At 38.4% G+C, this 71,056-nt stretch overlaps 9 protein-coding genes across 9 annotated transcripts; 1 reads left to right on the top strand and 8 right to left on the bottom strand.

Annotated features, from left to right (window-relative positions):
* Positions 1-26,457: 26,457 nt before the first annotated feature.
* Positions 26,458-26,880, bottom strand: LOC129760145 (protein no-on-transient A-like). The gene has a single exon (XM_055757733.1). The coding sequence runs from the start codon at positions 26,716-26,718 to the stop codon at positions 26,458-26,460; it is 261 nt and encodes an 86-aa protein (XP_055613708.1). The 5' UTR covers positions 26,719-26,880.
* Positions 26,879-28,747, bottom strand: LOC129760144 (fragile X messenger ribonucleoprotein 1 homolog). The gene has a single exon (XM_055757731.1). It carries the CDS (start codon positions 28,709-28,711, stop codon positions 26,879-26,881), a length of 1,833 nt encoding a protein of 610 aa, XP_055613706.1. The 5' UTR covers positions 28,712-28,747.
* Positions 28,748-31,221: 2,474 nt separating this feature from the next.
* On the bottom strand, positions 31,222-32,647 carry LOC129760149 (uncharacterized). Its single transcript, XM_055757737.1, has 2 exons — positions 31,838-32,647; positions 31,222-31,784 (listed from the first exon to the last, which is right to left on the bottom strand). Exon 1 carries the CDS (start codon positions 32,632-32,634, stop codon positions 31,900-31,902), a length of 735 nt encoding a protein of 244 aa, XP_055613712.1. The 5' UTR covers positions 32,635-32,647; the 3' UTR covers positions 31,222-31,784; positions 31,838-31,899.
* LOC129760148 (uncharacterized) lies at positions 32,648-35,475 on the bottom strand. The gene is made up of 2 exons (XM_055757736.1): positions 32,833-35,475; positions 32,648-32,779 (listed from the first exon to the last, which is right to left on the bottom strand). The coding sequence occupies exons 1-2, from the start codon at positions 35,473-35,475 to the stop codon at positions 32,648-32,650; spliced, it is 2,775 nt and encodes a 924-aa protein (XP_055613711.1).
* A 5,951-nt stretch (positions 35,476-41,426) lies between these two features.
* Positions 41,427-42,329, bottom strand: LOC129760143 (protein no-on-transient A-like). The gene has a single exon (XM_055757730.1). It carries the CDS (start codon positions 42,301-42,303, stop codon positions 42,043-42,045), a length of 261 nt encoding a protein of 86 aa, XP_055613705.1. The 5' UTR covers positions 42,304-42,329; the 3' UTR covers positions 41,427-42,042.
* Positions 42,330-43,004: 675 nt separating this feature from the next.
* Positions 43,005-45,027, bottom strand: LOC129760142 (fragile X messenger ribonucleoprotein 1 homolog). Its single transcript, XM_055757729.1, has one exon. The coding sequence runs from the start codon at positions 44,989-44,991 to the stop codon at positions 43,117-43,119; it is 1,875 nt and encodes a 624-aa protein (XP_055613704.1). The 5' UTR covers positions 44,992-45,027; the 3' UTR covers positions 43,005-43,116.
* Positions 45,028-47,501: 2,474 nt separating this feature from the next.
* On the bottom strand, positions 47,502-48,927 carry LOC129760150 (uncharacterized). Its single transcript, XM_055757738.1, has 2 exons — positions 48,118-48,927; positions 47,502-48,064 (listed from the first exon to the last, which is right to left on the bottom strand). Exon 1 carries the CDS (start codon positions 48,912-48,914, stop codon positions 48,180-48,182), a length of 735 nt encoding a protein of 244 aa, XP_055613713.1. The 5' UTR covers positions 48,915-48,927; the 3' UTR covers positions 47,502-48,064; positions 48,118-48,179.
* LOC129760147 (uncharacterized) lies at positions 48,928-51,755 on the bottom strand. The gene is made up of 2 exons (XM_055757735.1): positions 49,113-51,755; positions 48,928-49,059 (listed from the first exon to the last, which is right to left on the bottom strand). Exons 1-2 carry the CDS (start codon positions 51,753-51,755, stop codon positions 48,928-48,930), a joined length of 2,775 nt encoding a protein of 924 aa, XP_055613710.1.
* Positions 51,756-68,420: 16,665 nt separating this feature from the next.
* On the top strand, positions 68,421-70,018 carry LOC129760146 (matrix metalloproteinase-2-like). Its single transcript, XM_055757734.1, has 3 exons — positions 68,421-68,624; positions 68,686-69,559; positions 69,624-70,018. The coding sequence occupies exons 1-3, from the start codon at positions 68,421-68,423 to the stop codon at positions 70,016-70,018; spliced, it is 1,473 nt and encodes a 490-aa protein (XP_055613709.1).
* The last annotated feature ends 1,038 nt before the right edge of the window (positions 70,019-71,056 follow it).

The raw sequence follows: 71,056 nt of genomic DNA, 5'->3' as shown, positions 1-71,056 counted from the left end.
TTCGACATTATGTATCCCCACACGAAAGAATCCAGTGGATTCAGATCCGAAGACGACGGAGGCCATTCATTCTTCTAAATGAAATCGGTCAAATTTTCCTCACATCACACCTGTGGTATGGGATGGGGCGCCATCTTGCTGGAAGCAGTAGTAATCCTCTTCAAACAATAGTTCAGCTTGAGGCAGAACATTTTTCTTCAAAACCGTGTCCAGGTAGTACGCTGCGTTGATTTTGACCCCTTTATCAATAAAAATCAGGGGCAGTTTACCTCTCTTGCAAATGGCTCCGTAAACCATCACTGACGTCTTATTTTAGAACCGGGAAACGTTCAGCTTGTCCGCAGGAGCTTGCTGGAGGCTCACACTCCAAACTCGATCATTTTGGCGATTGGTTGTTTGCTCCAAAACGAATAGCTTCTCGTCCGAAAAATAATCTCGTCATCTGCACGCCAACCGAGCCACTCCCGCGACCGTTGGTACCACTTGTCCTTTGTAGCTTTGGTAACCCCATGAACCACCTGTTTTTATACGGTGTAAGTTTTAAATGCTTGCGCAGAAGCAGGCGAATTGATTCTCGGTTCGTTTTAAGGTTCCTGGCCAGCTTCCGTGCATATTGGGCGGGATTCCATCGAATCCGGTCTCGTATAATCTTTTTCAGCCTTGGAGTTCTCACAGACCTTGGTCGTCCAGATCGTGCCTTGTCCTCGGTGCCTCCGGTCTTTAGGTAACGATTTATGGTCCGCTACACGAATTTCCGGTTGATTACGAGCGGTTTTAGATGTTTGAATATGTGTCCGGGTTTGAACCCTCTCACATACTCAACGATAACAGCTGCTCTTAACTCTGCCATAGCTCACAACTCGATGTAAACAAACTGCACAAAAACGAAACTCTGCCACTTTGGGCAGCAAAGTTAGCCCTTTCATTTGACTATAGATGGCACCACAGAGATGCAACGTGTAGGCTACAGGCGACCCCAAAAAAGTGTGACCGGACTTTTTTGTCACCCTGTAGGTGCTATACCCTGCGTTTTTAGACTAAATTCTGCTTTAACTTTGAAAATGAAGAGAACAATTCAGCCAATCTTAAATTTCATTGTTCACATTTTTCTTTCTTTTTTTTTAATCTTATACTATTTTTATTGAGGCAATTCACTTTATAAAAGTATTATTGTGCCGAGGGTCTGGTTTTGACTTAGAATTAAGGGGGGGTTGGAAGGGGTTTTTGGATGTGGAGGAAGGGATTGGGGAAGGAGAACAATTTATTTCACTGGTCGATTTCCGAGCCTCGGAATTGATAAGTGTAATGTTTGTACGTTGAGGGTCACCTTCAGCCTCGTCACCTGAGGCGATGGGCGAAGCTTGAGGGGTGAATCTTTTGCGGGGCGGCGAAACGGTCAAGTGTACTGTTGCTGGAGCTGGAGTGTTGCGTTCTGTCGAGTGATGAAGTCTTTTTTGGGGTTGTTGTTGCTGTTGGTCCTTCTGTTGTGTCGGTTCGGTCGGTGCGGTGATTTTTTTTGGCTGCTGTTTTTTCTTCTGCTGGTTGAAGGTATCGTTATGATATTTGACTACTTCGGCGTAGCTGGTAGTATTCGGTGTTTGGATTAATCTGCGAGCGGCGTCCAGTGTGATGTTCTGCTCGGTTTTTATTTTCAGCACGGCAGTTTCATAAGCGTACACAGGGCAGTTCCTATCAAGCGGAGAGTGGTTTGATTTGCAGTTTGCACAAAACTTCGATTTAGCAGTGCAAGCTTCGCTGCTGTGGATGCCAGAGCAAACTATACACGCTTTTTCTGACACACATTTGTTTTTCGGGTGTCCATATTGCAAACAATTTCTGCAGATGAGTGGTTGTGGATAATACAGTCTTGTCCTTAAACGAATAAATCCGAAATTTATAAATTCCGGTACAACAGTCGAATTTATAGTCAAAACTAGTGTCGGTGTTTCTACTAGTCCAGCCGCTGTTTTCTTCATAATTCGTCTCACAGCTATAATCTTTTGCGACGATAGCTCTTTTAGAAGATTTTCTTCGGACATGCCTTCTACCTCGTTGCATCTCACTACAAACTTTCGACTGTTTAACTCTGGATGGTGGCCCATTTCGATCGGCGTGCCATCGAGAAGTGTAGCAAGGGTAAATATTTTTCGGGCTTGTTCTTTACTCCGGATCTTTAACACGTACCAACTCTTGCTTTTCACATAGTACCCACTTTCTATTTTTCCCGCGTGCTCTTCTATCGATCTTCCAATGACGAACGGATTTTTCGGTAGTTCGAAACCTTTTTTCGCTTTTAGAAACATGTAGTACAATCTACCATGCACTCCTTGCGGATCCATCCATTCCGGAATGGTCCTATCCGGATGATCTCCTGGGGAAGGACTCATCCCGCTGACAACTCACTTGTTAAAGTTTCTTTCATTGAAAAGGAACAATAGCCTTTCACTTGTGGTGCACGAGCGCGTTTTAGTACGTCCGACTCCACTGAAGGCTGAGGACAAACTCCACATTTTTCTTATAACATAAAATTTTCAAAGGCATCCTTGTTCTAGGTACATAAACGCTGTGCAAAAACAATCGATTTTTGTTCTAAGTGCCCTGTCTGTTAGGCTGTGATTCTTCCTATACGTATTTAAGAAATAACGTTGTTTCATGCTTGATATATTTGCTTCAGAATAAGGGCTTATTGAAGTAAAAGGAATTCTAAAATAGTTTTCGGCGGTTAATCGATAAATGTTCTTTGATTTTATGTTCATAAGAGTCGAGATTTTGTATACTCTCAAATGTTTTTTTTTCCTTTTTTGTCAGGGATTTTAAACGATACGGTAACGATAACGAAACGATTAAGGGATAACGTGCATCAATATCGAAGTTCAATGATCTACAATTCAATAGAAAGTACACTCAGAAAAATACTATTATATATACCATAAGATTCTCTTATGAAGTGGCGCCATAAGAAAAATCTATGAAATTCATAAGATTGTCTTATGAAGCGAATGAATTCTTCAGATGAACACCTGCTTCAATGAGAGGTTGTTGCTTTTCATAAGAGGGTCTTATGGAAACAGAAAATTTTAAGTTTGATGAAAAAATATTAAAATAATTGATGTTGAAAACGTTCAGTTTATTTTCTGTGTAATTTGTTATTTGTTTACAATTACATCATGATCACCATAATCAGCACATCACGGCACGGTTCCAACAGTCATTCTGCCGCACCCGGTCCATTGAACTTATCCTTTTCGCCGGTCAACATGCTGAAAAGTAAACATAAAAATATGGGTTTACGTTAACAAATAATTGGAACGTTCACATAAAATAAACTTACCATGTAGAATAACAAAATCACTTTCAACTTTGAGAAAAACTAATGGCTTCTCAACTGGTTAGTGCTTGGTACGACGACGAGGCTGATGGAATGAATGTGTTCATTATTTTTCACAATGCTGCTGCTTCTATTTTTCATAAGAACTTCGTATGAATATTGAAAGAATTTCATAAGACTCTTATGAAATATTAGTTTGGACACAAAAAAGCGGTTCATAAGATGAATCTTATGAAATTTATAATAAGATTTCCTCTGAGTGTACGTGTATCAAGATCCAGGAAGTAATCTGAAAATCGCTTTCTGAGTTTGGAGGAATATTTTTTATTAGGTTATGTCGTGAGACAGAACACCAAATAAATAAAAATATGAAATCTGAGTGTGATAAGATGTCTTACAATTGAATCCTTGATGTATAAGAAAAAAAAAGTTTATTTGCAATCTGCCAAAAACAAATTTAACCTTGAAAAAGAAGCACTCTTGTTTTGTTCTTGTTTCATTTCAAATATCTCAGCTTTCATCCAAACGCTGAAACTAATTTGCTGGATGAAATATTATTTAAATTTTCCTAATTTTTTTTAATTTATCGTTTTTATGTGAGATATTGACCCAGGAAAAGTTTTTAAACTTATCTGCGAAAATTTTTTATGATCAATCAAAGATATTTCGACCGCATTCTTGAGAGTCCATGCTCAACTTTTACTTTTGTTCTAATAATAAAGTTGGTGCGTCGGCACGACACAGCCACTTGTTTAGTGTAAGCTTACCAAATTGCTCGGCTTCTTCCGTGTCTTGCCTAGAAATTTTCCAAGCAACCAAAAGTCTCATATCTACTTAAACTCGTGCCTCCAAAGTTCGAATTTCGCTGAACAAAGGTTCCAAAGGGAATTGGTACCGAATTTTCTCGAATGTGAGCATGAAAGTTACAAAAGGTTCCTCGAATAGCCTTCTATGGACTTGAAGTTCCAAGAAGTTCCTCAAATAGCCTTTTTTTTGACATGTCAATTGCACTTACACAGCATAAAAGTTACAAATTAGACCTCAAATAGCCTTCTGTGAACTTCAAGTTCCAAGAAGTTCCTCAGATAGCCTTTTTTATGACATGTCAAGCGCATCATTCAGAATAAAAGTTACAAATTGGTTTTCAAATAGCCTTCTATGGACTCGAAGTTCTAAAAAGTTCCTCAAAGAGCCTTTTTTGAGACATGTCCGCCATTTCATAAATATGAAATGTGAACGAACATCACAAAAGGGCATATAATAAATAAAACATTTTCGGAGCTTGGAAATTGTTGAAATGTATAATTTATATTGAAACTTCAACTCAGAACAACTAAAAGCTATCTCACAAATGACTGTTTTTGAAAAGAGTAAATATTTTGACTATATAAAATTTCGTCAAACTGTATTTACTTACCACGAATTTATTACACATTGAAAGTCAGTTGAAGCAATTCATTAATTATATATCAAGATAAACTCAAGAATTTGTATAATTTTAAACTAATTTCATTTTTTTAAACCGAAATTATTTTAACGGATGATTGATTTATACGCCGTTTCGTAATGTTTCTTAGTAATAATCAATGTGCGTCTTTGCTGCTGGCCGCTGGCTGTCTTTGCGGGTATTCTAGGAAGCTTATAACCACTTCGAATTTTAGCTGCCGGCAAGGCAACATCTAGGCGTGGCATCGTGGCAGCGTGTTTGGTTATCATCTCGGAGGATCGGATTCAAATCGAGTACCAGGACTAATTTTTTCCATTAGTTTGTTTGATTGCTGGAGTAAGCGAATCAGATAATTGTGTGGCAGAATTGGCGTGCGTGCTGGCATGTATCGAACAAAGTTTAAAAAAAAAGCAAGTTCGTCGCCACGGCATCCATATTCGGGTGACGGGTGTATTCCTTGGGAGGCCCCGTCACATCAAAAAGCGTGTGACGCTCTCCTACTTGAGTTTACCGCTCAGCTTCGCCACACGTTTCAAATATGGGAGTTCTCCCTCTTTGTTTTTTCTCTCTGAAAATTTCTTTGGGCCCGGCTAGTAAAACTACCAAAATGAGCGTGACGACGAACGTGTTAAGTAAGATCAATTGAGGGAGGTGATGGGAGGAATAAAGATGGATGCCGAGAAACCGGCAGCACCACATGGGCTAGTTGGTGGTGACCGAAGTAAGAGAGAAGAGGAGAATTATTTTTCTTATTTTCGCTGATTAAAAGTTTACTTGTGGGCTGAATAGAAGGCCGTTCAAATCTGTAATGGAACTTCAAAGTTTCAATAAGAACTTAAAATTTGGGCTGAATAAAAGGAATTTCAGCACATTGATTATGCTGATTAAGCTATGTTCGACCTTTTTAAAGAGACTTTTGGTTGCTTGGGTTGATACCAATATTAATTTGGGAAAGATTTCAGATTATGCCCAGATTAAGTCACTTTAAAATCAACGAAAATCTCAGATTGCTGTTATAATTTTTGTTTTTTTGCGAAAAATTCTTGAGCATTGAACAATTTTACGAAATTTAAGTTGAAATATGCCCGGTTTTACCAGGTTTTAAATTAAATAGCCCGGTTTGCCACGAATTTTTGGCAACCCTTGTTTAGTGTATGTTCCTTAATGCAAAAACTACAATCTTGAAGCGTGTCGTTTGAGTGCCTCATAGGAAAATATTCATGAGGTATCCAATCACTTTTCATATCAATTGTTTAAGTTGAAAAAACTATATTATAGGTTAATACAACAGCAAAGAAAATTATATAATCATTGCTCACAAAAGTTTCATTTTTACCCGAAAATTCTAATTTTAACCCAATTGAGGTAATTTTCCCCGGTTCCCCGACCGCTGATCTATAAAGTATAGTTTTCAAAAAGTCGTTATATTTATAAACTTTTAGAATGGAGAGGCATCAAGAACTACGAGCCTAGAATAATCAAAACATTTCTTCTTCAGTTTTTTTTTATTATTTTTGCAGGTTGCCAAGACAATTGGAATTATCAGGGTATTTGAATGATGTCAAATGTTATGTTAGTAATCAAAATTTTACACATAAAGTTTCAAGAGAAAAAGTTGAGACAGAAGGTCGTTCAAAGGCGTTGGAACGGGGGACCGAAACCCTAAAACAGAAAAAAAAAGAGACCTTAAACCTTGATACTGATCAGAAACAAGTGCCCAATCGACAGAAAAATAGCGTTGATTACCGTATTAAGTCAGACCTTGAGATGGAATGCAATAAACAAAAAAACGAAATCACGTGTTTCGTTTATGTTTCTATATTTTTGTGTAAAGGGGAGATGTGTAGCGAACTTTTGAAAATGCCAATGATCATCGGTAGCCATAGCTCTTTCGACTATCGATCAGACTTTGCAGAGCTTATCCTATCTCTCTCGCTCTCTTGCTTTCTGCTTTACTATGCCGGCTCAGGAGAGACAGCTCAGTTCACTAAGGAACATCAGTGAGACCAGTCGTGTGTCTTCTGTCCAGCCGTCGTGTGATAAGCCAATTTCATACTAGATATTTTCAATAACAGCTACTCAATTTTTTCAGGTTTATGCTCAATTAATAGGTATGAGGGAATGAAGACATCTGTTCTGGTCCAAGCGAATCAGGAAGACAATCTTCCCAAAATTTGATACCTAATCAGTATAAAAAAAATTTATATTTGAGAATAAAGATTTGACTATTTACAATGTTTTGACTAAATAATTGAACACAAACTACTTTATTGCAATGCATTTTTTTCGTTGGAATTATAAAGAACTTCACATAATAAGTTCAATTAGAATTAGTATTAAATAAAGGTAATTATGAAATACCGATAAAACTAGCTCTTGTGTATAACAAAACTAAATCAACTTGCAACTTTCAATAAAAATTTATTTGTCTATTGCTCATTATAAAAGTCCAAGCCGATTTATAAAAGAACAATCCGATTATTTGCACTAACTGTTAAGATAAGTTTGTAAAAAGTTAAAACCAGACAGATATTCATTTATCGTGTGTTGACAAGTCGGAATATGCGTAGCATAACTGGATTTTTTTTATTTTGAAGAAAAAGAAATGTGAAACAGACGACGAAAATGTCACTCGAACGAGCTTATCATCATGTCGGCTTAGCCATAGATCAAGAAGTAGAAATAAAATGAATTAGACATTCCGAACAGGTAGCTCAAAGTTGCAGCCAGTTCTTTATGCATACCGAACTGATATGTGGGGTACAATGAACTCCAAACGGTTTCTAGAGTGAGATTGTTCCTTTTTTTCCAAAACGATTGAAATTGAGGTTCGATACACATGTTGAGACTCAGCTTAGAATGCATGTGTGTCATATACTCTTTCCAAAAATTCAATGTGTTTGTTCTTTGATAAAGCCTACAAAATCAATCATGAAGATAAGGATAGATGTGAGGTATGTTGTTCCGATCTAGTAAACTGAATTTTAATTAAATAGGATTATTTGTATTTAAAGAATCTAGATGAGCTTATCATTTTCCCGAAATTTCAAGTCATGGTATATATGTAAGTCCCTTGAAAAAACACTATTCTTATTCTAAGGATTTTTAACTCATGGATTCGTTATCACGTGGCTGCTACACACTTCAACTAACATAACAAATGAAATTCGTAACCGAATCCCCAAAACACTCGGGAACGACATGCTTCGAATTCCACCGCTAATTATCCGATGGAAACATCCTCTTTAATGGTGTCATTGTAACATCGACTATCATTGTTGTTTCATTGCCCTGTCAGCATTCGGAACAGTCGAGAGAACAACAACATCGAGGGTGGAAGAGATATCAACATCGACAACGACAACAACACAGGGCTACACATAACACTAAACGGCTTTCGGCAATCAAATGACGACACGCTCCGGATCAATATCCTAGCTAGCAAATGGCAATGGGAATGCCGTGGTTGTTGCTACCATTATTCTAGGGCAGGATGATTTCGATTGAAACCGTAACCTACGTATTTTGTTCGCTTTTGTCCGATGTAGGTATCCAATGTCAAAGCTTTTGCTCCGCTTCGAGAAGACGACGTGGTCAATGGTGATTCAATACAACCGAAAAATTCTTCGAAAAAAATAACACTGCCAAAACAAGTATTGCGATGCAGTGACACCCCCAGATAGAGACAGAGAGCAGATCCTTTAATATTAAATTTGAATCCACTTGGATTACAGTCGTATTTTACCGGGCGATAAAATTGACCTTTGTTCTAAGTTGCTCAGAGTCTAAGAAACTTCTCCGGGTGCAATATTGCAATTGATTGCATTGGCATTTTTCTCAAATTGAAATGAGAGACCGTTATTTTCAATGGAATTCTGATGGAACATGGATATTTGAGTTTGAAGGAACATAACCACTAGCTTAAACAATCAGTTCTATTTAGTACTCTACTAGCTGACCTGGTGTGCTTTTCCAAAAATGAAATTTTTGGAAATTATTTGAATTTAGACATCATTTTTCATCAAATTTCAGCATAATTCAAAAGCAACAGCTTTAAAATGAGAACTGCATCTCGAGTTTCGAATTGCGCTACAAAAATTATTTAATCTAATTTTCTGAAACTTGATCTCTAAATAAGTTTGCCAAGATCTGGAATGTTTCGTCTATTTTTTTAATAATGCTTTTATTATTATTTAACTTTTTCAGTTTTAAGTAGCCAATGTCCTTTGTTTTTTTCATGGATTACATTAATGTTTAGTCTTTGTATTATAAGCTTTATTTATTTTTTGTTTGTTTAGATTATAGTTGTTTTAACATCTTTATGTCTTTCGCGACTTATATCAACGATGCAGTTGGCGGACAGTCATCGAAAAACTTTTCCGATACAACAGTGACCGATGTTTACTCTTGGGCTCGAACTCACGGACATTGGCTCAGGAAGCAACTGACTTGTTGAATTGTGATTGTATTGTGATGTTGTGTATATTTTGTGTGCACAATTAAAGTTTATTTTTTATGTGTAAAACTTGTGATTCGTCAAGCAATAAGTGCTCTTCACAGTGATCAAGTGCTGTGCCACCTGATTTCATCGGATGACATCAATTAATCACCGTGAAGAACCAGGCAAAGGGATCAAAATTTGCCTATTGTGGACTGCTTTGGATAGACCATTTTTTACCGTCGCTAAGTATCTTTATGTTATTGTCTTTTGTGTGCGTCTGTAAACGATCATATCTGATCGCTGTCAAAGTGTGTAAGCGAGCGGCCAGGCCGTCTCGATTGGTATGCAAGAGATTGTATGCGTGGGGATGGATGAATGCGCGAGAGTGAGTTCCGCGTTGTGTTCTCAGTGCTGTGGGAGAATAACATCGACGGATGAACAAGTTCTCTGTTTTGGTAATTGTAAGAAAGCGTTTCACATCAGCTGCTTATCGCACGCTGTGGGTCAAAACTATGATTTGATACGAAAAATAAAAAATTTTGTTTTTGTGTGTGATGAATGTTTGGACAATTCTAAGGTGGACTGTGATATTAATAATTTGGTTGGTATGATAAATCATATTAATGATAAAATCGATAATATGAATAAGCAAATGATAGTTTCTTCAGATTTGAAAAAACAGATTCAGACAGATTACCAATCGTGCAGCGTTTGAAAGCGGTCGCATTTCTCCCGTCTTGTCAATAGTTCGTCGCGCAGTTTTTGTTGATGCGAAGTATCAATCGAAATGTTTCATTTAAAGTGTTGTTTAATTAAGGGATTGGTGATTATTTTCGTTTTTATCAATGAGTGAAGTGCATGAAATGGGGAAAAAAGTTAAATCGTTTGAAAGAAATGTGAAAGAAAAGTGAAGGGAAAGATGGCGACCAAAATCTCATTTTCCAGCCGGGCAATTAATGAGTCCGGGCGGAACGGGATTAGTTTCCATGGAATGGATGCAAAATTTGGGATCAGAAATTGGTGTGGGCGTTGAATGTTCCTCAAATTATCTGCTGGTTGAATATGAAAGGTTTTCAAGTGCGAGAAAAGTGTTTTAATCGAAAACCGAGAGGCGAAAAAGATGGAAGCCTAAAAATTGTGTTTGACTCTGTTTCCCATTCCGAGTCGCACCTAGGTCGGTTTGCACCATTGGCACGCACACATCCGTGTAGTGCTGTCTTCATTGATACTGATACCATTAACTCAGAGTGGGGGAGAGCGTAATGAATGGTGCCTGATAGAAAGGGAAATTGGTGGGAACAGGTGAGAGTGGTGAGATTTTGGTGTATATGGAAACACGAGGCACGGTTTCATGTTGGTTGCTAATGATGGAGATGGATCCTGATGAAATCGGCGTGGACGGATTTTCAGCTAAGTGATTTGTTACTTTTATCAGTTTGCTATGTCTATCTATTTCGTTTCGTTCTCTAAAATTTTTATTCTGACTGTAAGAGTCTAGCTTGTGGTTGTGCCTTGTTCAGATACATTGAAGTCCCAGTGTACCAGAGTGGGATGCATCATTTTTGTGGGTTTTTTTCTACTGTGGCAGCAATGCTGTTCAGCGCTTTGAGATTGGAAAAAATCATACGGTTCGCGCTCCTTCCTGACACTTTTGTCCTAACATAGTGATCTTTTCACAGATGGTTTTTCGGCTAGAGATTATCCTGTGCGCGGGTAAATAATGAATGAGACAAGAGAAAGCTAAATACTTTAATTGTTTTATTTTGTGTGCTGCAGGTCTCAAAGTGGTCTATCAACCAGCTGATAGAATGGAGATGTGTTTTGAATGTTTGAATGTTTATCTTGTTTGTCATGAATGTTGCGAATGCTGGTTGCAGTTACCACTGTTTCGTTTCTAATGGGACGAAAAAAAAGTGCTGTCATTTGTGTGCGTGTTATAAAATATTTATATTAAATTCACAGGAGGAGAGTCACATCCACGGTGGCAGTGAGAATTTGTTTTTAATGAGATAACGAATACCATTAAAGAGATCGTTTAATTCTGTGAACGTGTACTGTACACAGGAAAAAAATATTGTTTTAAACGTACTCTCTGAATTCATAAGACAACCATGATTAAAATATCTTACTTGTAGAATAGGCATCTAAAAACTCACGTACAATTATTTTTAAATAATGATTGGTTATAACAGTTGCAACGTGATAAAAAGGGTTAATCTAATATGATTTAAGATTTCAGTATTTTTATTTTACTGATTTAATCAAATTTTGTTGACATTTGTTTTTACCAGATCAATATTGATATTATTTTCCAGGACACTGCACGTAGTAATTTCATCAACTAGTCATAAATACTCAATAAATTTGGTAAAGGTGTTAAGCATGTTATATGCTTATCTTGATGAACAAAAATATCCAATAAAAGAGGCGTGGAATTTTCTAATACTTATATCTTGTTCCATTAGAAAAGAAGACATATGATATTGTACTGTGAAGTTATTCTTGTTCACCTATGAAATATAACATCAATGATACTGGAAGAAAGAGAGGTACACAGAAATAGCATTGTAGTTACAAAATTGAAAAAATAAAGTTCCTAAAACACTTTACTCAACAACTGCTTAAATTGCATCAAGATAGACATATAACAAAACCCTTATGCTTGTTTATTACATTTGCTCATAAACTTTTATTTTTCAGATCCGTATCCATTTTTAATTTTTATTATTAACATAAAAAATAAATAACTTTCTTTAGATATCTTTTTTTTTATTATTATTTAAATTATTTTTCTAGAGAGCGACAAAGTATACATTTTTTTTTGCGATTCAGCTATCAATCACAAACAATAATATATGAATCGATTGTATATATTTCGCTTTTGCATTTTTTTTTAACAATTGTTCTAATGTTGTTACTTTACTTACAGATATTTTTTTAACTGATTTCTATTTTTTCTTCTGATTCTATAAATTATCTTCATTGCAGCAGAGTGTTAATCATATTTTTTTTTATCATTACGAAGATTTTTTTAGTAACTATATCAGGTATAACTGTAAATTATTTTATTTCATCCTTTTTTCAATAACATCGACCTGACCTATACAACAAACGCATCTCCTGTTATTTGATAATATCCAGACTTTATGGCTTCTTTGTCATGGTTTTAAATTTAACCTTTATTTTAATTTTAGGTTGTGTATCAATAAAATCAATCAATGACGGAGACGATTCAAAACCCATTTTATTATATTGCATAGATATTATCATGATTAATCTTCGCTTTCAGCTATCATAAATATCAAACATAATTTGCGAATTATACCCGGAATCACAACTGCGAGTTACAATTTTTTATGTCTTGAATGGTATATTTTGAATAATTTTAAAAATTGTTGGATCAAATATAAAATTAAAAATTATCTTATGAATATCTAATTTATCTTTATTATTCAATACATTTCACAAAACAACATTACTTCTTCATTACGATACTAGCTGACCCAGTAAATAATTCTTCAAGAAATGTCTTTGCATGCTCAAAAATAGAATTAAATAAATAGAATATTTTTTACAGGCTATCTAGTGACATAGGCGATCTATGGAATAATTTATCTATATGGTGCCTTAACTATATTGATTATGTATTCTCATTATTTCAGTATTCATTGTTATAATCATTTTGTATCCTTGTTATTAATTTTATTTGGTCATATTATTTTTTTTTATTGTTTATCAATTTTACCATACATACATACATACAATTTACAATCTTAACACAAATATTTGCGGATTTCATAATTAACCCTTCATTTTTTAAGGTTCAGTTTCCAGAAGATATTCAGGAAAACGTTATGTGTTGGAAAAAGAAGAATTTAATTTAAAAAAAAACATACATTATTTGTCTGCATCTGGTAATGATCAAAAATTCAAATACTCCATCGAAATTATTTTCTTATTCATTAAAGTTGTCCAAAGCGTAGGTAGCTTTATATAGTGTAGATTAAAAGTTCTATTAAAGTTTCTTTAAATGGATTATAACTTTTCTCTTTCTAAAATTATTCGATCTCAGAAAAAAATATCAGTATTCATGGATTTAACCATATGAAACTCTCATCCAATTTTTATGTTTTCAGATAACGTTTTCATTTTTTTCAGATTAACTAGTTTGAAACACATTGTGATAGAACGGATAACTCGAAAGCCAACAACGTATTATACAACATATTTTTAGCCGTATTTTATTATTTTTCTTTTTATATATTCATATTTATATTTTGTCGGAATTCGATCAGACCGAAATGAACGTCATCAGCATTTTTATTTTTAATTTTTTTTTGTGCTAATATTTCCATATAAAGACAAAATTTTTGATGTTTATCAATCAGAATCGATAGTTCTTAATCCATGAAATTTATTGTCATCAATAGTATTCTGCTTTTCGATCTACAATATGAATGACAATACATTAAGTTTCAATTGTTCGGTCTGGTCGAAGCCCGGCTATTTACATTGTATGACTTTCTTTTATATTGTACTAAATCATATATTTTTAACACAACGTTATTCACAAATGTAATACTATACATATGCTATAACATCATATTTAGATTATATTTTATTATATTATTTATTATATATTTATTATTTTTATTATATATTTATTGAATTTTTTAATATCTAGGGTAGGGGCATCTGGGTATCCTCGTTTTACAAAAAGAGCGGGTTACCGTGTATGCTAGTACCGCATTGAATACTAGACGTTCCTCAATTTATGTCAAGGGAATTTGGCATGGTTGAGAAAAAGAAAGTATTTGATTACTATTTGTAAAATAAGGACACACTCTTTTTTCGGAAGCCTTGGCGGCGGGATTATAGTTTGCATGCTATCTTGGTTAGTCAACAACATGGTTATAGCTTCTCGAGACTTTTCCCCTTTTAACCCTGGATACCGTAAGTGCCTCTGCTTACGATTCCATTCCCTTACAAGTCTCATTGAGTGGTTATGACTGTGTTGCGTGGTAGCTAAGATGGACGTGTGGGTTATTTTTTTTGCCACAACCGCGGCGCTGCCGTAAACCCAAGGTGGATTCAATACATACATACATACATACATACATTTGAAAAAACAGATTCAGAATATTGTGCGTGATGAAATGAAACCATTTTCTGGATCAGCTTCTAATGATAAAGGTGAAGTTGCCAGGTATGCCTTACGTTCGAATTCCAAAAAAAGAAAATTAAGTGATAACGAAAAAACGCCAACATTAACTTACGCTAGAGTAGTTAAAACGACACAAACACCAGTAGTGTCAAATGTTTTAAGTAAACAAGTGGCATATGATAAAAATTCGACCAAACGAGATATCGTTGCTAAAAATGACAAAATACAAAATGCTTCATTAGCTAAATTAGAGGAAACAGTTCGTTTGAAACCAATTAAAGAACAGAGTATGGATGTAACGCGTAAAGATCTGAAATCTTCGTTAGATCCGGTTTCTTTGGGAGTAACCTCAGTTCGTTACATTGAATCAACAGCGGAAGTGTTGGTGAGATGTGCTTCAAAGGAAAAGGCACAGAATTTCATGACACACGCTTTGAAAGTTTTGGGAAAGAGATATTCTATAGAAATAAAACAACCAGCAAAACCTAAGATTAAAGTAGTGGGATTTGCAGAAGAAGATAAATTTGATGATGGAAAGTTTGTAGAATTATTTAAAAAACAGAACAGCTTAAATGACTCTGTAATAAAGGTGGTTCATATTGAAAAAAATAAGAAATGGAAGCATAATCCGATGATTGCTACTGTGGAAGTTGATTCGGAAACTTTTAGTGCTTTGATAAATCGCGGTAAAGTAAATATTGGCTGGGAACGTTGCAAAATTTTTGAAGATATTAATGTTTTGCGTTGTTATAAGTGTTGGAATTATGGTCATAAAGCTGAATTTTGCAAAGAGTCAACTCGTTGTGCTAAGTGCGGCGAAGGTCACGATACAAAAGAATGCAGTGCACAATTTGAAAAGTGTATAAATTGTATTAATTTTAATAGCACAGTGAAGCTAGATTTGCAGAAGCAAGTTGATATTTGCCACCCTGCATGGAGTTATGAGTGTGAAATATATAAAAGAAAAGCCTCTAAGGCCAAAATGTTCATCGATTACGGTAAATAGCAATCAAAATCAGATATTTTATATTTAAATGTTTGCGGCTTGTTAAGTAGCTTCGAGGAAATTTGCGTAGTGGCTCAAGAATTAAAGCCTAAAATTTTAGTGCTAGTTGAAACCCACTTAACGGAGGATTTGAATTCTAATACTTTGGACATAATTGGTTACCGTCAAACGGGGCATCATGCAACAGCGGGGTTGGATGCAACATTTAGATAACACCACACTGATTCAATTTTTAATTTAATGTAATGAGATAAAGATATCTTTTAATGATTACAACATGATGATGACATAATTTTTAGCATCCTGAGATAGTTTTTTAAAGTTTTTGATTTTTATATAAAATTTAAAAAATCAAACAATAAATGTACAATTTTTAACATTTTTCGATGCCGTAAAAAACTATACCCAGTATGAAGGATTGGCTTGATAATATCACCTACAAACTTTATACTGGTTTCCTCATCCTATACCAACACTATTGATGTAAAAATAGTTTTCGAAAAATCACTCAATTTTTTGAAATAAATATTTTTATAATTCAGTTACCAGTGTGGGGTAAAATGCAACAAAATGCAAATCAAAGAAACACCTTGTAAATCTCATATCCAAATGCTGGAATATGATTGTTTCGCATCACGCGTTTGTCAACACTGAAATATCTTTCATCCAAACATTTTTTTAATGATTTCGGCTTTTTCAATTTTTAGTACTATTGTTTTACCCCTAAATGTATGCAGCACCCTAATTTTCAGAAAAAATGTGAAAATAAGTTTTCACAAAACAAAAAATCACTGCAAATGGTGTTTTCATGCGTAATGATCTTGAATTCATCGAAAGTTTATCAAAAACTATACATTTTCATACGTTTTCATAAGATTTCTTATCAAACACATAGTTTGTTGCAAGTTACCCCATTTGCTGAGGAGGATGAAAATCGAATGTTTTTAGAAAATTAAAAATGACTGAAGAAACCAATAATTTTTCTGACTACGCCAATTTGATGTCCCGTCAACCTTGAAACTTTTAATGCATAAAAGGTATGACTAACTGTGAACATAAAGTTTTTAGAAGCCAATGAAATTGAAAATTGTTGCATGTTGCCCCAGTTGACGGTACACCATGATTCACTGCTTTTCGCATTCAAGACATACTGGAGGAGTATCAATGTACGTACGAAAGATGTTTAAAATCGACATTTTATTAAATGCAGGTGTTGAAATGAACTGGATTCTGGCAGTCAAACTCAATGATGGAAAAAGGCAAATCGTTGTTGGAGGAATTTATCATTCTCCGAGTGCAAGCGATGCTCGGTTTTTAGATATTCTGGAAAATAGTTGGCTGAGTCAAACTGTTGTAGACGAAATTGATAACATCTTCTGTGGTGATTACAACATTAATTTCAACAATGAAGCAGAGTGTAGGGATCTGAAACGTGTCATGGAGGCATATGGTTTTCGACAAATTGTTATGGAAGACACTCGAATCACTGTATCCAGCAGTTCTAGGATAGATTTGGTGTTCACAAATGTGGAGAGAGCCGAGGCGAAGATCGTTCCTGATTTTCGGGTGTCAGATCATGAGACTATAAATATTGAAGTTGGATTTGGTACTAATGATGGTCTACCTAAGATCCATCAGATTGTGAATGATTGGAGTCAGTATAACAACATTGTATTTCGACAGCTTCTTGAGGCAGGTTTGCCAACATTGGAATGCGCTGACTTTGATGAGTTGGTAAGACGTATCGATGTTTTATTGAAAGATAGTGTTAATGCACTTGTTCGTAAAAAAATGGTACTCAATGGTACTGAACGTGGTACTAAATGGTACTCCAGAAGCCTAATTGAAATCAAAAGACGTAGAGACAAACTTTACAAACAATTTTTAAGATCAAAATGTTCAAGGAGTTGGCAAAATTACAAAGTTGTGAGAAACGAATATTCGCGAAAATTAAAAGAAGCTAAAAACCAATCTATCCAAGATGAGTTGGAGAGAAACAAATCTAATGGGAAACAATTGTGGAAAACAATAAAAAGGTTGATGAAGTCAAATAGTACCAAGACAGATTCAGTCACATTCAACGGAGTTGAAGTCAAAGACGAAAAAGAAATAGCAGAGAAGTTCAATGACTTCTTTATTGATAGCGTCATGGAAATTCATAACAGCATCCCGGTAAGCTCTAATGGCTACGTGGATCAGAGTATGTACAATAGTGGAGAATTTCACACATTCGAGACAATAAGTAGTCAAGATTTTGACGAAATAGTAAACGATATGAAACCCACAGCTGGTATCGAAAATGTCTCCTTAAAAATTTTTAAGGATTCGTTGCTGGTATTAGCCAACCCGTTGAGAAATGTTATAAACACGAGTCTGCAGTTAGGAATAATACCTAAAACGTGGAAGTGTTCTACTGTAGTTCCCATTGAAAAACAGAAAAATGCACAAGAGGCGACGTTATATCGTCCTATAAACATGTTGGAAATTCAAGAAAAGGTGCTAGAATTAGCAGTAAAACAGCAATTCTTACGCTTTATTGAGGGTGGAGACATATTGATTGCTGAACAGTCTGGATTCAGGAAGCAGCATTCAACTGAATCTGCAGTTAACTTGATACTTCGAAATTGGAAGATTAATATTGAAAACGGAAACTACATAGTGGCTGTGTTTCTAGACTTCAAGAGAGCATTCGAAACTATTGATCGGTTACTACTGTTAGAAGTGTTGGTAAAAATTGGCATCAATGGTACGGTTCTGAGCTGGTTCAAAGATTATTTGGAGAATAGAATGCAACGAACAAAATATGGTTCATCTTACTCGCGATACAGAGAAAATAACCTAGGAGTTCCCCAAGGAAGTGTGTTGGGTCCCTTGTTATTTATATTGTACATCAATGACATGAAAATATGCTTAAATCACGGCCGTCTCAAGCTATTTGCAGATGATTCCGTCTCCTATTGGAGTGGAAATGACCTAGAACTCGTTGTACAAGAAGCAAATGCTGATTTGAAAAATATTGCAGATTTTTAGAAACACAGAAAATTATGTCTAAATCTTGATAAAACCAACTGGATGATTATTGGAAATCGCAAAATAGGAGTAAGCCCTAAATTATTAATCGATGGTTGTGTGATCGAAAGGGTTCGTCAAGTCAAATACCTAGGAGTACAAGTCGATGAAAAATTGAATTTTATAGCTCACATAGACTACACAATCAAAAAGATTGCAGTGAAATATGGTGTACTTTGTAGAGTAAGTAGATATATGACTTTCTGGTCGAAAATAATCTATGTTAAATCTGTTATCATGCCACACTTCGACTATTGCGCTACAATTTTACTACATGCATCTGATACACAAACAAAGCGCCTACAAAGAATTCAAAATAAGATCATGCGAGTAGTGATACGATGTAATCGATACACACCAAGTACATTGATGCTCGACATACTTCAATGGTTGTCAGTGAAACAGAGAATTGCGTATAACAGCTTGATTTGTATATATAAAATGAAGAACGGAATGTTACCGGCTTACTTAATGGACGGTCTGCAGTACGGCAACGATGTACATACCTACAATACGAGAAGAGCCCATGATTTCAGATTACCGAATACGAGAAAGGAAATGACAAAACGATCAGTTTTCTACAACGGTCTAAAAATGTTTAACAGCCTGCCGCAAAATATCAAAGACAGTTCAAACATAAACATTTTCAAGAAACTGGCAATACAACACGTTAAACAGACAATTTGAAATAATGACTAATCCTAAAAAGGATCATATTCTTGTGATGAAGATCTGGCGAAATACCAGATATAAATTTGTACGGTGATGGACATACGCGGGAGTTAGACAAACAAGTCGTACAGAATTAGATAAAATAATGCAAACAAAATTATCCATAGGATAAACTGTCCCTCCCACTTCTAAAGAAGCGTATGGGGTGGAGGAAGGACCCAATTGGGCCTGTGGGACCATCACAAAAAAAAAAAAAAAAAAAAAAAAAAAAAAAAAAAAAAAAAAAAAAAAAAAAAAAAAAAAAAAAAACTTGCCAACTGAGCTACATCACAAGCGCTATCAGCTTTATTGATTCTGTAATTATGCCAAAATGTATTTTTTACTGTTATGGATTCTTCACCCATTATCCATTTAAATGCTGAAAGGATTCACGAACTACTATTGATACATTATTATATTTAAATAACGTCACATGTCGCTCCGTTTGTTTGACATGTTTTCAAGATTGAAAGAAGGGTCTCAAATTACAACCTCTCTTACGTAGATCTCGATTTATGCCAACAAAATTGTAAGGAAGGAGATAGGGATCCCATTTTTTTGACAATCAAAAATCTTCTCATATCAAATTATGATCCATTGGTTGATAATTGTTTATGCAATACAACAAAATTTATATGGAAACCTTTTTGTCCTTCTCCCTCTCCACACTGCAAGGCAGAAGGGTCTGTAACATTTATAAAAACATATCTCGTACACAAATACCTTCCTATGTCAAATTTGATTCTATTTGCCTAATCACTTCTATAGTTAAACCAACAAAATGGTATTGGGGGCCACTCCTCCATTTACCTACTTATCATGTAATATTTGGTTCCATTTGTTAGATAAAATCTGGGTTTATGCAAAACAATTGTATGGGACCTTCCCTCTACCCTAAATTTATATCCAATTAAAGGAGAAAGAAGTCTCAAATCAGCATATAACAATTTCTCGTATAAAAAAGACTTCCCATGCCAAATTTTGTTCCATTTGCTCGATTAGTTCTTGAGCTATGCGAAAAATTGTAAAACAGCCCCTTCTCCTCCCTTATCTCTCTTTCTTTACTATCATCCCACTGGAAGAAGCGGTAGTAACAAATATTCTTAGAAACATCCTCCGTACTCAAATATCCTCCCATTCCAACTTTGGTTCCATAGGCTGGTAAGTTCTCGAGTAATGTAAAAAAATGTATGGGAGCACCCTGTATGGAGCAGCTTGAAGTTTCCCCACTGGAAGAACAGAGAGTTTTAAAATATCATAGAAAACATCATAGCAACATGTTTCATATTCCTCTACCTTCCCATGTCAAATTTGATGCCATTTCTTTCATTAGTTTTCCAGTTATGCTAAAAATGGTTACCGAGCCTCCTCTCCCTTTCTGTCTATCCACTGGAAGAAGAAAGGTGTACCAAATATTCATAGAAACATTTATCGTACCCAAATACCCTCCCAAGCCATATTTGGTCCCATTTGATCGAATAGTTCGCAAGTTATGCAATAAAAATGGCCTCCTCTCTTTCCTTCCTATTTCCCTACTGGAAGAAGGGATGGGTCTGAAATAATCATAGAAACATTTCTCGTATTCCACACGCTAACATGACAAATTTGGTTCTATTAGCTTGATAAGTCTCCTCCCCCCTTGCTTTCTCCTCACTAGAAGGAGAGAGAGATACCAAATATTTATAGAAACATTAGCAGATCCCTTACGATCTTCGTTTCGCTTTAAATCATTAAAACGTCAAGATGAGTTCAAAATATTGAATCCGATACATTTGTTTGACAATATTAGGAAAAACATTCAAGAGTGTTTAAAATCGCCACTTTTTCTTGTCCTTCAACTTGAAATTGCGGTTGCAAAATCACGACATTATGACAAAAACATGTACTATTTGTTTAAATGCACGACTCCTTCGCTTGACCTTCACACTTAAATTGGATACCAAGTATCAATTGACTGCCTCCTATGAAATCGTTGCACAAGATACTGAACTTTTAATGTAGACGACCTCTTTTACCATCCCATGGCCCGAAGTTCGATAATTGAAAACAATTTTACGTCCCTCAAAACTCCCTTGAGCGATATTTTCTATTCAAATCATCTGTATGATAACGTCAGTAAGATAAAAACAGTAAACAGTTAATATAGATGACCCCTTGAGCGGACCCGTAAAAAATGATTTTTAAGGAAAAATAAAAAAAAAACATGAAATGAAAGGTTAATTACCTTTACTGTTTAACTTCCATGTGCCAATTTTCATTACAATCCTATGCACAATCAAGACAATATCGTAAAAACAGTGAACAGATAATATGGACGATCCTTTTTGGCGACCCCTGATTTAAAATTTTAACCCTAAAAGTTATAGAGCGTCCTTCAAAACTCCTATGAAGAAATTTTCATCTCAATCCAATATAGAATAACTTCAGTATCGCAAAAACATTAAAAGGTTGATATGAACGACCCCTGGTCCTTAATTTGAAACCTGGAATTGGTTGCTCGTCCCTCAAAACACTTATGTGCTAGTTTTCATCACAATCCGACGTAAATTTTCAAATCCAACGTATAATAACGCCAATATCGCAAGAACATTGAACAGTTGATATGGACGACCCCTTTGGCTGACTCCTGTTTCTAACTGTGATGCCTAGAATCGATTGCTCGTCGTTCAAAACACTCATGTGCAAATTTTCATCACAATCCGATGCATAATAACGCCAAAATCGTTTAAACAATATTTGTCATGTATAGAAAACCCCCTTCAAAAGGGTCATCCGAAAATCAAAAAAACATTTTACATCATTCCTGGTCCTAATGAGCATCCATGCTAAATTTCAGCTCTCTAACTCTTAAGACGGTTGAGTCTATAGAGGACAAACAAACAAACAAACAGAAATTGCTTTCTATATGTATATACATTGGGTCTGTTGGTGTTTTTACCACTTAGTGACTACAACGCAGGAAGGCATCAGAATCTAAAAACTATTCTATTCTGCAAACTTCCCAGTAGTTCAATATCAACAGCTTCCAGTAAGTTTTTCTGAGCTTCTTCCTTTAACCGATGTATCTTTAAGTGGTAAAAAGTTTGGATCTTTAATACTAGAGCTACCGTACTAGTCAAAATGAGTGGATTGACTTTTTGAATGTTGGGTATCTTGTGTACTACATACATACTACATTAGAACAAAGTCTCTAAACATACGAAATTTAAGGAATTTCTGTGTTTTTTTTAAAATAATTATTACTTTAAAAAAACAAAACATTATGTTCAATGAACAATTTGAACGTGAGGGAGAAATGGGGGCAATTGCCCCGGGCCTCCTGACTCAAAGGGGACCCCGAGGAGAAAAATAAAAGTTTTGCTCCAAACAGTTATCAAAACTAGCAAAATTTATGAAATCCTAAACTATATCTATGTATATTATATCTTAAAATATAAATTAACTCAGGACTTGTAACTTAGCATATATAAAACACATTTTATTAAAAAAAATCTCCACGGCTCGATGGTATAACGTAGATTTTCATTAAAAAATCCTCAGGTGCCTCCATAAGTTGCTAAAGAAACATACACAATTTTTCATAAGTTCTGAAATATTAAGTGGGGAAACATTATACATTGGGGATAACAAAAGTAAGTTTGCTAGAATTTCTCCAGCACGTGGCCCGGATACGGATCGAATCGGATTTTACTATTTAAAAACCTGGCAAAATCCATGCTATTGATTTCAAAATTGTCAACTGAAAATCCGGGAATTACTTAACACAACTCAAGAAAAGTTTTTTTTTTTCATCTAAACTCATCAAAAGATTTTAAATCGTTATTTATTTTCCAAAAAACCCTTCATGAATATTTTTTCTAACACTTGTTCAAAAACATTGCGTTGTGTTCAAAAAAATATAAAAACAAAATTTAACAACACATTTTTTTTTGTTTGATTTGGCAAATAAAGTGAACAAATCTGGGAAAAATCCGAGCTTTATTGACTGAAATTCGGGCTCCCGGGACGGATCGAGCTTTCCCAAATTTTGTATAAAAGCTATTTTCGAGAAAACGTGCTTTAAAAATTTTTATTTTCACGTTTACCATTTTTAATTTTTCAGAAAGTTGTATCTTTCGTTCGATCGGGAAAGTATGGTGGAAAAATTTTATAAATCTAAAAATTTCGCCAAATAAAGTTTGAAATAAGAAAAATCGTTATGTACTTTAAACTCAAAATTGACCATTTTTGCCATTTTACCCCTTTGCTAAAGCAAACGGTAAAATGGTAAAGTAACGTAATTTTCGATAAAGCAATAATTATTAACAAATCATAATTTTTATGAGGCAATTATCAAAATTTTTTGATTTTGAAATGAATATATTTTTACTACTATGGGATTAATTCCAAATTTCTTAGTTTTGAAACTGCATTTTATCAATACTCTTATTTTTTTTTTTTTTGATTCACGTACGGAGCTCGATCCAGAGTTTTAAAATCTGATAACAAATAACTTATACCTACGTTCTTATATTTTTCAATTTCAAATTTCCAAACTGCAAACATTCGATATCCAAGTTTTGAAGTATGGGTCTGCTTGTTTTTTCAGAGACACAATCAATGATTTGATTAAATATTACAAAGGTCATTATTTTTCCTAAAGTTTGAGCTGTTTCGAATACAGAAATGACAAAAATGCTCATTATTCAAACTACCCATTTAATTTCTATAGTGAGTTTCGATTTTAAGTTCTTGTTGTAAGTTCTCAAACAATTTTATGACGATTTTCATGGAAATTAATTCATGAGCACGAAGAAGTTCAAGACGTGTAGATGAAGTTAACAATTTAGTATTTAAGTAAAAAGTAAAACGAAGTTTACCGGCTCAGCAAGTTTAAAATAAATAAACTAGATTTTTTTAACAAACTACTACAGATATGTATTTCTTTTTTTTGTGTAACATCTTTATTTGAAATGGCTCGCCAAACTCGTTTTGTTTGTTTACAATTGTGTGCTTAAATCTAGTAAATCAATGTATATCTTTAAATAAAATGACAAAAAATAAGGCATCCCCCTAAAAAAAATGCCTCGGGCGCCCGACGGCTTAATCTATCCCTGGTGACTAGCCAAAAGGACCGATTAATAATCTCAACCTCGTTATTCAAACAATAATCGAGCAAATAGATTTTCACTTCATTTGCAACCTTGATAAAAAAAACTATAAGGATCAGTTGCAAGCAGGGTTGCCAATGTGCCCAATTTATCAAGATTTGCCTGATTGTATGAGGCCCATCCTGATAACCTGATAAGCCTCCGTTTTGCCATTTTACCCCAAACCATCCTAGTCAATATAACATATTAGGAATTAGGACTGAGTTAAAGGAAGAAGATACGTCAATAATCACTCCAAATGTGATAAATTGTTGTAATTGGTGGGCAATTGTGCGGGAAAATGAGAAGTTTTGAACTAAAATAAGAGAAACCAGTTCTCAGAGAGAAAAAAAGTGCGAATTGTTGCAAATTGTGAAGTAATTATGGAATTTTGAGCATTACCGATCCAAAAGCGAAGAATTCTTTCTCTTTTGCAATCCCCCGGTTTGTAGGCTTGTCACATTTTTTTGCCGAATAGTTTTGGAAAACTTGTATCCAAGGTTGCCGAAATCACAGAAAAATCTATAATTTCACAGAATTTTGAACCAAATTTCATCACAGAATCTGTGCTACAGAACACAGAATTTAAGGAATGTTGACAGATTTCACAAAATTATAAAATTTTGGATGCTTTTTCAAAATTCAATGTTTAATGTCAGTATAAATTATGATAATTTTCTTGTAATTGGAAAATTATGATAAAATTGGTAATGTTAACTGGTTTTTCTCAAGTAAAGTGTAAATTGACATGACTTTGGAATGAAAACAATAGAAAAAGCATCACAGAAAACCGTCACAGAATTTTTGGATTAAATCACAGAAAGTCAGAATTTTTTTTCGTCATAACACAGATTTTTTTTCGGCATGGTGAATAAAAATACAGCCGGGAGAAAATCCACCGTGGTGCTGGGTAGAAAAATGGCATTAGGGTTTTTTTTTTTTCTCTCAAATAGCCTTACTGGGTATCAATTATGGAAAAATATGAGAATTAAAATGATATTGAAAGAATTAAAATCGATCGTACATCTGAGCCAATAATATAATGCTGAGTCGCAGATGTCATTTCATGACATTTAAGGGAAGTGCTCCTCTTTGGAAAAGTTCAGATGATCTGTGGTGTTCATTTTAGGCGGTTTAAGTGATTTTAAGAAGAGTTAAACGATGGCTTCTCAGCAAAACAAGTGATTGTGGAGGGGAGTCTCAAATAGCAAAGAAATAAAGACGGTGAATACAATAATTTGAAGTGTAATGGAAAATTCTTAGAAAAGTGATCTATGGTTAGGGTGCAGTTAGTTGGTGGAGCAGAGAGGCAGTAAAAAAATTGAAGAGAAGAAAAAAGCATAGAAATCTATTTTGAAAACAAGTGTATAATTTAGGTAATGGGGCAGTAGTGAAGAGAGAAAAAAAAAAAAAAAAAAAAGATACGCAAAATATCCTAAGAAAAGTGTCCAGAGCCTAAAAACCTAATAGTTTTTTATCTTTTTTTTTTTTTTTTATTATTTTTTTTTTTTTTTTTTTTTTTTTTTTTTTTTTTTTTTTTTTTTTTTTTTTTTTGTTTTGTTTGTATTTTAATAATATGCTTCATATTTTTTACACATTTACACAAAGGGTTGCTCTCTTCTTGGTTCTCTATACAGCTAGTGTTCCAACATCTTGGCTTCAATGTTTGCTTGTGATATTTTGTTTGTATCATCTATATGCTTCCGTTCTCTGGTATGTAGTAGGTATTGTGTAAAAGGTCTCCGGTGGTGGTGTACCTTTTTTTGCTAATAATCTAACTGCCTCCTCTAGCGTTTGATTTCTTCCGTTTAATTTGAGAATACACGCAAATATACTTCAAGTAGTAATCGGTAGTTTTGTCGAGCCGCTTCTTCTCTCTGCTAATATTCTGTTTGTTGTGTATGTTTTTGTTGCCTTTTTCATTATTCACTTCATTTATTATAAGTGTTGTATGTATGTTTTAGTAATAGTAGTAGTAGTAGCATTTCTTTTAATAATTGCTGTTACAAGTAGTAGTAGTGATAGTAGTATTCATCATCTTTTTAGTTTTATGCTCCCACCAGCAGTAAAAGCGGTTGGCCACCACCAATCATCATAGTGGTGTCAGAGCCATTATGTTTGGGAGCAGCAGCACTATGAGCAGCGTCTGCCAACAGCAACTTCTAAGAGGACCCATTGACCAGGCCCTCCTTTGGCGCCACAACAGCCGAGGACACCGGTGGAGCTCCACCCCCACCTCCGTGGTGAAGTTCGGCAGCTTTGTTGCCGCCGCTGTTAGAATTGATGGCGCCGCCTGCAGCTGCCTGATTCTGATTTTGTTTATGCTTACCTCCACCTCCGCCTCCACCTCCACCACGACCTCCCCTGTTCCGGCCTCCCGAGTTCGGTTCCCGCTGGCCCTTGGGGGGTGGGCCTCCTTGCATCTGTTGCGCGCTGTGGCTATTGTTGTTTGCAGTGTTACTGGAGCTGCTGTTGTTGTTGCTATTGTTGTTCACCGCATTAGAGTTAGCGCCGCCACTGTGGTGCTGCTGCTGGTGGTTCTGCTGATGCTGCTTGCTGTTGCTGTGGATTTGAGTGTTGCTGTCATGCCGCTGCACCCGAGCCACTCGATTGCTGCTGCTGGTTGTGTGTGCTGTTGTTGCTACCCGATTTGCTCATCGATTGGACGTTTCCGTTTGATTTGTTTGAGTGACCTGGGTTCTTGGATCTTCGGCGGCTTCTATTGTGAATTCCTTCATTCGACGAGTGGCTATCCCGATCAACACTGTTCATCTGGCGATTGTTCTCCCGTGGAGTGTCCTCCTGCACGGCCCATGAATCTTCGAAAATATTCAGAGATGGTGGCTGCTGCTGGCTACCACCGGCGCCGGATCCAGCAGACGTTCCCGGTTGTGGCTGTAGATTTTTGTTAATCCTATCGGATCGCTGTTTACCGCCGCCGCCTCCAGCTCCGCTGCTGCTGGTACCTCGTTTCTCGCTGTAGCCCCGCCGATTGCCTCCTCGACCCTCCGACGAGTAGTTGTTCCGCTGATCTCGATCACCTCGATCCCCGCCTCGATCACTTCGATCGCCGCCACCTCCTCCACCACCACCACCTCCTCCTCGTGGTGTGTATTCATCGTCACCGGTGTCTGCTCTTCGACTGGAATATCGGGAACTGCTTCCTCGGCCACCACGTCCTCCTCGGCCGCGCATACCTCCCCGACCAGATCGATTACCACCGTCGATGTCGCTGCTATACGCTCGATCCGAGCGATTCCGGTTGGAGGTGAAACTTTGCATCGATCCCATCGAGGATCCCTGAATAGCCCTCAGCTGCTGGTCAATTTCCAACTTTTCCTGTCGCAGTTGTTCCAATTCCTTTAAATGCACTAAATGATATTCGAGCAGTACCTTGGCATTGGCTATGCTCTCGACCGTGCCGACAAACACGAAAGGGACCTGGCCCTCCTCCCGGGGGATGCTGGGTTCCGGTTCATTGTCACCTTCGATCTTCACACGCACAACGCCACTCTTGTCCACGATCTCCTGGATGATGCGTCCGTTCTTGCCGATGACCTTGCCGACCAGGTTCCGGGCTTTCTTGACCGATTCCTCAGTCTCTCCGGAGATTTTGAAGGTGCAGGTGTTTTCTTCGAGCTCGATGTTCAGCACACCGTCCAGCTTCCGGGCCGTCTGGATGTTGGCTCCGTGTGCTCCGATCGCCAAGCCCATGAGATCCTCCCGAACTTTGAATTCGTCCGTGAATCCTCCTGAGCTGTGTAATTTGGTCGATTCTAGTTGTCTGGCAGCTTCCTCAGTTCGTTTCAGGAGCATGACTTTCTGGCTCAGATTTCGGAAACACATCTCCTGGATCATGTTTGCTCGCCGCTGGGTCGTTTCGCTACGTGATATCACTAGAAGGGCTTCCCGATCCGGTAGGTATCGACACTCTGCGGCGCCAATTGCCTTCTGAAACTCCCGATGAACCCCGTCGACCTTTGAGCTGTTTAACAGTGCATACTCGCGGATGTCCTCGGGTACTTTGATTTCAAACCGGAAGAAGGTTTTGTCGGTAATCGGCGGGTTGGTGTTCTTGGCCCGGAGTCGATCGACGGAGACGATCTCGGTGTAGCTGTTGTCCCAGCCGAGGTATTCCACCACGAAGAAGTCGCCTTTCATCATCTTGATCACCGCCCGCCACCAGCCGCAGGCTTCGTTCTCGTTAGACCTGCTGTACACCTCGACCTCCATGTGTTCGCCGAAGTTGCTGACGGATTCGGTCGGTGGCAGTCGCACCTGGCTGAACAGAAATTTGGACTCTTCCTGCCAGTCATTTTCGAATGCCACCATGACTCCATCGTCGAAAACGTCTGTGACAACTCCCTTATAATTGGCTCCGTTTTCGCTGCATACTTCCACAAAGAGTTCGTCCATTTTGGATTTTTGTGAATATGTCTTTGGGTTCGAAATGGAGCGCTGAAAGTTGGCCAGCTAGTGAGGTGTGCTGGTGCTGATTTAAAATGCCAGACAGATTTGTATTTGAATTTCAGTATCGGCAGTAAGGTTTGGGCTTAGGTCCCTTTACTAGCCGATGGGTAAGATGTTTGTTCATATTTATTTGCATAAAATGGAACTTTCAATCAGCTGCCAGCTGGCCAGGTATATACACGGATGCCGGAATACCTGTAGTGAATATATAGCACTAAAATGTTATAAATCTTCAACTGGTTGTGTATCTGATTGATTTGTTCTCCAAAAATATACTTTCATGTACACGTAATACAATCACTTCATAACAATTCACACGAAATCATGGTGTCGGGTATAGTGCATTCAAGATTTTATGATTAATTGATGTTATCTAAAAAGCATGTGAGCACTTACTTTGATAAAACTGCGGTGAATCCGTGCACCCATGATGGACTATCTACATACATACATAACACAGATTTTTTTTTCGGCAACCTTGCTTGTAACGTGGCTCAAATATGATATTCAGACATTATTTAGCTGAAACCGATTCTTTATTTTTAAATATGTCTTTATTCGTACCAATTCATCCTTACATTTATATTACATTATTACATTACATTAGGTGTTCAGTTCAATAATGAACTGTCCAGTCACTTCCATCTGTACCGTTGAGCCGTCAACACGTACGCCGGAGCATCGTATCGTTGCTGTGTACCTGCAGGAACATTTTACATTATTTATTTTTTCCTTACCTGTATTTCAATCAGCACTTTTCAGTGCTAAAATTATTTTCATTTTCTTTTATTCATATTTTCTCTTTTCTTTCTAGCATGGGGAAGTCTTCGGCCGGCTCAAGGGCCGGAAGAAAACGGATTGCTGAACCTAATCCAGGGCCATCTGCCAAAAAAGTTGAAATTTCCAATTCATTCGATGTCCTTCATAACATCGGTGATGAGGAAATATTCATATTTAATTCTGATAAGAGTACTAAGAAACCTTCTTCTTCTTCTTATACTCTTAAAAACGAAAAGATTCCACCAATAACGGTCACGATTCCTGACTTCAATGCCTTTCGGAAAGAAATCGTCACTTCCGTCAAGGATGTGAAGATTTCTTTTCAGATCGGTCGAAGGGGAACTGCTCGTATATTGGCGGAATCTTTTAATGATTTTCAAAAAATTTTAAATTATTTGAATAATAAAAAACACCAATTTTTTACGTACGACACTACAGGTGATCGTCCTTTTAAAGTTGTACTTCGTGGTCTCACCGGCGATCAGACACCGGATGAGATCACAAATGAATTAAATTCTTTGTTAGGTTTTTCTCCAATTCAAGTAATTCAAATAAGGAAAAGAACCAACACGAATAATACCAGTAGTGTTGGTTTTGCTCCTGAACTTTATTTGATCCATTTTAAAAAGGATCAGGTTAATAATTTGAAAATTTTGGAAAAGGCTCGTCTTATGTTTCATTGTCGAGTAAAATTTGAACCTTTTCGTAAATCCCATACCAATTTTTTACAAAATATTACGCAATGTCGTTGTTCACGCACCTGTGAACGTCCGGGGTGCCGTGGTCCAGCCGAGTTAACAAAAAACTTCACAAACGCGCGTGATACTATCACCTTCGAAAGGTCAACGAACTTTAAATTAACACACAATAGTTCCCTTGAAATTATCACACTTTATTGGTTGGGTAAAATTACTACACGCGCTTTATTGTTGAGAGTTGTGTATTCGACTGCGGTTTATTGGACACTATCTTTATTCTGCTGCTTCTAGTACAATAGAACCTAGCTTGAGTAGAGGTAGTGTTCGGAAAGGCCTTTTTCACTCTAGGTACTCTCTGATAAAAGATGTACATACTAAATCTCCTAGTATGCAATTGAGATGGGTGGAATGGATGATTAAGGTGGTTCTATGAATTGTGCATTAACATGCGCCGGCCGCCTTGAAATTTATCAGATTTCAACAAGAAGACCCTATTCTCTCTAAAATTCTTAAATTTATACTCGCTATTATAACCTCTACTTATTCTAACTCCTTTTGTACGCTTTCATAACAGCACTTCTTCAAAGTACTTTGTTCAAAACACTCGATATGATTATACATTCTGGATTTTTGCCGTTTGTTTTCGTTGGAATTTCTGCTTGAAGATGGATATTCTACCAAAATATTCGCTCTGCTTCTGCTGTAGTTGGTCCGGGTTACGCCTAACCATCGGGGAACTGCTAATCGTACACTGGATTTTTGGATGGTGCTTAGATGTAGAAACCTTGTTGGGATCTTGTGCAGGTGTACCGTTCCAAAATTCGTCGATCGCTTCGGGATTCATTGGTCCGGACTACGCCTACCCACCGAGACCTGGGATTCGTGGACTGTATAGCTGGCTGCTGGCTTCGATGTGGATGATGTAGTGGTGGGAACCGCTCGTTCAGGGGACCAATTCGATGCTTCAGGTACCTCGTCTCGTCTCGTCTCGCGTTGCCGGAGTCCGGCAGGAACCATCATTCGCCGCTTAAAATGAGAGGGTGCTTTTTTACATTGAAATGGTGAACGTTACAACAACTTGCCTGGAGCGGAGGCCATGGAGCCATGGCCTCCGCGACCGCCCCTACGGCGATGACGCCGTCCTCATTCCATGGAAGTGGGCTGCTTGGTGGACACGGCTTGCTCGACCGTGATCTATCTGCCTTGTAGTTGGATGAAGTGGTTCTCAAGCTGGCCATGCTAAGAAACTGCTTCAGTCGCGCATGGAGGTAGATCAGTCCTCCTTGCTGGGCATCATTTGGTTTATATCAAGCTGCTCACTCCTCGAAAATAAATTTATTAAATTGCGCAAAGGGCTAATGGAAAATACGTTGCTGGTTGTTGATAATTTTGACAGACACGACTAGACGACATGCACATTCCAAGACATCTTCATGCGTATTCTTTCACCGGAGGGAAAGCCTTGTAGAGGATATATCGAGCAGACGGGGGACCTTCTGGGACGCTGACCCGGCCACGCCGGGCCTCGACGACGATCAATGCTGGAGGATAAACATTCTTCTTACTTTTTGGAAGTTCATTATAAAAAAAATACTTAACTGGAACGCGGGAGCCCAGAGACTCCCGCAGGTGCGGTTGCACCTTCGTTGGGGGAGTTTAGTTCTCCCCATCGGCGTTCTGGAAGTTGTCCAGAATCGGTAAAACGCAGATCTTTGATATTGACCTTCCGTAGGTCCCTTCCTGCGTCCGTACGTTGACCACTCGAATGTTGCCATCGGACCCATGGAAAACTTCAGTGACACGCGCTAGGGGCCACTTCAATGACGGTAACCTCTCGTCCATCAGCAGCACCATGCTGCCCACCGAAATGTTGTTTCGCTTTCGAGTCCATTTCGTTCTGTTGTGGAGGTCGGACAGGTACAATTTCGACCACTTCTTCCATATAACCTGAGCATATTTTGTGGCCCTTTGCCACATGGTAAGATGATTTTCTGGCGTCTCAGTTAGATCAGGTTCATCGAGGGCAGTTAAGGCACGTTGAATTAAGAAGTGGCCTGGGGTGAGAGCTTCAAAATCATCTGGATCATCGCTCAACGGGGTCAGGGGACGTGAGTTTAACACTGCTTCTATTTGGGCTAGCGTAGTGGTCATTTCGTCGTACTGAAGCACTTTCAAGGCAACAGTTCGTTTAAAAGCAGTCTTGAAAGATTTCACCGCGGCCTCCCAGAGCCCACCAAAGTTGGGAGATCGAGCGGGAATGAATTTGAAGTTGATCCCTTCCTTGCAGGTTTCGAATATCACTCCGGTTTGAAATTGTTGGCTTCGGAGTAGTCGTTGAAGTTCTGCTATTTCACGTCTGGCCCCGACAAAATTCCTTCCGTTGTCGCTCATAATCAGGATTGGTTTACCACGTCGACCAATGAACCTTTTCAAGGCTCCAAGAAACGCTCCTGTGGTGAGATCTGCGACCAGCTCCAGATGGACTGCTTTGCAAACGAGGCACACAAAAACCGACACAAAGCATTTCATGGGGGAACTTCGACGATGAGGATAGGTGATCAAGAAAGGACCGCAGTAGTCTACGCCCACTTTCTGAAACGGAGGTGCAGGGTTCACTCGATCGGGTGGCAAATCTGCCATCAGTTGCTCCATCACCTTTGGCTTGACTCGGAAGCACTGAACGCACCTATGGATGGTTTTTCGGGCTAACCCACGAAGACTTGTAACCCAATACTTCCCGCGGACACTGGCAATCAGGAGTTGTTGCCCAGCGTGATACAGGAACTCGTGGTAGTGCTGGACGATCATGATCGAAAGGGGATGATGGTGATCGAGGATGATGGGATGCTTGCGATTTTCAGAAACTGGTGCGTTAGCTAACCGGCCGCCGACACGTATTATTCCATCGACTAAATGAGGATTCAGACTGGCAATTCTGGAGGTGCTTCTCACTTCTTGGGAATGAGACAAATCCTTGAGTTCTTGGCCAAAACTTTCAACTTGCGACAATTTGACCAAAACTTTTGAAGCCTCCAGGAATTCTTCGAAGGAAATGTTACCGACCTTTCTCGTATTCTGCTTTTTAGCGTTATGACAATATCGTCGCATCCATGCTACCAAACGGACCGTTTGCGTAAATGTGGAAAGTCGAGAAAATATTTCGTTTGGAGCAGTAACTTCAACGGGCAACACCACAGACGATTTTTCCTCCAACGTGTCCTTGTCAAATTGATCGGGCGAAAACTCTGTTTCAACAGGCCAGGTGCTTCGATTTTGCTTCAACCAAATGGGGCCTTCAAACCACAACATTTGGTATTGCAGTTGGACAGGTGTCATTCCTCGGGATATTATATCTGCAGGATTTTCCGTACCGGGAATGTGATTCCATACTCCTTTCTTGGTCAGATGTTGGATTTCAGAAACTCTATTTGCCACGAATGTTTGCCATCGCGACGGAACTGACGCTAGCCAACATTTGACGATTGTTGAATCAGTCCAGAAAAAGCTTCTGACGTCCATGGCCGTACTTTTGCAGAATTTTTCGTAGAGATGGCTTAGGAGGAGTGCTGACGAAAGTTCTTGCCTTGGGATTGATTGTTTCCGTTTCTTTCTCTTCAAATCTTCGAGAGGAGCTACGCGTGACTTCGAAACCAACAGCTTGACAGAAACTGATCCATCTTCGTGAGTGCATCGCAGATAAATGCATGCGCCATACGCCTTCTCGGAAGCATCGCAAAAACCATGCAGTTCAACGTCGCTACTTGGAGAAAATCCCACCCATCTAGGAATCGACAGGGAGTCGAGAGAAGTAAGGTTTCTGCGGAATTCCGTCCAAAACAACTGCATTTCGTCTGTCAGAGGATCGTCCCAGCCACATTTCAGTTGCCACAAACTTTGGATAAACATTTTAGCCTGTACTATCACAGGTCCGACAAGGCCGAGAGGATCGAACAACTTGGAGGCGTCAGACAGCACGATGCGTTTTGTAATACGGGATGAAGAGCTCCAGGTTGGTATACGGAAATGAAATAAATCGGTGCTGGGTTCCCAAATAAGACCAAGGGTAGTTACGGTAGAGAAAGAATCCAACTCCAGAGCAGTTCTGTCGCTAAGAAGATCTGCTGGAATATCTGCTAAAATTTCCTCGCAATTCGAATTGTATTTGCGCAGGACAAATCCAACGGAACATAAGAGGTCATTAAGCTCCTTCACTGCCTGTTTTCCTTCTTCGGGTGTATCAATACCGATCAATGCGTCATCCATGTAAAAATCCTTCTTGAGAATTTTTGCGGCCAAAGGATGACTCTGCTCTCCATCTTCTGCTAGCTTCTGTAGGCACCTAGTAGCCAGAAACGGTGCGCTCGCTGTACCGTAAGTAACGGTCGTAAGCTTGTAGGTCTTGAGAGGTTCCAACGGATCATTTCGCCACAAAATACACTGGTATCGTTGATCGGATTCCGCAAGATTGATCATGCGGTACATTTTTGCAATGTCTGCCACAATTGCAATTTTGTGTAGACGAAATCGGGTGACAATGGTGATCAGATCGTTCTGAACTATTGGCCCAACCATGAGGCCATCGTTGAGGGAAACTCCTGATGTTGACGGACAGGAAGCGTCAAAGACGACCCTTAATTTCGTTGTCGTACTTTCTGGCTTCAAGACGTGATGATGGGGTAAGTAGTAACGCAGAACTTCTTCAGAATCTGGAACCAGCTTCATATGACCCATATCCTGGTATTCTTGAATGAACTTCAGGTACATCTCCTTGATCGATGGATTGTTCACGAAACGCTTCTCCAATCCGTGAAAGCGTTTTTCGGCATTGGCTCTGGAGTCACCGAGCTTACTGAGAACAAAATCCTTCTTGGGCAACGATACTACAAATCTGCCAGTTTCATCTCGAGTAGTTTCTCGCTGAAAAAGCTCCTCGCACAAGGATTCTTCCACGGAGTTGGTGCTCTTCACATGACATGTCTCTAATTCCCAGAACTTGGTGACCTGTTCATGAAGTTCCGACATCGTACATAGCTGAACGCCTGAATCTGTCGATGAACCTTTCGATTCGGGAATGCGTCCAGCCAAAATCCATCCAAATACAGTCTCCTGCATAGTAGGTCCATCTTCGCTGACCTTATGTTGACCGGTTCGTAGTAAGTCGAGATAATATTCCGCACCAATCAGCATATCTATTTCCCCTCTTTCATGGAATTCAGGATCTGCTAGGGTCATGTGCCTTGGAATAGTCCAATTACCAATGGAGAAACTTTGAGAAGGCAATTGCACCGTCAAACTTGGTAGAACGTTGAAGTGGATCTCTTCCAAAAAGCTAGAAATCCGATCAATACGAGGTGCAACCTTTGCACGGACAGCCTTTCTGGAACAGCCTGAGGTGCCTCCAATTCCATGCAGATTCAAAATTTCGGGGAATTCTTTCAAGCGGAGTTGACGACAAAGTTTGGACGTGACAAAGCAATTTTGGGGCAGGAATCCAACAGTGCTCTAGCAAGAACGCTTCGGCCTGTCGAATCGGAAACTTTCACCAAGGCAGTTGATAGCAGAATTTGGTGGGTGGAGTGTAAGGGAAGTGCAATAGTAAGTGGTAGTGGGTTAGGATCTGTGGCATGCAGTGGGTGAGTACTGTGCGAAGTTTCATTGAGAATTGGTAATGCTGTTGATGTGGTAGGAGGTCTTGGGTCTGTAACTATTTGGGTCTGTTGTTGTTGTTGCCTGAGTAAGGGTTGTTGTTGTTGTGTTGTTGATCGATTATCGGGGTGGTTACGGTTGATCGCTGTCACCGACGCATCGGAGGGTTTCGGTTTTACACTGTTGGTTTCCTTCGATGAATGAAGCAGCGTGTGATGTCTCCTGCCACACTGGCGGCAGAATCCTCGGGTACAATTTCGTGCTAGATGACCACCTGATAAGCAATTCATACACAAACCGATCTTTTTTACAGCTTCATATCTTTGGGCAACCGTCATCTTCTGAAACTTCCGGCAGACAAAAGGCGAGTGGAAAGATTCGGCGCAAAAGCTACATCGACCTGAAGTTGTGGCGTGATTCACCCCGAAGCGTGGCTTTCTGATTTCTGGCTGTGCAGAAGATGAAGATGATGAAATGGATTGTAGGACGGAACAATGGTTCTTGAGAAACGTAATTAAATTATCATAACAGGGGACTTCTTTGGAGTTATGATTGGTTTCCCAAAGCTTCAACGTTATTGGATCTAATCTGCAACAAACCATATGCACCAGAATGGTGCTCCAACCACCGATATCCTCTCCAATTTTAGCGAGCATTTGGAGGTGTTTCTCGAAATCCGATATCAATTGGTTCAAGCACTCGAAATTTTCTCTTTTCATTCGCTCAATCGCAAATAAATAATCCAGGTGTGCCTTAACTATGAGCTTGTGATTTTGGTAGCGATCCTCGAGAACATTCCAGGCGACGTCATAATTACTACCAGATAGCGCAATCGATCCAATTTCTTGAAGAGCTTCTCCTGAAAGCGAGGCCCTTAAATATGTGAATTTATCCATTTCAGAGAGCTTATCACTTTGATGAATGAGACTTTTGAAAGCATCTCTGAATGGGATCCACTCCTCTAATCGTCCAGAAAAAGTTGGCAACCGTATTTCGGGAAGTTTTACCCTCGATTCCACAGCAGATGTAGTTGGGTGAGATGGTTGTGTGTTGGAATGCTGGATGTCTGCATGCAAAAATTTCAATAATGCTGATTTGGCCTGGCAGTATTTCAGTTCGGCTTTAGAAAAAATTGCATCACTTTCTTCCTCTCTTCTTTGTGCTGCTGCGCCCAAACTGACGAGACGTTCAGTGTCCGATGCATCTTCGTCGACCACTTCCTTCACGTCCTCATCCTCGAGCAGCAGTTCTATCTGCAATCGCATTTGCACAAACTCACTGTATGCACTTTCTAACAGCTGCAAACGAACTTCAACTTGTTGATGATCGATGTCTGAATGTTGGTCCACAAAGCACAGCACTGAATCAATCGTTTTTAGAGCCCTTCGCTCTTTGGCTGATAGTTCACGAAGCGACATAGTTAATTATCACTGATCTATGTCCAAAGCTAATCACAATGTAATCACTTAATTCAGAAGTTCGATCAATATTCAGGGAAAATACAAAACACAAGTTCGTTTGCACTGTCCACTTTTAATCACTTTCAGTTATTTTCAATTATGATGCACTTTTTGATCAAATTCACTTTTAATTTTTATCACTTTTACCGTTTCATCTCAACGATTCCGCGACGTGACACGACCGTTGACTAACCACCCAGATTGACAGCAGCGAGGGGATTTCAACAAGCGAACAAACAACTGATGGTAGAGAGAGCCAGCGAATTCTAAGACCGAAAATATGTATGACCATTGATACCAGAGGGATTTAGCAAAAAAGTTGTCGATAAATCAATGAATGAGCTTCGCATGCAGTTTTCATTTATTTGAAAATTCTTACCAATTTTCACCCACGCAAATCTGGTGGCTCTCCGCATGCAATGAAGCAGCCACAGATCCCTTACCATGCAGAAATACACTTTTTCGCCCTTTTTCGCAAACACATTAGGAACTCGATCTAATAATTTTCCAAGGCTCGATCGTTTTGTCCAGGACTTTTCCTCGCTTAATCCGTTCCCTCTCGTCGCCGTATCGTCACCGAATGGAATCCAGGTAAGGAAAATTGGCTCGGTTTTCCCGGGAGATGAAACACGTTTCGATGATCAGCAACTCGATGAAGATGGTGATAACTTCAGCGTGGAAAATGGCGAACACTAGACGCCAAGTTGACCCGCGTAAAACAGTCTTTGTTTTCGGCACAATAGGCCAACAAAGCCTCACAATGTCCACGTTTTTATACCGCGACCCGACACGAATCCGGCTTCCAAGGACCAAAAATGTTCACGCACCTGTGAACGTCCGGGGTGCCGTGGTCCAGCCGAGTTAACAAAAAACTTCACAAACGCGCGTGATACTATCACCTTCGAAAGGTCAACGAACTTTAGATTAACACACAATAGTTCCCTTGAAATTATCACACTTTATTGGTTGGGTAAAATTACTACACGCGCTTTATTGTTGAGAGTTGTGTATTCGACTGCGGTTTATTGGACACTATCTTTATTCTGCTGCTTCTAGTACAATAGAACCTAGCTTGAGTAGAGGTAGTGTTCGGAAAGGCCTTTTTCACTCTAGGTACTCTCTGATAAAAGATGTACATACTAAATCTCCTAGTATGCAATTGAGATGGGTGGAATGGATGATTATTAAGGAGGTTCTATGAATTGTGCATTAACAGTCGTCGTTGTCAAGCTTTTTGTCATGGCACTAAAAATTGTAGAATGAATGCCAGATGCATGTTTTGCGGCTCATTCGATCATGAAAAATCTAAATGCCTTTTTGGTGGTGATAAGCCAAAAACAGAATTTTTTAAGTGTGCGAATTGCGCAGGTAATCATTCCTCGAATTCTCTAGACTGTCCCGTTAGGGCAAAAATTGTTGCTTCTAGGAAAAACCCCAAAGTTTCCAGAAAAGTTTCTTCTCCTCCTTCCTCTTTTTCGTCTACACACGTCAGACCGGCAAACAACCTGCCTGTTCGCAGTCAGCCTCGGCCTACATTGGAATCACGGCTGGGTAATACCCGAAGTGATTTTAATGTTACCTGGGCTGATTCTGCGCCACAGACTCGTTGTTTATCGTTCTCAGAGGTGGTTGAAAATGGGTTGCCCTCTTCAGGTTTAACTAATAAAAATGGGAAAAAACCAAGTCTCAACGTTCATGCGAAGGCTTGGGAAAATCCCAGAAATTCAAATACTTTTTCTTCTCCTTCCTCTTCTGATTCTAACAATTTTGTTGATTTGGGTGAGATTACTGAGGAAAAATTAAAATTTTTGCATCAAAATTTAATGGAAATGATGCAACTTATGTTGAAAGCAAATTCAATGTTTGAAGCTTTCCAAACTTCTTTTAATTATGCTAACAAAATTATTATGACTTTACGATTCCCTCATGGATCCAAATAGATGTTTAAATATTATGAATTGGAACGCTAGATCTTTGCTGGCTAACCAAGACGAGTTCTTTTTATTTTTGAAAACTCAAAACATACATATTGCTGCCATCACTGAAACTTTTTTAAAGCCAGACAATAACTTGAAAAGCAATGCTTTCTTTAAAATTTTACGAAATGATCGACTTGATCGACAAGGTGGGGGTGTAGCTATTGTCATCAATAGCCGTCTCAAATTTAGACTTCTTCCTTCTTTCAATACAAAAGTCTTAGAAACAATTGGAATTGAATTAGAAACTTCTATGGGGAAAATTATAATTGTTGCCGCATATTTGCCTTTTCAATGTAGCGGTGAACAGAAAAATTTTTTGAAGGGAGATTTACAAAAACTCACCAGAAATAAATCTAAATTTTTTATTATTGGTGACTTTAATGCAAAACACCGATCTTGGAATAATATTTCATCAAATTCAAATGGGAATATTTTGTTTAATGACTGCTCTGCAGGTTATTATACTGTTGAATATCCTAATGGGCATACTTGTTTTTCTTCAATTAGAAATCCCTCCACAATTGATTTGGTTCTAACGGATTTAGGCGAGCATTGTAGTCAATTAGTTACTCATGCGGACCTCGATTCAGACCACCTTCCAGTAACATTTTCTTTATCCCAAAGTCCCATTGAAAACCCTTTAAAATCAACTTTTAATTTTCAAAAGGCTAACTGGGAGCGATATATGAATTTTATTGAACGTAATTTAGATGTAAACGTTCCATTGAATTCAATAGAAGATATTGATTTGGCTGTAGAAAATTTGACAACTTCAATAGTCAATGCTAGAGCCGCTTCAATACCTAAAGTTAAACATAAATTTAATCAACCTTTAATTGATGATGACCTTCAGTTTTTGATACGACTGAAAAACATTCGTCGACGCCAATTTCAACGAACTAGGGATCCTTATTTGAAATTAATTTATTGGGACCTTCAAAAAGAGATCAAACGTCGTTTAAATTTCATTCGTAATGAAAATTTTGCTAAAGCAGTAGAGGACATAAAACCCTACTCAAAGCCATTTTGGAAATTAACTAAAATTCTAAAAAAGCCCCAGAAGCCAATTCCTACTTTGAAAGATGGGGATAAACTTCTTTTAACTAATTCAGAAAAAGCTCAAAAATTAGCCCAACAATTTGAGTCTGCTCATGATTTTAATTTAAACGTTGTAAGTCCAATTGATGCTCAAATTTCCCTAGAATTTGATGATATTCTTTCTAAGCAAATTGTGTTTGAAAGTTCTTGTGAGACAATTGGTAATGTTAACTGGTTTTTCTCAAGTAAAGTGTAAATTGACATGACTTTGGAATGAAAACAATAGAAAAAGCATCACAGAAAACCGTCACAGAATTTTTGGATTAAATCACAGAAAGTCAGAATTTTTTTTCGTCATAACACAGATTTTTTTTCGGCATGGTGAATAAAAATACAGCCGGGAGAAAATCCACCGTGGTGCTGGGTAGAAAAATGGCATTAGGGTTTTTTTTTTTCTCTCAAATAGCCTTACTGGGTATCAATTATGGAAAAATATGAGAATTAAAATGATATTGAAAGAATTAAAATCGATCGTACATCTGAGCCAATAATATAATGCTGAGTCGCAGATGTCATTTCATGACATTTAAGGGAAGTGCTCCTCTTTGGAAAAGTTCAGATGATCTGTGGTGTTCATTTTAGGCGGTTTAAGTGATTTTAAGAAGAGTTAAACGATGGCTTCTCAGCAAAACAAGTGATTGTGGAGGGGAGTCTCAAATAGCAAAGAAATAAAGACGGTGAATACAATAATTTGAAGTGTAATGGAAAATTCTTAGAAAAGTGATCTATGGTTAGGGTGCAGTTAGTTGGTGGAGCAGAGAGGCAGTAAAAAAATTGAAGAGAAGAAAAAAGCATAGAAATCTATTTTGAAAACAAGTGTATAATTTAGGTAATGGGGCAGTAGTGAAGAGAGAAAAAAAAAAAAAAAAAAAAGATACGCAAAATATCCTAAGAAAAGTGTCCAGAGCCTAAAAACCTAATAGTTTTTTATCTTTTTTTTTTTTTTTTTTTATTTTTTTTTTTTTTTTTTTTTATTTTTTTTTTTTTTTTTTTTTTTTTTTTTTTTTTGTTTTGTTTGTATTTTAATAATATGCTTCATATTTTTTACACATTTACACAAAGGGTTGCTCTCTTCTTGGTTCTCTATACAGCTAGTGTTCCAACATCTTGGCTTCAATGTTTGCTTGTGATATTTTGTTTGTATCATCTATATGCTTCCGTTCTCTGGTATGTAGTAGGTATTGTGTAAAAGGTCTCCGGTGGTGGTGTACCTTTTTTTGCTAATAATCTAACTGCCTCCTCTAGCGTTTGATTTCTTCCGTTTAATTTGAGAATACACGCAAATATACTTCAAGTAGTAATCGGTAGTTTTGTCGAGCCGCTTCTTCTCTCTGCTAATATTCTGTTTGTTGTGTATGTTTTTGTTGCCTTTTTCATTATTCACTTCATTTATTATAAGTGTTGTATGTATGTTTTAGTAATAGTAGTAGTAGTAGCATTTCTTTTAATAATTGCTGTTACAAGTAGTAGTAGTGATAGTAGTATTCATCATCTTTTTAGTTTTATGCTCCCACCAGCAGTAAAAGCGGTTGGCCACCACCAATCATCATAGTGGTGTCAGAGCCATTATGTTTGGGAGCAGCAGCACTATGAGCAGCGTCTGCCAACAGCAACTTCTAAGAGGACCCATTGACCAGGCCCTCCTTTGGCGCCACAACAGCCGAGGACACCGGTGGAGCTCCACCCCCACCTCCGTGGTGAAGTTCGGCAGCTTTGTTGCCGCCGCTGTTAGAATTGATGGCGCCGCCTGCAGCTGCCTGATTCTGATTTTGTTTATGCTTACCTCCACCTCCGCCTCCACCTCCACCACGACCTCCCCTGTTCCGGCCTCCCGAGTTCGGTTCCCGCTGGCCCTTGGGGGGTGGGCCTCCTTGCATCTGTTGCGCGCTGTGGCTATTGTTGTTTGCAGTGTTACTCAGGCTTCTGCGATTCTCTTGATTTTTGCTCACTTTTTCTCATCTCCTTGTCAAACGCCTGGGAGAAACATGCTTTCTCGCACTTTAAACGATCAAGCAACCCACATTTTGTTGGAGATCATTTCAATCACGCAGTCACCCAATCTCATTTTCGCAGGGAGAAATTTTCGTTAGCTTCTCAGTAACTGGCTGAGAAATAAACGACCAAGCAAAGTTGTAAATGCTGAAATGCTGAAAATAATGTGAAACAAATGTGTAAATCTTTAATTACCTCTTTGTTTACAAAATCAGATATAAAAGCATGCCAGAATTATTAAACGTCCCCAACAATAAAGCAGGTTGACAAATTCTGAGGCCAATATTCCATAATTCCACGTAGAAAGAGGACGGTCAAATCACACATTAAAGCTGTCCACGTGATTTAGTGAAACGACCAAATTTCATATGTAATTTTTTTGTTTTGTTTTCAGAGTCACACACCAACAATGCTCTGTCAGTAGAAGAGTGATCATTCGTTTGAGAAAAAAATTCTCCCTGCTCTCTCAGCAGCGGAGGATGAAATGCTCATTAAAAGTAAGCTCACAATTATTCGGAGCGAAAAAGTTCACTGTCTCCTTTTGTTCAAGATGAGCAAAATGAAGCCTGGTGTTACTGGAGCTGCTGTTGTTGTTGCTATTGTTGTTCACCGCATTAGAGTTAGCGCCGCCACTGTGGTGCTGCTGCTGGTGGTTCTGCTGATGCTGCTTGCTGTTGCTGTGGATTTGAGTGTTGCTGTCATGCCGCTGCACCCGAGCCACTCGATTGCTGCTGCTGGTTGTGTGTGCTGTTGTTGCTACCCGATTTGCTCATCGATTGGACGTTTCCGTTTGATTTGTTTGAGTGACCTGGGTTCTTGGATCTTCGGCGGCTTCTATTGTGAATTCCTTCATTCGACGAGTGGCTATCCCGATCAACACTGTTCATCTGGCGATTGTTCTCCCGTGGAGTGTCCTCCTGCACGGCCCATGAATCTTCGAAAATATTCAGAGATGGTGGCTGCTGCTGGCTACCACCGGCGCCGGATCCAGCAGACGTTCCCGGTTGTGGCTGTAGATTTTTGTTAATCCTATCGGATCGCTGTTTACCGCCGCCGCCTCCAGCTCCGCTGCTGCTGGTACCTCGTTTCTCGCTGTAGCCCCGCCGATTGCCTCCTCGACCCTCCGACGAGTAGTTGTTCCGCTGATCTCGATCACCTCGATCCCCGCCTCGATCACTTCGATCGCCGCCACCTCCTCCACCACCACCACCTCCTCCTCGTGGTGTGTATTCATCGTCACCGGTGTCTGCTCTTCGACTGGAATATCGGGAACTGCTTCCTCGGCCACCACGTCCTCCTCGGCCGCGCATACCTCCCCGACCAGATCGATTACCACCGTCGATGTCGCTGCTATACGCTCGATCCGAGCGATTCCGGTTGGAGGTGAAACTTTGCATCGATCCCATCGAGGATCCCTGAATAGCCCTCAGCTGCTGGTCAATTTCCAACTTTTCCTGTCGCAGTTGTTCCAATTCCTTTAAATGCACTAAATGATATTCGAGCAGTACCTTGGCATTGGCTATGCTCTCGACCGTGCCGACAAACACGAAAGGGACCTGGCCCTCCTCCCGGGGGATGCTGGGTTCCGGTTCATTGTCACCTTCGATCTTCACACGCACAACGCCACTCTTGTCCACGATCTCCTGGATGATGCGTCCGTTCTTGCCGATGACCTTGCCGACCAGGTTCCGGGGGACCTGCAGCGAATCCTCGCTGTACTCGAGCATCGAACGGGCTTTCTTGACCGATTCCTCAGTCTCTCCGGAGATTTTGAAGGTGCAGGTGTTTTCTTCGAGCTCGATGTTCAGCACACCGTCCAGCTTCCGGGCCGTCTGGATGTTGGCTCCGTGTGCTCCGATCGCCAAGCCCATGAGATCCTCCCGAACTTTGAATTCGTCCGTGAATCCTCCTGAGCTGTGTAATTTGGTCGATTCTAGTTGTCTGGCAGCTTCCTCAGTTCGTTTCAGGAGCATGACTTTCTGGCTCAGATTTCGGAAACACATCTCCTGGATCATGTTTGCTCGCCGCTGGGTCGTTTCGCTACGTGATATCACTAGAAGGGCTTCCCGATCCGGTAGGTATCGACACTCTGCGGCGCCAATTGCCTTCTGAAACTCCCGATGAACCCCGTCGACCTTTGAGCTGTTTAACAGTGCATACTCGCGGATGTCCTCGGGTACTTTGATTTCAAACCGGAAGAAGGTTTTGTCGGTAATCGGCGGGTTGGTGTTCTTGGCCCGGAGTCGATCGACGGAGACGATCTCGGTGTAGCTGTTGTCCCAGCCGAGGTATTCCACCACGAAGAAGTCGCCTTTCATCATCTTGATCACCGCCCGCCACCAGCCGCAGGCTTCGTTCTCGTTAGACCTGCTGTACACCTCGACCTCCATGTGTTCGCCGAAGTTGCTGACGGATTCGGTCGGTGGCAGTCGCACCTGGCTGAACAGAAATTTGGACTCTTCCTGCCAGTCATTTTCGAATGCCACCATGACTCCATCGTCGAAAACGTCTGTGACAACTCCCTTATAATTGGCTCCGTTTTCGCCGCATACTTCCACAAAGAGTTCGTCCATTTTGGATTTTTGTGAATATGTCTTTGGGTTCGAAATGGAGCGCTGAAAGTTGGCCAGCTAGTGAGGTGTGCTGGTGCTGATTTAAAATGCCAGACAGATTTGTATTTGAATTTCAGTATCGGCAGTAAGGTTTGGGCTTAGGTCCCTTTACTAGCCGATGGGTAAGATGTTTGTTCATATTTATTTGCATAAAATGGAACTTTCAATCAGCTGCCAGCTGGCCAGGTATATACACGGATGCCGGAATACCTGTAGTGAATATATAGCACTAAAATGTTATAAATCTTCAACTGGTTGTGTATCTGATTGATTTGTTCTCCAAAAATATACTTTCATGTACACGTAATACAATCACTTCATAACAATTCACACGAAATCATGGTGTCGGGTATAGTGCATTCAAGATTTTATGATTAATTGATGTTATCTAAAAAGCATGTGAGCACTTACTTTGATAAAACTGCGGTGAATCCGTGCACCCATGATGGACTATCTACATACATACATAACACAGATTTTTTTTTCGGCAACCTTGCTTGTAACGTGGCTCAAATATGATATTCAGACATTATTTAGCTGAAACCGATTCTTTATTTTTAAATATGTCTTTATTCGTACCAATTCATCCTTACATTTATATTACATTATTACATTACATTAGGTGTTCAGTTCAATAATGAACTGTCCAGTCACTTCCATCTGTACCGTTGAGCCGTCAACACGTACGCCGGAGCATCGTATCGTTGCTGTGTACCTGCAGGAACATTTTACATTATTTATTTTTTCCTTACCTGTATTTCAATCAGCACTTTTCAGTGCTAAAATTATTTTCATTTTCTTTTATTCATATTTTCTCTTTTCTTTCTAGCATGGGGAAGTCTTCGGCCGGCTCAAGGGCCGGAAGAAAACGGATTGCTGAACCTAATCCAGGGCCATCTGCCAAAAAAGTTGAAATTTCCAATTCATTCGATGTCCTTCATAACATCGGTGATGAGGAAATATTCATATTTAATTCTGATAAGAGTACTAAGAAACCTTCTTCTTCTTCTTATACTCTTAAAAACGAAAAGATTCCACCAATAACGGTCACGATTCCTGACTTCAATGCCTTTCGGAAAGAAATCGTCACTTCCGTCAAGGATGTGAAGATTTCTTTTCAGATCGGTCGAAGGGGAACTGCTCGTATATTGGCGGAATCTTTTAATGATTTTCAAAAAATTTTAAATTATTTGAATAATAAAAAACACCAATTTTTTACGTACGACACTACAGGTGATCGTCCTTTTAAAGTTGTACTTCGTGGTCTCACCGGCGATCAGACACCGGATGAGATCACAAATGAATTAAATTCTTTGTTAGGTTTTTCTCCAATTCAAGTAATTCAAATAAGGAAAAGAACCAACACGAATAATACCAGTAGTGTTGGTTTTGCTCCTGAACTTTATTTGATCCATTTTAAAAAGGATCAGGTTAATAATTTGAAAATTTTGGAAAAGGCTCGTCTTATGTTTCATTGTCGAGTAAAATTTGAACCTTTTCGTAAATCCCATACCAATTTTTTACAAAATATTACGCAATGTCGTTGTTCACGCACCTGTGAACGTCCGGGGTGCCGTGGTCCAGCCGAGTTAACAAAAAACTTCACAAACGCGCGTGATACTATCACCTTCGAAAGGTCAACGAACTTTAAATTAACACACAATAGTTCCCTTGAAATTATCACACTTTATTGGTTGGGTAAAATTACTACACGCGCTTTATTGTTGAGAGTTGTGTATTCGACTGCGGTTTATTGGACACTATCTTTATTCTGCTGCTTCTAGTACAATAGAACCTAGCTTGAGTAGAGGTAGTGTTCGGAAAGGCCTTTTTCACTCTAGGTACTCTCTGATAAAAGATGTACATACTAAATCTCCTAGTATGCAATTGAGATGGGTGGAATGGATGATTAAGGTGGTTCTATGAATTGTGCATTAACATGCGCCGGCCGCCTTGAAATTTATCAGATTTCAACAAGAAGACCCTATTCTCTCTAAAATTCTTAAATTTATACTCGCTATTATAACCTCTACTTATTCTAACTCCTTTTGTACGCTTTCATAACAGCACTTCTTCAAAGTACTTTGTTCAAAACACTCGATATGATTATACATTCTGGATTTTTGCCGTTTGTTTTCGTTGGAATTTCTGCTTGAAGATGGATATTCTACCAAAATATTCGCTCTGCTTCTGCTGTAGTTGGTCCGGGTTACGCCTAACCATCGGGGAACTGCTAATCGTACACTGGATTTTTGGATGGTGCTTAGATGTAGAAACCTTGTTGGGATCTTGTGCAGGTGTACCGTTCCAAAATTCGTCGATCGCTTCGGGATTCATTGGTCCGGACTACGCCTACCCACCGAGACCTGGGATTCGTGGACTGTATAGCTGGCTGCTGGCTTCGATGTGGATGATGTAGTGGTGGGAACCGCTCGTTCAGGGGACCAATTCGATGCTTCAGGTACCTCGTCTCGTCTCGTCTCGCGTTGCCGGAGTCCGGCAGGAACCATCATTCGCCGCTTAAAATGAGAGGGTGCTTTTTTACATTGAAATGGTGAACGTTACAACAACTTGCCTGGAGCGGAGGCCATGGAGCCATGGCCTCCGCGACCGCCCCTACGGCGATGACGCCGTCCTCATTCCATGGAAGTGGGCTGCTTGGTGGACACGGCTTGCTCGACCGTGATCTATCTGCCTTGTAGTTGGATGAAGTGGTTCTCAAGCTGGCCATGCTAAGAAACTGCTTCAGTCGCGCATGGAGGTAGATCAGTCCTCCTTGCTGGGCATCATTTGGTTTATATCAAGCTGCTCACTCCTCGAAAATAAATTTATTAAATTGCGCAAAGGGCTAATGGAAAATACGTTGCTGGTTGTTGATAATTTTGACAGACACGACTAGACGACATGCACATTCCAAGACATCTTCATGCGTATTCTTTCACCGGAGGGAAAGCCTTGTAGAGGATATATCGAGCAGACGGGGGACCTTCTGGGACGCTGACCCGGCCACGCCGGGCCTCGACGACGATCAATGCTGGAGGATAAACATTCTTCTTACTTTTTGGAAGTTCATTATAAAAAAAATACTTAACTGGAACGCGGGAGCCCAGAGACTCCCGCAGGTGCGGTTGCACCTTCGTTGGGGGAGTTTAGTTCTCCCCATCGGCGTTCTGGAAGTTGTCCAGAATCGGTAAAACGCAGATCTTTGATATTGACCTTCCGTAGGTCCCTTCCTGCGTCCGTACGTTGACCACTCGAATGTTGCCATCGGACCCATGGAAAACTTCAGTGACACGCGCTAGGGGCCACTTCAATGACGGTAACCTCTCGTCCATCAGCAGCACCATGCTGCCCACCGAAATGTTGTTTCGCTTTCGAGTCCATTTCGTTCTGTTGTGGAGGTCGGACAGGTACAATTTCGACCACTTCTTCCATATAACCTGAGCATATTTTGTGGCCCTTTGCCACATGGTAAGATGATTTTCTGGCGTCTCAGTTAGATCAGGTTCATCGAGGGCAGTTAAGGCACGTTGAATTAAGAAGTGGCCTGGGGTGAGAGCTTCAAAATCATCTGGATCATCGCTCAACGGGGTCAGGGGACGTGAGTTTAACACTGCTTCTATTTGGGCTAGCGTAGTGGTCATTTCGTCGTACTGAAGCACTTTCAAGGCAACAGTTCGTTTAAAAGCAGTCTTGAAAGATTTCACCGCGGCCTCCCAGAGCCCACCAAAGTTGGGAGATCGAGCGGGAATGAATTTGAAGTTGATCCCTTCCTTGCAGGTTTCGAATATCACTCCGGTTTGAAATTGTTGGCTTCGGAGTAGTCGTTGAAGTTCTGCTATTTCACGTCTGGCCCCGACAAAATTCCTTCCGTTGTCGCTCATAATCAGGATTGGTTTACCACGTCGACCAATGAACCTTTTCAAGGCTCCAAGAAACGCTCCTGTGGTGAGATCTGCGACCAGCTCCAGATGGACTGCTTTGCAAACGAGGCACACAAAAACCGACACAAAGCATTTCATGGGGGAACTTCGACGATGAGGATAGGTGATCAAGAAAGGACCGCAGTAGTCTACGCCCACTTTCTGAAACGGAGGTGCAGGGTTCACTCGATCGGGTGGCAAATCTGCCATCAGTTGCTCCATCACCTTTGGCTTGACTCGGAAGCACTGAACGCACCTATGGATGGTTTTTCGGGCTAACCCACGAAGACTTGTAACCCAATACTTCCCGCGGACACTGGCAATCAGGAGTTGTTGCCCAGCGTGATACAGGAACTCGTGGTAGTGCTGGACGATCATGATCGAAAGGGGATGATGGTGATCGAGGATGATGGGATGCTTGCGATTTTCAGAAACTGGTGCGTTAGCTAACCGGCCGCCGACACGTATTATTCCATCGACTAAATGAGGATTCAGACTGGCAATTCTGGAGGTGCTTCTCACTTCTTGGGAATGAGACAAATCCTTGAGTTCTTGGCCAAAACTTTCAACTTGCGACAATTTGACCAAAACTTTTGAAGCCTCCAGGAATTCTTCGAAGGAAATGTTACCGACCTTTCTCGTATTCTGCTTTTTAGCGTTATGACAATATCGTCGCATCCATGCTACCAAACGGACCGTTTGCGTAAATGTGGAAAGTCGAGAAAATATTTCGTTTGGAGCAGTAACTTCAACGGGCAACACCACAGACGATTTTTCCTCCAACGTGTCCTTGTCAAATTGATCGGGCGAAAACTCTGTTTCAACAGGCCAGGTGCTTCGATTTTGCTTCAACCAAATGGGGCCTTCAAACCACAACATTTGGTATTGCAGTTGGACAGGTGTCATTCCTCGGGATATTATATCTGCAGGATTTTCCGTACCGGGAATGTGATTCCATACTCCTTTCTTGGTCAGATGTTGGATTTCAGAAACTCTATTTGCCACGAATGTTTGCCATCGCGACGGAACTGACGCTAGCCAACATTTGACGATTGTTGAATCAGTCCAGAAAAAGCTTCTGACGTCCATGGCCGTACTTTTGCAGAATTTTTCGTAGAGATGGCTTAGGAGGAGTGCTGACGAAAGTTCTTGCCTTGGGATTGATTGTTTCCGTTTCTTTCTCTTCAAATCTTCGAGAGGAGCTACGCGTGACTTCGAAACCAACAGCTTGACAGAAACTGATCCATCTTCGTGAGTGCATCGCAGATAAATGCATGCGCCATACGCCTTCTCGGAAGCATCGCAAAAACCATGCAGTTCAACGTCGCTACTTGGAGAAAATCCCACCCATCTAGGAATCGACAGGGAGTCGAGAGAAGTAAGGTTTCTGCGGAATTCCGTCCAAAACAACTGCATTTCGTCTGTCAGAGGATCGTCCCAGCCACATTTCAGTTGCCACAAACTTTGGATAAACATTTTAGCCTGTACTATCACAGGTCCGACAAGGCCGAGAGGATCGAACAACTTGGAGGCGTCAGACAGCACGATGCGTTTTGTAATACGGGATGAAGAGCTCCAGGTTGGTATACGGAAATGAAATAAATCGGTGCTGGGTTCCCAAATAAGACCAAGGGTAGTTACGGTAGAGAAAGAATCCAACTCCAGAGCAGTTCTGTCGCTAAGAAGATCTGCTGGAATATCTGCTAAAATTTCCTCGCAATTCGAATTGTATTTGCGCAGGACAAATCCAACGGAACATAAGAGGTCATTAAGCTCCTTCACTGCCTGTTTTCCTTCTTCGGGTGTATCAATACCGATCAATGCGTCATCCATGTAAAAATCCTTCTTGAGAATTTTTGCGGCCAAAGGATGACTCTGCTCTCCATCTTCTGCTAGCTTCTGTAGGCACCTAGTAGCCAGAAACGGTGCGCTCGCTGTACCGTAAGTAACGGTCGTAAGCTTGTAGGTCTTGAGAGGTTCCAACGGATCATTTCGCCACAAAATACACTGGTATCGTTGATCGGATTCCGCAAGATTGATCATGCGGTACATTTTTGCAATGTCTGCCACAATTGCAATTTTGTGTAGACGAAATCGGGTGACAATGGTGATCAGATCGTTCTGAACTATTGGCCCAACCATGAGGCCATCGTTGAGGGAAACTCCTGATGTTGACGGACAGGAAGCGTCAAAGACGACCCTTAATTTCGTTGTCGTACTTTCTGGCTTCAAGACGTGATGATGGGGTAAGTAGTAACGCAGAACTTCTTCAGAATCTGGAACCAGCTTCATATGACCCATATCCTGGTATTCTTGAATGAACTTCAGGTACATCTCCTTGATCGATGGATTGTTCACGAAACGCTTCTCCAATCCGTGAAAGCGTTTTTCGGCATTGGCTCTGGAGTCACCGAGCTTACTGAGAACAAAATCCTTCTTGGGCAACGATACTACAAATCTGCCAGTTTCATCTCGAGTAGTTTCTCGCTGAAAAAGCTCCTCGCACAAGGATTCTTCCACGGAGTTGGTGCTCTTCACATGACATGTCTCTAATTCCCAGAACTTGGTGACCTGTTCATGAAGTTCCGACATCGTACATAGCTGAACGCCTGAATCTGTCGATGAACCTTTCGATTCGGGAATGCGTCCAGCCAAAATCCATCCAAATACAGTCTCCTGCATAGTAGGTCCATCTTCGCTGACCTTATGTTGACCGGTTCGTAGTAAGTCGAGATAATATTCCGCACCAATCAGCATATCTATTTCCCCTCTTTCATGGAATTCAGGATCTGCTAGGGTCATGTGCCTTGGAATAGTCCAATTACCAATGGAGAAACTTTGAGAAGGCAATTGCACCGTCAAACTTGGTAGAACGTTGAAGTGGATCTCTTCCAAAAAGCTAGAAATCCGATCAATACGAGGTGCAACCTTTGCACGGACAGCCTTTCTGGAACAGCCTGAGGTGCCTCCAATTCCATGCAGATTCAAAATTTCGGGGAATTCTTTCAAGCGGAGTTGACGACAAAGTTTGGACGTGACAAAGCAATTTTGGGGCAGGAATCCAACAGTGCTCTAGCAAGAACGCTTCGGCCTGTCGAATCGGAAACTTTCACCAAGGCAGTTGATAGCAGAATTTGGTGGGTGGAGTGTAAGGGAAGTGCAATAGTAAGTGGTAGTGGGTTAGGATCTGTGGCATGCAGTGGGTGAGTACTGTGCGAAGTTTCATTGAGAATTGGTAATGCTGTTGATGTGGTAGGAGGTCTTGGGTCTGTAACTATTTGGGTCTGTTGTTGTTGTTGCCTGAGTAAGGGTTGTTGTTGTTGTGTTGTTGATCGATTATCGGGGTGGTTACGGTTGATCGCTGTCACCGACGCATCGGAGGGTTTCGGTTTTACACTGTTGGTTTCCTTCGATGAATGAAGCAGCGTGTGATGTCTCCTGCCACACTGGCGGCAGAATCCTCGGGTACAATTTCGTGCTAGATGACCACCTGATAAGCAATTCATACACAAACCGATCTTTTTTACAGCTTCATATCTTTGGGCAACCGTCATCTTCTGAAACTTCCGGCAGACAAAAGGCGAGTGGAAAGATTCGGCGCAAAAGCTACATCGACCTGAAGTTGTGGCGTGATTCACCCCGAAGCGTGGCTTTCTGATTTCTGGCTGTGCAGAAGATGAAGATGATGAAATGGATTGTAGGACGGAACAATGGTTCTTGAGAAACGTAATTAAATTATCATAACAGGGGACTTCTTTGGAGTTATGATTGGTTTCCCAAAGCTTCAACGTTATTGGATCTAATCTGCAACAAACCATATGCACCAGAATGGTGCTCCAACCACCGATATCCTCTCCAATTTTAGCGAGCATTTGGAGGTGTTTCTCGAAATCCGATATCAATTGGTTCAAGCACTCGAAATTTTCTCTTTTCATTCGCTCAATCGCAAATAAATAATCCAGGTGTGCCTTAACTATGAGCTTGTGATTTTGGTAGCGATCCTCGAGAACATTCCAGGCGACGTCATAATTACTACCAGATAGCGCAATCGATCCAATTTCTTGAAGAGCTTCTCCTGAAAGCGAGGCCCTTAAATATGTGAATTTATCCATTTCAGAGAGCTTATCACTTTGATGAATGAGACTTTTGAAAGCATCTCTGAATGGGATCCACTCCTCTAATCGTCCAGAAAAAGTTGGCAACCGTATTTCGGGAAGTTTTACCCTCGATTCCACAGCAGATGTAGTTGGGTGAGATGGTTGTGTGTTGGAATGCTGGATGTCTGCATGCAAAAATTTCAATAATGCTGATTTGGCCTGGCAGTATTTCAGTTCGGCTTTAGAAAAAATTGCATCACTTTCTTCCTCTCTTCTTTGTGCTGCTGCGCCCAAACTGACGAGACGTTCAGTGTCCGATGCATCTTCGTCGACCACTTCCTTCACGTCCTCATCCTCGAGCAGCAGTTCTATCTGCAATCGCATTTGCACAAACTCACTGTATGCACTTTCTAACAGCTGCAAACGAACTTCAACTTGTTGATGATCGATGTCTGAATGTTGGTCCACAAAGCACAGCACTGAATCAATCGTTTTTAGAGCCCTTCGCTCTTTGGCTGATAGTTCACGAAGCGACATAGTTAATTATCACTGATCTATGTCCAAAGCTAATCACAATGTAATCACTTAATTCAGAAGTTCGATCAATATTCAGGGAAAATACAAAACACAAGTTCGTTTGCACTGTCCACTTTTAATCACTTTCAGTTATTTTCAATTATGATGCACTTTTTGATCAAATTCACTTTTAATTTTTATCACTTTTACCGTTTCATCTCAACGATTCCGCGACGTGACACGACCGTTGACTAACCACCCAGATTGACAGCAGCGAGGGGATTTCAACAAGCGAACAAACAACTGATGGTAGAGAGAGCCAGCGAATTCTAAGACCGAAAATATGTATGACCATTGATACCAGAGGGATTTAGCAAAAAAGTTGTCGATAAATCAATGAATGAGCTTCGCATGCAGTTTTCATTTATTTGAAAATTCTTACCAATTTTCACCCACGCAAATCTGGTGGCTCTCCGCATGCAATGAAGCAGCCACAGATCCCTTACCATGCAGAAATACACTTTTTCGCCCTTTTTCGCAAACACATTAGGAACTCGATCTAATAATTTTCCAAGGCTCGATCGTTTTGTCCAGGACTTTTCCTCGCTTAATCCGTTCCCTCTCGTCGCCGTATCGTCACCGAATGGAATCCAGGTAAGGAAAATTGGCTCGGTTTTCCCGGGAGATGAAACACGTTTCGATGATCAGCAACTCGATGAAGATGGTGATAACTTCAGCGTGGAAAATGGCGAACACTAGACGCCAAGTTGACCCGCGTAAAACAGTCTTTGTTTTCGGCACAATAGGCCAACAAAGCCTCACAATGTCCACGTTTTTATACCGCGACCCGACACGAATCCGGCTTCCAAGGACCAAAAATGTTCACGCACCTGTGAACGTCCGGGGTGCCGTGGTCCAGCCGAGTTAACAAAAAACTTCACAAACGCGCGTGATACTATCACCTTCGAAAGGTCAACGAACTTTAGATTAACACACAATAGTTCCCTTGAAATTATCACACTTTATTGGTTGGGTAAAATTACTACACGCGCTTTATTGTTGAGAGTTGTGTATTCGACTGCGGTTTATTGGACACTATCTTTATTCTGCTGCTTCTAGTACAATAGAACCTAGCTTGAGTAGAGGTAGTGTTCGGAAAGGCCTTTTTCACTCTAGGTACTCTCTGATAAAAGATGTACATACTAAATCTCCTAGTATGCAATTGAGATGGGTGGAATGGATGATTATTAAGGAGGTTCTATGAATTGTGCATTAACAGTCGTCGTTGTCAAGCTTTTTGTCATGGCACTAAAAATTGTAGAATGAATGCCAGATGCATGTTTTGCGGCTCATTCGATCATGAAAAATCTAAATGCCTTTTTGGTGGTGATAAGCCAAAAACAGAATTTTTTAAGTGTGCGAATTGCGCAGGTAATCATTCCTCGAATTCTCTAGACTGTCCCGTTAGGGCAAAAATTGTTGCTTCTAGGAAAAACCCCAAAGTTTCCAGAAAAGTTTCTTCTCCTCCTTCCTCTTTTTCGTCTACACACGTCAGACCGGCAAACAACCTGCCTGTTCGCAGTCAGCCTCGGCCTACATTGGAATCACGGCTGGGTAATACCCGAAGTGATTTTAATGTTACCTGGGCTGATTCTGCGCCACAGACTCGTTGTTTATCGTTCTCAGAGGTGGTTGAAAATGGGTTGCCCTCTTCAGGTTTAACTAATAAAAATGGGAAAAAACCAAGTCTCAACGTTCATGCGAAGGCTTGGGAAAATCCCAGAAATTCAAATACTTTTTCTTCTCCTTCCTCTTCTGATTCTAACAATTTTGTTGATTTGGGTGAGATTACTGAGGAAAAATTAAAATTTTTGCATCAAAATTTAATGGAAATGATGCAACTTATGTTGAAAGCAAATTCAATGTTTGAAGCTTTCCAAACTTCTTTTAATTATGCTAACAAAATTATTATGACTTTACGATTCCCTCATGGATCCAAATAGATGTTTAAATATTATGAATTGGAACGCTAGATCTTTGCTGGCTAACCAAGACGAGTTCTTTTTATTTTTGAAAACTCAAAACATACATATTGCTGCCATCACTGAAACTTTTTTAAAGCCAGACAATAACTTGAAAAGCAATGCTTTCTTTAAAATTTTACGAAATGATCGACTTGATCGACAAGGTGGGGGTGTAGCTATTGTCATCAATAGCCGTCTCAAATTTAGACTTCTTCCTTCTTTCAATACAAAAGTCTTAGAAACAATTGGAATTGAATTAGAAACTTCTATGGGGAAAATTATAATTGTTGCCGCATATTTGCCTTTTCAATGTAGCGGTGAACAGAAAAATTTTTTGAAGGGAGATTTACAAAAACTCACCAGAAATAAATCTAAATTTTTTATTATTGGTGACTTTAATGCAAAACACCGATCTTGGAATAATATTTCATCAAATTCAAATGGGAATATTTTGTTTAATGACTGCTCTGCAGGTTATTATACTGTTGAATATCCTAATGGGCATACTTGTTTTTCTTCAATTAGAAATCCCTCCACAATTGATTTGGTTCTAACGGATTTAGGCGAGCATTGTAGTCAATTAGTTACTCATGCGGACCTCGATTCAGACCACCTTCCAGTAACATTTTCTTTATCCCAAAGTCCCATTGAAAACCCTTTAAAATCAACTTTTAATTTTCAAAAGGCTAACTGGGAGCGATATATGAATTTTATTGAACGTAATTTAGATGTAAACGTTCCATTGAATTCAATAGAAGATATTGATTTGGCTGTAGAAAATTTGACAACTTCAATAGTCAATGCTAGAGCCGCTTCAATACCTAAAGTTAAACATAAATTTAATCAACCTTTAATTGATGATGACCTTCAGTTTTTGATACGACTGAAAAACATTCGTCGACGCCAATTTCAACGAACTAGGGATCCTTATTTGAAATTAATTTATTGGGACCTTCAAAAAGAGATCAAACGTCGTTTAAATTTCATTCGTAATGAAAATTTTGCTAAAGCAGTAGAGGACATAAAACCCTACTCAAAGCCATTTTGGAAATTAACTAAAATTCTAAAAAAGCCCCAGAAGCCAATTCCTACTTTGAAAGATGGGGATAAACTTCTTTTAACTAATTCAGAAAAAGCTCAAAAATTAGCCCAACAATTTGAGTCTGCTCATGATTTTAATTTAAACGTTGTAAGTCCAATTGATGCTCAAATTTCCCTAGAATTTGATGATATTCTTTCTAAGCAAATTGTGTTTGAAAGTTCTTGTGAGACAAATATTGATGAACTTAAATTGATTTTCAAAAAATTTAAAAATATGAAAGCCCCGGGGGAAGATGGGATTTTCTATATTCTTATTAAAAAGTTGCCTGAAAGCACTTTAAATTTTTTAGTTAAAATCTTCAATAAATGTTTTCACTTGGCTTATTTTCCCAATAAATGGAAAATGCCAAAGTAACTCCAATTTTGAAACCTGGAAAAAGTGCTTCAGAGCCTTCAAGTTATCGACCAATTAGTTTGCTTCCTTCTTTAAGTAAACTATTTGAGAGAGTTATTTTGAATAGAATGATGATTCACATTGATCAGAATTCTATTTTCCCTGATGAACAATTTGGTTTTCGTCATGGACATTCTACTACACATCAACTTTTGAGTGTAACTAATATGATTAACGCTAGCAAATCTGAGGGTTATTCAACTGGTGTTGCTCTTCTTGACATTGAAAAAGCTTTTGACAGTGTTTGGCACACAGGTTTAGTAGCTAAATTAGCTGGATTTGATTTTCCTGTATATCTCAACAAAATTATTCAAAATTATTTGACTAGCCGAACCTTACAAGTAAGCTATCAAAATTCATGCTCTGAAAGGACACCCATTAGAGCTGGTGTCCCTCAGGGTAGTATACTTGGGCCAATTTTATATAATATTTTTACTTCTGATCTTCCTGATGTACCAGCAGGAAAAGGTAGAAGATTATTTGCTGACGATACTTTGCTTTCAGCCAAAGGTCGAAATTTACGGGTGGTACGCAGTAGATTGCAACAAAATTTAAATTCCTTTTTGAATTACTTGAAAATGTGGAAAATTTCTCCTAACGCTTCCAAAACTCAACTTATTTTATTTCCCCATAAGCCAAGAGCAAATTTTTTAAAACCTAATGAAAATCATTCCATAACTTTTAATGGGGTTTCTTTAGAATGGTCTGATCACGTGAAGTACTTGGGACTCACACTTGATCGGAATCTTTCTTTTAAGAATCACATTGAAGATATTCAATCTAAATGTAATAAATACACTAAATCTCTTTATTCTCTCATCAACAGGAAATCCCGACTTTGCCTGAAGAATAAGATGCTTATTTACAAGCAAGTCTTCCGACCAGCGATAATGTATGCAGTTCCGATTTGGTCTAGCTGCTGCGCGACGAGGAAGAAAGCCATCCAGAGGATTCAGAACAAGGTTCTGAAAATGATTTTGCGGCTTCCACCTTGGCACAGCACCGAAGATCTTCATCGGATTGCAGGCATTGAATCTATCGAAGAGATGGCCAACAAAATCATCTCCATTTCAGAGGCAAATCGATGCAGTCTTCCATCGCAGAGATTCGCTCTCTCTACAATTAGTTTAATTTTAGGATAGCTTTAGTTTTTAGTTTAAAATATATATTTTTTTTCACTACAGGATGTTCTCCTTTATAAAAATGCTTGATTGTGCTCAGCAAATTTAAGTCGAATAAATAAATTTTAGTGATTATTAAACTATAGGGCTCTGAAAGTTCATTATTGAACTGAACACCTAATTTAATGTATTAATGTAATATAAATGTAATGATGAATTGGTACTAATAAAGATATATTTTAAAAAAAAAAATGAACTGTCCAGAGCCCTATAGTTTACTAATCACTAAAATTTATTTATTCGACTTATATTTGCTGAGCACAATCAAGTTTTTTTTTTGTAGGAGAACATCCTGTAATGTCAAAAATATTTTAAACTTACAACTAAAAACTAAAACTATCCTAAAATTAAACTAATTGTAGAGAGAACGAATCTCTGCGATGGAAGACTGCATCGATTTGCCTCTGAAGTTGGAGATGATTTTGTTGGCCATCTCTTCGATCGATTCAATGCCCGCAATCCGATAAAGATCTTCGGTGCTGTGCCAAGGTGGAAGCCGCAAAATCATTTTCAGAACCTTGTTCTGAATCCTCTGGATGGCTTTCTTCCTCGTCGCGCAGCAGTTAGATCAAATCGGAACTGCATACATTATCGCTGGACGGAAGACTTGTTTGTAGATAAGAATCTTATTTCGTAGACACAGCTTGGATTTCCTGTTGATGAGAGAATAAAGAGATTTAGTGTATTTATTACATTTAGATTGAATATCTTCAATGTGATTTTTAAAAGTAAGATTCCGATCAAGTGTAAGTCCCAAGTACTTCACGTGATCAGACCATTCTAATGAAACCCCATTAAAAGTTATGGAATGATTTTCATTAGGTTTTAAAAAATTTGCTCTTGGCTTATGGGGAAATAAAATAAGTTGAGTTTTGGAAGCGTTAGGAGAAATTTTCCACATTTTCAAGTAATTCAAAAAGGAATTTAAATTTTGTTGCAATCTACTGCGTACCACCCGTAAATTTCGACCTTTGGCTGAAAGCAAAGTATCATCAGCGAATAATCTTCTACCTTTTCCTTCTGGTACATCAGGAAGATCAGAAGTAGAAATATTGTATAAAATCGGCCCAAGTATACTGCCCTGAGGGACCCCAGCTCTAATGGGAGTCCTTTCAGACCATGAATTTTGATAGCTTACTTGTAAGGTTCGGCTTATCAACTAATTTTGAATAATTTTAGTGAGATATACAGGAAAATCAAATCGAGCTAATTTAGCTACTAAACCTTTGTGCCAAACACTGTCAAATGCTTTTTCAATATCTAGAAGAGCAACACCAGTTGAATAACCTTCAGATTTGCTAGCGTTAATCATATTAGTTACACTCAAAAGTTGATGTGTAGTAGAATCCATGACGAAAACCAAATTGTTCATCAGGGAAAATAGAATTCTGATGAATGTGAATCATCATTCTATTCAAAATAACTCTCTCAAATAGTTTACTTAAAGAAGGAAGCAAACTAATTGGTCGATAACTTGAAGGCTCTGAAGTACTTTTTCCAGGTTTCAAAATTGGAGTTACTTTGGCATTTTTCCATTTATTGGGAAAATAAGCCAAGTGAAAACATTTACTGAAGATTTTAACTAAAAAATTTAAAGTGCTTTCAGGCAACTTTTTAATAAGAATATAGAAAATCCCATCTTCCCCCCGGAGCTTTCATATTTTTAAATTTCTTGAAAATCAATTTAAGTTCATCAATATTTGTCTCACAGGAACTTTCAAATACATTTTGCTTAGAAAAAATATCATCAAATTCAAGGGAAATTTGAGCATCAATTGGACTAACAACGTTTAAATTAAAATCATGAGCAGACTCAAACTGTTGGGCTAATTTTTGAGCTTTTTCTGCGTTAGTTAAAAGAAGTTTATCCCCATCTTTCAAAGTAGGAATTGGCAGTTCGCGTCAAGCTCCCGTCGCGTGTGGTGCTGTTTTCCTCGTTGTCCGACGCTTTTATATATATTCGAATCAATCACCGTGATAAAATGTGGAATTATTGTGAAAGTCTCTGCTATCATGGTGTTTTCTAGTGATTCGTGATTCCTTTTTCGTTATCTAGAGCCAGCATTTGGAGGCATTAATGTGGATTCTCGCTGGGAAACATTAATGTGGATTGTCGCTTTTATTTCCGAAACATGTCCGAGCAAGTGAGGCGGTATTCACTTTCAGTGTCATACGAGTGAGATAAGTGTATTGGTGACCGTCATTAATTGAAAAAGGCATACATATGTGATATGAATGGGAGGGTTTTATCTAGCTATGCACAATGAAATCTGTGGGCATCTGTGGTAAAATTGGGAAAAAATGAAGTGATTGTGTTAAATTATGAATTAAAGTTTACGAAAAGGAAGATCGGGTATCGTGTATCTAGTGAGAAATCGGGCTTTGCCCCAGCTCGGTGATTGTGTGCGTTATTTGCGAAAAAAAGCATGGCTTACTGTGGTGATGCAATTTCAATTATTTACCTGTACAAACAAGTGTGATTTCGGGTGATTGATACCTACAAAAATGAACTGGAACGTTGTGTGGGTTTAGGAAGTGAGGGGAAGGGTTATGATAGACGTGATGACTAGTTTCAAAAGCTTAAACTAAGCTTCTTGGGTTGTATTTGTCGTCAGTGATCATGGTGATGCGGCGCTTACTTCTAGATGATGCTTGTGTAGTCGTCATTTCTGTTCGTTCGTGTTTCGCTTTTGAGCTACAGCAGCGAAGAAGACCGTCGTATGCGAGAGCAGGAAAGAGTTCCGGGTGAGGCATTTCCAATTTTTTTCTCTTTCTTTTTTTTAGCAGGTCTATACGTCATCTTCTTTAAAGGCTCCGTACAGAACCCACCACCAGCGTTACCACATATACAGATTTTTCTGTATGTATACAGATTTTTTGGAAATTTTGTAACACAGAATCTGTATATACAGATTACAGATAATTGGAAATTTATACAGATTTCATACAGATTTTCAGAAAATCAGAGATTTTCCAAAATATTTTGATTATACTTCGAGTCAATCAATGATAATCTACTTTGATGATTCAATCATCCATCAATTATCACGCTTGCAAATAAGAAAAAAACTTCCAAATTAGAGTTCGGAACCGTAACAATGCAAAACAACATGCAAAGGGTAGAAGAAAGTTTTAAAACCTGTGTTTAAGAATCATATACCAAAATTGGTCATTGCCATATAAGAAATGTAACTTTTAATGGTAAAGACTATTGACACAATGTTCAAATCCCAAATGATTGTTAAACCCCAGAGTTATATTAAGCGGAATATATCGACCTAAAACTTTGCGTGACCTTGTTTTTCACACATGGCGGGCATGTATTTTATAGAGTAGGCGGTGAAATATTGACATCGCACGCGTTTTTTTTCGCTTCGCTGATAATTCCAATAGTTTTCGTTATTTAATTGAGTGAATCTTCATAAACTGAATCTAAGTGGTATCAACGTGTGGCTGTATTTTCACAGCAGAGATGGCTACCAAATTAGCGATCCAAACTTAAGGAAAGTGTCTTACAGAAAGTTTTAAAATTTGACTCATGGAGTTGGAAGAGCCTTGCTTGATTTTGGTATTGTTTTTCGTGCCTGTACTTGAATTTTGTTTTTCATTAAATGGACCTGAAAGTGATATTTTTCAAACATGTGTTGTACATGGTTGTTTGATCTTGTTAATTCCCACAATTTCAATGATATGCTGAACTTCTAAAAATGTGAAAACCATGGTGATATCCGTCAATTCGACTCCAAAGGTTTTTGGACGGGGCAAATGTTTACGAATTGGCGCTCGGGAGGAAGAATTGAGTTGCTTCGATTGAAAAATGTGAGAAGAACGTACCGCAACGGATGACAAATCGTGTGTGTTATGTCATATCCAACACTCCTGGACTACGAGGAACTTTTGGTGAGATTGTTCCATGTTTCATTCATTCTATCATTCATCAATCCTATCTGCCAAGTAGGATTTTCTCAATTGCACCCTTCCGACTCCTATCTGAAACAGCTTTATGGGTCGTATGAGTTCTCTACATCTAAAGAGTTATTTTGCTGTTTCAGATGTTTCCTACCATGATTACATTGACTTGTCACGGTGTACATTATGGTACCACACTTATCTTCAAAATCAACATTTGAAATGAGAATTCTGAATGAGATTCTCATTTTGGCATCTTATGCTGGTTTTGATTATTAGTTGTACCATGTGTATCAGCCAATGCAAGATGTGTGTAGTCACCCCCATGCTACGGCGGACATGTATTTTGTCTGTTACAATTAATCGGACATAATTAAACCAAAAACGATTCGCGTATACGAAAAATCAGGTTTAACACTGGTTTGACATGAAGCACAAATATTAGCCCGCAGAAATTAGCAGCGTAGTTCAAATGAGTGCGCTACGCATTATAAAAAGGTCACCGTAGTTCAGCGTAAGTATCCGGAATGAAAATTTTTGATACAGATTTCAATACAGATTTTTGAGATTTCATACAGATTAAAAAGATTTTTTGGCTCGAAAATACAGATTTAAATGTGGCAACGCTGCCCACCACCTTTGCGCAACCTGTTGTTTAAAATCGATTCAAAATTCTGGTTTATTTTCCCCTAATTTCTTCTCAATTTTGAGGTTTTGATTGCTGTAGTGGACTAAACTTGAGAACATATAAAATTTATCGCCACCTAATTTGTTTTCTTATTTTTGTTTCGGATGATTTCAGCACAACGAGTTGTATTATTTTTTCCATATTTTCTAGACAGCTCTTATAAACAACGTAGGGTTGGCAGATCACCAGGGGTGGCAACTAAAATACTCATTTTCAAACAAATCCATTACATATAATTTCAATTTATTAGCTTTACAGTTAATTTTTCAGGAAAAAAGCTCATATATTAAGGAGGACTAAGCAAAATTATTGCTAAATACCCATACACTTAATATTTGTTTTACTATAAATCCTTTATCATTTACTTTAAATGAGATCATAATTTTTTTTGTTACAATATAACACTGGTACCAGAGACGACTAAATACAATGTGATTTTTATCAAGTACAGGAAAATGTTTCTCAACATTTTTAGCAACCTGAATCAGTCTGCTAGAAAATGTACCGGGCTCAACTAGGTAATTTAATAAACATATTTTATCAACATAAACCCCGTCGTGAAAGCTCCTCGAGCTTACATGTTATTGCTCAAATATTTCATGATTCAATTTATGGAAATAATCAACAATAATGGTGCATATTATTTTCAGGATACCGGAATTTAACTAATGTTCTTCGTTCACTGTATAAATATTTCAGTTTGTTCATTTTATTTTTGTATAAAAGGTTTTGTTCTGATCATATTTTCGACTAAGTAGATGAGCATCTTTCACAAATATCTTTAGCTTATCATAATGGTACAGTACTAACACCAAGAGTTTTTTTTATATCTTTTCTGCTCAATTATTCATTGCAGTTTCAGATTATCCAGTCATATAACCTTCTTGCAGTGTTCGGCACAAAAGCGCTAATCCGCTATTCGCTAGTTAGTCCGCTAAATTTTTGTTAGCGGTTTCATTTTGCCGCTAAGTTTGGATTGATTTAGCGAATTGAAAAGTTCCGCTATTTTTTGTGTCCGCTAATTGAAGATCGCTAACTCCCATATATTTGTATCAATCTCTCGAATTCTTAGAGATAGAATAAACTTTTTTTCATTAATCAGGTCAAAGTGACATTGTGCATCATTCTGATTGCTTAATTGGATTCATTGGAGGAATGCGTGTTAGAGTTAGAGAAAAGATGTATTTAGTATTATTTTTCTCTCTTCAAGCACTTTTTTTAGCAACTTTTACAGAAGAAGATAACAATAAAAAATGTTAAAAAATATAGAACTATTTTCAACAAATCTTCATCAGCATTTGTTTTCAAGTGGTTGAGCTATTTACCACAGAAAATATTTACTTTTCACAATACAGTTTTCTAGAGATTTTACAGATCAGTTCATATAAAAATAAGATAAAATCACTATTGTAGCCTTCGTTTTAAGTTCAAATAGAAATTGTATAAACCGGCATATTTGAAAAAGGGGAAAACAGGTTAAAGATTTTAAATGAGGATTATGTAATATAATGCCAAAACAAAAAAAAAATGAATTGCACAAAAGATTATTTGCAACACAATTGCATATTATCCTACTTTGCATAAAATCAATAAATCGAGTAAATTTTTAACCAAAATTTAAATAAAAAAAAAAGAGATATAGCTCCCATTTTCCACATTCTGTTCTTTCGCTCTTTCTTTATTTGTTCTAAAATCGTTTGTTTTAAATTTTAGAACACAGAGACTCGTTAAAACTCCTATCTTTGACAGTTTTGGTTTTGCTCATATAATTTTATGAAAATACGATCAATTTATCTAATTTTAAATTAAATTCTTGACACTTCATTAATTCCCCCTTGGGGAGTTGGAAAAATCTGAAGGGGAAGTGCGTAACTAAAGAAAAATTTAATATTTGTTCCGGCCTTAATGTTGGAAAACAGTTAGCGATTAGCGATTAGCGGCTTTAAGCTTAAAGCGATAACTTTTTTGGCATATTTAGCGTATTCAATTAGCGATCGCTAACTTTGTATGAGTTATCGATTTAATTAGCGGCGCTAATTTTTCAGTTAGCGATGCCAAACACTGCCTTCTTGTTATACTATAGTAATTTATAACCAGAAATGATATCATGATGTTAAACTACACTCTCAATAATTTTAATAATTATATTTTGTGAGAAAGCATAAATGGAAAATCTCTCAAAAACATTTTTCCTCTCAAGTAGCTAAACATTTTAGGTTATCGAAATGCAAGGTCTGTTGTGGAAGAGAAAATAATCTTCATATAGTAGCTATTTTGGATTTTAATTTTGAATTTGATATTTCAGGAGAAATTTATTTAATTGCTGAGATCCATCTTTTGCATTATATGAATTCTGTGAATTATTTATAATTTCATATAAGATTCTGAATTTATTCTTCGTTTTCTAAATATTTCAGGAGCTTTATCTTCATGATTCTTCTAAATCATTTTCAATTTCAGTATCAGTACAGCAGCATTAAAATACTTGTTATTCAAACATAACATCACCCATTCGATATTCTTCATTCTAGTTAATCAGATAGTAGTTTTTAAATTATTTATCTAATTAAATTTGAATATAATTCCATTGTTTTATTTTCTTTGACATGTTTGAAAACCTAGGCATTTTAATATAATTAATTATCATTTAGCAGTTTTCCAGCATTATCAAAATCTCCAAGAACAACATCATAATTATTTAGATAACATTGTAATACATATATTTTATATTATTTTATTATCATTATCATCATCATATTATATTATATTGTATTGTATCATATTACATTATATCATATTATCATATCATATTATATAACATAAATTGTATTCAATTATAATATATTATTGTTCTATCGTTCATGTTTTCATTATTACAAATATAAACAACTAGGGTAGGGGCATCAGGGTAACCTTGCTTTGCAAAAGGAGCGGGTAGCAGTATGTGCTTGTTACCTGTTTCGAATATCGGACTTTTCTCAATATATGTCAAGGGAATTTGGCATGGTTGTGAAAAAGATCATATTTGATTACTTCTTGTAAACTAAGGACGCACTCTTTTTTCGGAAGCCTTGGGGGCGGGATTATAGTTTGCATGCTATCTTGGTTAGTCAACAATATGGTTATAGTTTCTCGAGACTTTTCCTCCTTACAACCCTGGATACCGTAAGTGCCTCTGCTTACGATTCCATTCCCTTAAAAGTCTCACTGAGGTGTTATGGCTGTGTTGCGTGATAGCCAAGATGGACGCGTGGGTTATTTTCTTGGCCATAACCGCGGCGCTGCCGCAAACCCAAGGTGGATACATACATACATACATACATACATCTTTCAAAGTAGGAATTGGCTTCCGGGGCTTTTTCAGAATTTTAGTTAATTTCCAAAACGGCTTTGAGTAGGGTTTTATGTCCTCTACTGCTTTAGCAAAATTTTCATTACGGATGAAATTTAAACGACGTTTGATCTCTTTTTGAAGGTCGCAATAAATAAATTTCAAATAAGGATCCCTAGTACGTTGATATTGGCGTCGACGAATGTTTTTCAGTCGTATCAAAAACTGAAGATCATTATCGATCAAAGGTTGATTAAATTTATGTTTAACTTTGGGTATTGAAGCGGCTTTAGCATTGACTATTAAAGTTGTCAAATTTTCTACAGCCAAATCAATATCTTCAATTGAATTCAGTGGAACGTTTACATCCAAATAACGTTCAATAAAATTACTATATCGCTCCCAGTCAGCTTTATGAAAGTTAAAAGTTGATTTTAAAGGGTTTTCAATGGGACTTTGGGATAAAGAAAAAGTTACTGGAAGGTGGTCTGAATCGAGGTCCGCATGAGTAACTAATTGACTGCAATGCTCGCCTAAATCCGTTTGAACCAAATCAATTGTGGAAGGATTTCTAATCGAAGAGAAACAAGTATGCCCATTAGGATATTCAACAGTGTAATAACCTGCAGAGCAGTCATTAAATAAAATATTTCCATTTGAATTTGATGAAATATAATTCCAAGATCGGTGTTTTGCATTAAAGTCACCAATAATAAAAAATTTAGATTTGTTTCTGGTGAGTTTTTGTAAATCTCCCTTCAAAAAATTTTTCTGTTCACCGCTACATTGAAAAGGCAAATATGCGGCAATAATTATAATTTTCCCCATAGACGTTTCTAATTCTATTCCAATTGTTTTTAAGACTTTGGTATTGAAAGAAGGAAGAAGTCTAAATTTGAGAGCTGAAACCGCTTGTTTTCATGTTATTAAAGGTCAATGAAAACTATCGAAAAGTTTCGGAAAAAAAGCTGTAGATCAGTTATCAATAGCAGGAAAATAAATTCACTTAGTGCTTAAGAAAGCTGAGATTGAAAGCAGTTGTTAGACGTGTGAATGTATCTTTTTAAATGTAAATTATGATTACAAAAAAAGTAAAAATGATGTGTAGAAATCGTACGTTTTTTATTTAGCAACAGCCAACATTGTTTCAGTCACTGGAGATTTTTTTTTGAAGAGTTAGTAAATAACTTGACTTAATTTTACAGAGTTCGGCAGCATTGGATTATCAAAATAGGAAACACAGATTTTTTTCAACCTTGTTTTTTCTTCGATTATTGTTACACCTTTAATTTAACGTTGCACTGGATATTGAGTATGAAAACGCAATATGTTGCAATAAAATTATATTAACAAAAAAAGGTCATTTCATACCGGTTCAAGTGAAGTAATGATATTGTTGATGCGATTTTCTCATAATTCTGATTAACGGAGAATCAACGCGGGACCATAAGTATAGTCTCTTGCGTCCCATCTTGGATAACTTTTCGAAGGGTGTACCAATTCTGACAAAAGTTTCATCATTCAATAAACAACTAGAGGCACTGCAGTGATTAAAAATAAACGACCCGATTCTAAGTGGTACAAGTCTTAGATTTATCATGTTTCCTTTCTTCAGATTTTTTTACCTTAATTTTAATGGTAATGAAAACTTTTATTCCTAGATAGGAATAATGTAACCATCATAAATATCCTAACTGATTCAGAATTGATATTTTAATTTTTTGTTTAATTTTTTAAGAAAAGAGAAGAACCTTTTTTTTATCAGTTTGAATGACTTTCATGGAATTGTATTTGTGTAGAGGTTTAAAAAAATATGCTATTTTCACTTTGCTTTGTTCATTTTGAGGGAAGATAGAAGTTCAAAGTCAAAGTTCAAAGTTCACTTTACATGACTACTTCTAAGATGATTTATGAAAATTCTGTAAAAAAGACATTTTACCTCAGTTGAACATTTCTCGTAATTCATTCTTTTGGAGATGCAAACCACGGTGGAGTGATTTCCAACGCTTGAATCATCATTCAACAAGTAGAAGAAATGTAGTAAACCTCACCCTGTTTCAAATTTCTCTTGACGTCGTATCGAAAAGTAGGATAAGGATTATGTACCGAGAAGATGTGTCACATAAGCTCTTGCGGTTTTTGAGGAAAATACTCTTCAGTTTAATCTTAAAAAAAAATATATTTAAGGCAACATCCCGTCGAACAAAATTCAGTAAAGTCGCAGAAATGGTCAAGTGCAAGGTAATATTCTTAGTTCTGATTTTTTTCGGACTATTAGGAATCGGGAACATTTCCGGTACTCCAACGATCTTGATTTTCGGAAACGATTGGCTAAATTCAACCGGATCGAGTTCGAAGGATGGAGATCAAAGCAGTGCTGATCCAACGCAACCCCTCAAGATACCTGCGATAACCGAACTGGAAGCCAAGGTTAGTGAGCAATGCAAAATAGTTCTTGAAAAAGATTATTGCAATTGATTTTATTTTGAAGGTCCACCTAAACAGCTTCGGATTTAACGAAACTGAAGAGTTTGAAGCATTGATGATAGATTTTGCAAGTTCGGAAGAGCAAACTTTTAAAAACCTGATCCGAGTTTTTCAGCGAGAAGCTGATCTGAACGAAACTGGAATCCTAGATGACGAAACGAAACTGATGATTGGCACCCCGCGTTGTGGGGTCTTGAAAAAATATGTCAGTCAAGGAGTGAAGGTTCATAAGTGGAGAAAAAATACTTTGTCCTATCGCATAAGAAATTTTCCCAGGCGCAAAAGATCAGGTCATATAAGATCACTCATAGCAAAAGCATTCTCCGAGTGGAGTAAAGTGACAAATTTGGATTTCTTTGAAGTGAAAGATGTGAATGCAGATATAGAAATTTTGTTTGGCCATCAATTTCATCCGCTGCGCAATGGAAAATGTTGGTTTGAAGATCCCATCGGAACCCTAGCTCATGCTTTGCCTCCGGAAAGGGGAGATATCCATTTCAATTCCCTATATTTTTTCGATAATGGTGCTTCTTTACAAGATTTTTTCGACACTGCACTTCATGAAATTGGCCACTCACTAGGATTGGGTCACTCCCGTTCGAAAGCATCTCTGATGTATCCGTATCATCAAAATCAGTTTTCAAAACCACAGCCTATAGATGTCAGAAACATTCAAGCCCTATACGGGAAAAGACAAAGAAGCAGAAATTATGAATTGAATTTATCCCAACCTGAGTTTGGTTCGTTGAAAAAGATTGATGCAGCAATCGAGGAAGATGATGGTACAGTTTTCATTTTTTCGGGAGACTTCTATTACAATACCTCTGTGGAATCACCCAAGGGGCAACTGATCTCCTCCAGGTGGCCTGGACTACCAGGTAAGGAACTGTAATCCGTGCTTTAAATTTTTGATAACCGTTTTCCTTTTTTTTATCCCAAAAGCAAACATTGACGCTGCCTTCCGTTACACCGATGGCCGTGCCTACTTCTTCAAGGGCCCCAAGGTTTGGCGGTTCCGAGGAAGTCGACTGGAAGCTGGACACCCACGGCTGATTAGCGATTCTTTCCGGGGACTTCCAAACAGTATCGATGCTACTTTTGTAGACGGTAAAGGTGATATTGTTGCCACCAAAGGAGGCCAGTATTGGACGTATGACGCCGGTAAAAAGCGAGCATCCCCAGCTATGCCGCTTTCTAGCCTTCAAGGCGTAACACCCCCATCACTCGATGCAGCTGTGTACTTCGGAAAGCGTTTATGGACCTTCAAAGACACCAAAATCTTCGAGTACACGACAAATGGTTTTGTGGAGTATGATAACCGTTGGTTTATTAGTTAATTTTGATTTTAAAAAGTGTTGAATTTGCCAGTTCCATTAAGATGAAATAAGAATGATTCAAATGTTTGGGAAATCTTCACCATCTTACTATTTAGCATTAAATTATTATTTTTAATATTTTTCACAACATTATTGAAAAAATCTTTGGATAGCTCGGATCAGTACGACAGAGGTCACATTTCTATTTAAATGTTATATACCATTCTTATTATACGGTTTCTCATATCGAAATAAATACTTTCTCTTGATGAATTAATCTAACATTAGTTAAGGGAAATACTTTTTCCCCTGATATAGTTTTCCGTGCATCTATGCATAGAAATGATCAAATCATGGTTGAGTCGACGGCTTCGCAAACTCTCGGTGCCTACTTTTACCAATCAATAGTTTTTGAGGGGGTCACAAGGAATATTGATATATTCGGGTGATATACGACATCTGATGGTAGAAATATTAATAAGCAAATGAAACCCTCAGTGAAGGGTCTTGGATTACCTTCCACTTACAATCCAAACTCAGAGAGAAAGAAGCTAAGAAAGGTCTAAAATACTGTGCTGTAAACGGGATCCATCAATTCGAGTCACTTCTCCATTATTCAAAATTGTCATATAGAAGTCGTAGCACAGCTCATAAATCATTTTAGCACGATCATCATCACGTGAACTACCCAAGCCTACGCCATGGGAGTTAAAGTCTCCTAGAATTAATCGGGGTTCTGGAGGAAGTGAAAATATATTCGCCAATTGGTTCCGGCTAACGCTTGAAGATGGCGGAATATAGACCGAGGCAAGGCAAAGATCTTGATTTTTAATTCTAGCTTGGCAATAAACGACTTCAATATCTGGAGATGGTTGAATTGGAATACGATAGGAAGAATGCCATTTCTTGATCCCCAAAAGATCGCCACCCCCTTTTTGATCATTGATGATAAGGCGAACACATCACAATTTAAATTGTGTACCAAAACATGAACAGAGTCTAATTTTGGTAGAATATTTCTGTAGTTCAAAAATATTTTACAGTACTCTCCATCCTGCA

This window comes from Uranotaenia lowii, unplaced genomic scaffold, assembly GCF_029784155.1.
Source record: "Uranotaenia lowii strain MFRU-FL unplaced genomic scaffold, ASM2978415v1 HiC_scaffold_47, whole genome shotgun sequence".
NCBI classification, from domain to species: domain Eukaryota; kingdom Metazoa; phylum Arthropoda; class Insecta; order Diptera; family Culicidae; genus Uranotaenia; species Uranotaenia lowii.
The sequence above is the reverse complement of the archived record's forward strand: the minus strand, read 5'-3'. Positions and strand labels throughout refer to the sequence as shown.

Coding starts and splice junctions, on each gene's coding strand:
- LOC129760145 (XM_055757733.1), bottom strand. CDS start 26,718: ATGCAAGGAGGCCCACCCCCCAAGGGCCAGCGGGAACCGAACTCGGGA.
- LOC129760144 (XM_055757731.1), bottom strand. CDS start 28,711: ATGGACGAACTCTTTGTGGAAGTATGCAGCGAAAACGGAGCCAATTAT.
- LOC129760149 (XM_055757737.1), bottom strand. CDS start 32,634: ATGAGCGACAACGGAAGGAATTTTGTCGGGGCCAGACGTGAAATAGCA.
- LOC129760148 (XM_055757736.1), bottom strand. CDS start 35,475: ATGACCCTAGCAGATCCTGAATTCCATGAAAGAGGGGAAATAGATATG. Junction 32,780..32,832: donor CTGCACCTCCGTTTCAGAAA/GTGGGCGTAGAC, acceptor TCATCGTCGAAG/TTCCCCCATGAAATGCTTTG.
- LOC129760143 (XM_055757730.1), bottom strand. CDS start 42,303: ATGCAAGGAGGCCCACCCCCCAAGGGCCAGCGGGAACCGAACTCGGGA.
- LOC129760142 (XM_055757729.1), bottom strand. CDS start 44,991: ATGGACGAACTCTTTGTGGAAGTATGCGGCGAAAACGGAGCCAATTAT.
- LOC129760150 (XM_055757738.1), bottom strand. CDS start 48,914: ATGAGCGACAACGGAAGGAATTTTGTCGGGGCCAGACGTGAAATAGCA.
- LOC129760147 (XM_055757735.1), bottom strand. CDS start 51,755: ATGACCCTAGCAGATCCTGAATTCCATGAAAGAGGGGAAATAGATATG. Junction 49,060..49,112: donor CTGCACCTCCGTTTCAGAAA/GTGGGCGTAGAC, acceptor TCATCGTCGAAG/TTCCCCCATGAAATGCTTTG.
- LOC129760146 (XM_055757734.1), top strand. CDS start 68,421: ATGGTCAAGTGCAAGGTAATATTCTTAGTTCTGATTTTTTTCGGACTA. Junction 68,625..68,685: donor TAACCGAACTGGAAGCCAAG/GTTAGTGAGCAA, acceptor TTTATTTTGAAG/GTCCACCTAAACAGCTTCGG. Junction 69,560..69,623: donor CAGGTGGCCTGGACTACCAG/GTAAGGAACTGT, acceptor TTATCCCAAAAG/CAAACATTGACGCTGCCTTC.